At 29.3% G+C, this 72089-nt stretch overlaps 8 protein-coding genes and 1 long non-coding RNA gene across 15 annotated transcripts in view; 4 read left to right on the top strand and 5 right to left on the bottom strand.

Annotated features, from left to right (window-relative positions):
- Positions 1–3690, bottom strand: part of LOC112686181 (peptidyl-prolyl cis-trans isomerase cyp11) — a 4276-nt gene extending 586 nt beyond the window's left edge. The window contains exons 1-9 of one of the 2 annotated variants that reach the window (XM_025558379.1): positions 3532–3690; positions 2153–2473; positions 2002–2089; positions 1188–1217; positions 977–1122; positions 790–901; positions 374–719; positions 186–320; positions 1–117 (exon numbers count right to left, since the gene is read on the bottom strand). The exon at positions 1–117 is cut by the window's left edge and continues 585 nt beyond it. In XM_025558379.1, coding sequence (XP_025414164.1) covers positions 1–117; positions 186–320; positions 374–719; positions 790–901; positions 977–1122; positions 1188–1217; positions 2002–2089; positions 2153–2462 — 1284 coding nt within the window. In that variant the 5' untranslated portion in view covers positions 2463–2473; positions 3532–3690. Of the gene's footprint in view, positions 118–185; positions 321–373; positions 720–789; positions 902–976; positions 1123–1187; positions 1270–2001; positions 2090–2152; positions 2474–3531 lie in introns of those variants that run through there. The other variant, XM_025558380.1, reaches the window with a different exon arrangement.
- A 921-nt stretch (positions 3691–4611) lies between these two features.
- LOC112686182 lies at positions 4612–7553 on the top strand. Of its 2 annotated transcripts, XM_025558383.1 has the most exons (3): positions 4988–5072; positions 5845–6019; positions 6850–7553. In XM_025558383.1, exons 2-3 carry the CDS (start codon positions 6013–6015, stop codon positions 7476–7478), a joined length of 636 nt encoding a protein of 211 aa, XP_025414168.1. In that variant the 5' UTR covers positions 4988–5072; positions 5845–6012; the 3' UTR covers positions 7479–7553. The 2 variants fall into 2 exon arrangements, with proteins under 2 accessions (XP_025414167.1, XP_025414168.1); XM_025558382.1 differs by lacking the exon at positions 5845–6019 and having other exon boundaries at positions 4612–5072.
- A 4573-nt stretch (positions 7554–12126) lies between these two features.
- LOC112686093 (BAG domain-containing protein Samui) lies at positions 12127–20870 on the bottom strand. Of its 3 annotated transcripts, none has more exons than XM_025558221.1 (4): positions 20238–20326; positions 18459–18554; positions 13149–14085; positions 12127–12438 (listed from the first exon to the last, which is right to left on the bottom strand). In XM_025558221.1, exons 2-4 carry the CDS (start codon positions 18519–18521, stop codon positions 12245–12247), a joined length of 1194 nt encoding a protein of 397 aa, XP_025414006.1. In that variant the 5' UTR covers positions 18522–18554; positions 20238–20326; the 3' UTR covers positions 12127–12244. The 3 variants fall into 3 exon arrangements, with proteins under 3 accessions (XP_025414006.1, XP_025414007.1, XP_025414005.1); XM_025558222.1 differs by lacking the exon at positions 20238–20326 and adding an exon at positions 18626–18737; XM_025558220.1 differs by lacking the exon at positions 18459–18554 and having other exon boundaries at positions 20238–20870.
- Positions 20871–26039: 5169 nt separating this feature from the next.
- LOC112686056 (pseudouridine-5'-phosphatase-like) lies at positions 26040–27442 on the bottom strand. Its single transcript, XM_025558164.1, has 5 exons — positions 27350–27442; positions 27174–27290; positions 26874–27092; positions 26502–26734; positions 26040–26432 (listed from the first exon to the last, which is right to left on the bottom strand). The coding sequence occupies exons 1-5, from the start codon at positions 27351–27353 to the stop codon at positions 26256–26258; spliced, it is 750 nt and encodes a 249-aa protein (XP_025413949.1). The 5' UTR covers positions 27354–27442; the 3' UTR covers positions 26040–26255.
- On the bottom strand, positions 27439–30262 carry LOC112686058 (probable pseudouridine-5'-phosphatase). Of its 2 annotated transcripts, XM_025558168.1 has the most exons (5): positions 30174–30262; positions 28504–28603; positions 28125–28343; positions 27833–28065; positions 27439–27750 (listed from the first exon to the last, which is right to left on the bottom strand). In XM_025558168.1, the coding sequence occupies exons 2-5, from the start codon at positions 28559–28561 to the stop codon at positions 27574–27576; spliced, it is 687 nt and encodes a 228-aa protein (XP_025413953.1). In that variant the 5' UTR covers positions 28562–28603; positions 30174–30262; the 3' UTR covers positions 27439–27573. The 2 variants fall into 2 exon arrangements, with proteins under 2 accessions (XP_025413953.1, XP_025413952.1); XM_025558167.1 differs by lacking the exon at positions 30174–30262 and having other exon boundaries at positions 28504–29692.
- Positions 30263–30992: 730 nt separating this feature from the next.
- LOC112686059 lies at positions 30993–33972 on the top strand. The gene is made up of 4 exons (XM_025558169.1): positions 30993–31146; positions 32057–32179; positions 32273–32425; positions 32485–33972. The coding sequence occupies exons 1-4, from the start codon at positions 31011–31013 to the stop codon at positions 32742–32744; spliced, it is 672 nt and encodes a 223-aa protein (XP_025413954.1). The 5' UTR covers positions 30993–31010; the 3' UTR covers positions 32745–33972.
- LOC112686060 lies at positions 31032–47724 on the bottom strand. Its single transcript, XR_003148854.1, has 3 exons — positions 47525–47724; positions 47350–47458; positions 31032–31118 (listed from the first exon to the last, which is right to left on the bottom strand). It is a non-coding gene; the product is annotated as an uncharacterized LOC112686060 (long non-coding RNA).
- Positions 38067–41537, top strand: LOC112686057. 2 transcript variants are annotated; one of them, XM_025558165.1, is made up of 5 exons: positions 38067–38672; positions 40598–40716; positions 40780–40935; positions 41019–41174; positions 41240–41537. In XM_025558165.1, the coding sequence occupies exons 1-5, from the start codon at positions 38638–38640 to the stop codon at positions 41470–41472; spliced, it is 699 nt and encodes a 232-aa protein (XP_025413950.1). In that variant the 5' UTR covers positions 38067–38637; the 3' UTR covers positions 41473–41537. The 2 variants fall into 2 exon arrangements, with proteins under 2 accessions (XP_025413950.1, XP_025413951.1); XM_025558166.1 differs by having other exon boundaries at positions 38069–38428.
- A 4579-nt stretch (positions 47725–52303) lies between the features above and the next one.
- Positions 52304–56826, top strand: LOC112686055 (dnaJ homolog subfamily C member 3). The gene is made up of 10 exons (XM_025558163.1): positions 52304–52682; positions 52771–52863; positions 53661–53785; positions 53872–53946; positions 54050–54378; positions 54445–54595; positions 54917–55109; positions 55983–56151; positions 56261–56370; positions 56438–56826. The coding sequence occupies exons 1-10, from the start codon at positions 52592–52594 to the stop codon at positions 56575–56577; spliced, it is 1476 nt and encodes a 491-aa protein (XP_025413948.1). The 5' UTR covers positions 52304–52591; the 3' UTR covers positions 56578–56826.
- Positions 56827–72089: the final 15263 nt, after the last annotated feature.

Genomic DNA, 72089 nt, shown 5'->3' with positions numbered 1-72089 from the left:
TTTATCATCATAATTTTCTGAAGTATTTTTTAAATTGCGATCACGAATAATTTGAAATACATCTTCAATTTTAGCCATCATATCAATTTCTGATTTAACATTTTGTTTATTGAAAATCTAAACCAATAATATTTATTTTTAAACAAACATTAATAAAAAATTTCAGGCAAAATAAATTCATATACCTTAGGTGGGGTTCCTGGAGGTGTTTGTCCATCTTTACCTTTCTCATGCTTTTCTTTTTCTTCATGTCTTAATTTTCTGGCCTCTTCGCGCCTTTTTATTTCTTCTTCTCTTTGTTTACGTTCAGTCTCAATTTTCTAAAGGAAAATTAAATAATTTTTTTAAATTTTTAATTTTAATTTTTACTTACTTCAAATTCGTTAAATGTGATCAATTTTTTTTGTTCTAATCTCCAATGAGGTGGAGTATAACTTCTTGACCTACTACGGGATGGAGTTCGAAATCTAAGATTCCCACGACCTTTTACTACACGGCCAGATTTTGTAACACCACGAATTCTGTTTCGTTTTTTTGGCTTATCATCAGTGTCACTTTTAGGTTTCATTAAAAACATAGATGAAGGACCTCCTCGTGACAAAAATCTATTTGGAGGACCAGCTGGTATTTCTTCTGGGTCAATATTAGAAACAGATACAAGTGGGTGCAACTGACCTTCAGATTCAGCAATTTCATTTTCATTTTTTGAGCGGTCCAATCTAGAACAAATTTAATTTATTTAAATAAAGAGAATGCATTATAAATATAATATTCATTTTTGAAGCTTACTTCTTTCCACTTTTTTTTTTAGATTCTTTTTCCTTCTTTTTTTTCCGTCTCCGTTTTTTATCATTATCTGACCCTGAACTTGTTTCACTATCTGATGCACTTTTTTCTAACTCTTTTATACAAAAATATATAAAATCATTATAACAAAAGTGAAATAATTTTTTTTTTTTTTAATTATCTCACTTACGTTTAATTTTAGACTTTAATACAAGCTCTCCACATTTTACTACTTTTGCATCCTGAAGTGGCCGCGAATTCTTATCCACACCAAGTTCTTCAATCTGCATAACAACAGGTTGACCAGATACCACTCTTCCAAATACCACATGTACACTATAAAAAAGAAGGCTCATAAATACATTGAAACAACAATTTTAGTTCACAAATATTTTACTTACCCATCTAAGTGAGGAGTTGGTTGTGTTGTTCTACAACAAACAATGACATACGACCAAAATTTTATTAGGCTATTCTGATACACTGATCCCATCAACACGATTTAAAATTACAAAATCAAAATTACATTAGTAAACATCTATTTTATTTTTGGTGTGATCGAACTATAAATTAATAATACTCTTTTCACTGATATTTTAGTAATTTAAATCTAACTGAAATAATACATTTATTTTTTAAAAAATATTATATTATTTTATAAAATTAGCTAGTATGAAACAATTTTAGAAAAAGTTTATTAAATAGATTTACAATAATTGGAAATTATGATATACACTGTCCATATAAATGAAAATCTGTAATTAAAAATACTTGTATTAGTTATAACACCAAAGATAATTTCAAAATTAAATGTTGGCATATAATAAATTAGATAAAATAATAAGTAAAACAATAAATTTGAATTTTAATAATTTTTTAATTTAATTTTATGTTATGTATAAAATAATAATATAGTAAGAAATTTAAGGAGTGTTAAGTACTAGTAAGCCTTAAAAATTAAAAACAAATTAACTAGAAATTATATATGTTAAATGTTTACCATATGTAATGAATTGTATTTAATAAATCAATGCTATAGCTATAACTATAAATACTCAAGTTATTAGTCATATCTTTAACTACATGATACTATGTTTTAAAATTATATAACATATATCATGTTTGATAAAAGGTCAAACTCAAAATAGATAGTTAATTTCACTAAAAATCAAGTAATATATCATTATAAAAAAATATGAATTTATTTAAACTTACATAAAAAACTGTGAACCATTTGTATCTGGTCCACGATTAGCCATTGAAAGTAAAAATGGTTGGTCATGTTTTAAATCAAAGTTCTCATCTGAACCCAAAACAAAACATGCAATTAAATATTTATAATATTTACATCACTGAACATTCATACCTGGAAAAGTTCCTCCAAATATCGATTCACCACCAGTACCATTCCCATTTGAAAAATCTCCACACTGTACCATAAATGACTTAACAACACGATGAAATATAACACCTTGATAATGTAAAGGTTTACCAGAGTTTTTTCCTAAACCTTTTTCACCTGTACATAATGCTCGGAAATTTTCACAAGTCAATGGGCAAAAATCATCAAATAGTTCAAATACAATACGACCCAAAAGAATATTATCAACTGCTACATCCATAAAACACCTAGGTCGTACATGTGTTTTAACCAATTCATTTTCAACTGCCATCATTAACAACAGTCCTGAAATAATTAATAAGTTGCTTTACTTCTTTAAATTATATAAGAGTAATAATTTAAATTAAATAATGATGAAAAGTCATGTGTACACTTATATTTTATTTTTATTTAAAATGCATACATTCATTGTAAAAATATATATTCAATTGTATATAATAGTTTAACTTCTATAGTTAATACAGGTTTGTTCTGAAATGTTGTTACATGCGTTTCTATGTATAAAAATATTATACATACATACATACACGGGGTAGTTTTACGGGAATAGGTTAGACTCAGGATATTTTAGACTTACAATTAGTTTATTAATATTTAATAGTATTAAAATAAATGTCATTTAAAGTTTTAAAAAGAACATTGCAGATGTAATGTCCATCTTATTCGTAGCACATGGAAAGGCTGTCCAAAAAATTTAAGTTTTTATTCCGTGTATTTAAGATTTAATTATAGTAATTCCATTGTTTTCCACAATTGGTTGGCCGATGGTATACTGTATGGTGGTCGCGCATTACAGGTCTTATAAAAAAAGGGTGTGGGGAAGGGTATGTTTCGATTGTTTTTGATGTTGGTCAGTGGCGTATCCAGGATTCATTTAACGGGGGTGTTTTAAAATTGAATAGACTTATAGTAAGTGGAGGTTCTTCCCCCCCCTACTTCTTACACTTATAAATACCATGTATTTATATAAATGAAAATGATTATATTTACATATGCCTACGTTTAGTTAAATTATACTGTAATTAAGTTTGCAATTTGGTGAAATACCATAAAATACAGTTGATGGGGGGGGGGGTGTTCCAACACCCATATCACCCCCCCTAAATACGCCCCTGATGTTGGCATTCCCACACAGGGTATGTAGCGGCTTGCATTTCGATCTGCGTATCGATATGTCACGACCGTTCGAAGCGGAGAGAGTACAACCGCAACACAGACGAACAACAATGAACGAAAAACACGTGAACGTGTGGCGCAACGGCGATCATTATCGTTGTTAGGTATTGCGCATACGATTTGTATGACGGTTATTCGTTAGTACTGCGATCGTGTCCAATACTTACGGAGAAGAGAATGTCGGTAGTTCAGACCGAAAGGGAGATGCTAATCGTCCTCGAAACGTCAATAGCTGGCAGTGAAACAAAGTTCTTCGGTTCGCCGTTGCCGTCCGTCCGCTACGTCATATCACGGGTAGCCGGGAGTCGATAAACAGACGGGAAAAACAGAAGCGTCTAAACACAGGAATGCACCTTATGTGTTCTGCGCATGCGCGTAATTTATTCATGACTATCATTCAAAACTCATATTATTGTCATGTTATAGTGATTTGATATAATATATTGATAACGGCCTAACATTATGATAGTGGCGAATAAATTACGCGCACGCGCAGAACGCATAAGGTGCATTCCTGTGTTTAGACGCTCCTGGAAAAAACAAAACGAAATAACATGGTGACTGACAACGGTGCCCCCATTGGGTTGTCAATCTTTATCAACCAACAGTGCACGCACGCGCAACATAGTGTCTGCAACAGTTGATCCGCAGCACCATTTCTCCTAACGCGTACTCGATACAGGTACGGTAACGCGCGGGCGGCTGGGTAAATTGGCTACACGATCATTTGTGTACCGTTTAAAAACGATAATCGAGTCTCACGGGGGGGGGGGGGGGGGGGGGGGAAGGTGTTAGGCAATTTGGGTCCCGGCTGTTAACTCGTTTACATATCGTAAGTAATACGCGTTAAAATATATTTACAAAAAAAATAGTGCGATGTAGCCTTATTTTCTGTTCAATGGCGACGAATGAAATGGAAACTGTCACTTCAAATAATTAGATTTATCCATCAGCTCCTACCAATTCACCACCCATTTAAATACCGGAACATTTGTTTTAAACATATTCAACGATTGAAAATGTTATAGTTAACTTTTAACTATTCTATTTTAAATAGAAAATACGTGTCGAGTATTTCATAAAAAAAAAAAAAAAAAAAATTTTAACTATCATTTTTATTTTTTTTAACATTCCAATTTTCTAGGTAGTTAAATTTAACTACCTGAAGTACGCATTCGGCGACACTGGTTCTGTGTGTCGTATGGGAAAGGAAGAGTAAGGCCCTCGTCACACCAGGGCGACGCGATTATAAATAAATATCGTGCGATAATCGTTTGTTTTATAAAACACGGGTTATAATATATCGGAGACCTCCCACCCACGCGATGCGACGTGACTGCGACGCGACACGAAAGCAACTAATCGTGGGCGATTGGTACTGTCAGTCGCTTGATAAAAGTTTTCTAGTCAACCACATGACTTCAATAACATAATAAACAAATATATTATTTTAATAATATTATTAAAACTGTACTATATTTTACTTTATTACTTACTATACTTTACTAGTAGGTATAATTACATAGTTAATTATATCATTTGGCAAATATCACTATGGCAAAAAAAAAAGAAAAAAACTTAACTATAAACCTTGTTGAAGCTGTAGAAAAATTTCCATGTTTGTATAACTTCAAAATACCAGAATACGCCAGAAGGGACATTACAGAAAAGGCCTGGTCAAAGGTAGCAGAAGAAGTCAAAGAGACAGGTAATAATATTTTTAATGTATTTTTATTATTAGTACTATACTGTTTTTAAAAAACGTAAATAAAATTACGAAATTATACCTAGTACTTGCGAGTAAAAGAAAACTATAAATTATACTAATTAGATTATAAATTTTATTATACAGGGCCGGCAAAAAAACCTCTCGTATTTTTAGACGTTTAAATTTTACCACAAAAAAAAAATTATAATACAAACTGTCATATCGTTCACATTACCATTTTTGTCTATAACAAAATAATTTAAATATGCGGGAAATACTCAGGAATACTCCGAATATTTCAAAAATAGAACATTTTATTTATGAACAAAGTAGAAAAGATCGAATATAAACCAAGTTAGAAATTCTGATTATAGAATTCTATATAATTTCAGAGTATGAACATTGATGTTATTATCAGTTTCGTTTTATTAGACGTTTATATTTAAAACTATTTATAGATAAAATGGTATTCCGTGTATAGATAGATAGAGGTCTACGTGCCATTTTCAGTAATCATAATGGCGTGGCACGGTGAGCGTTTGACGTAGAGGAATATATCCATAATGCTGGTTCTGCGATTAATACTCGGCGAGCAATTCGCATTCGATTTCAACTTAGCCGACATGATCCTGTTCCGGATAGATTATATTATTTATTACATTATTTAAAAGTTTATATTACTATTATCATTATAGATAATATGGACAATTTTATTAACATATTAATTTATTTAATAATTTATTTATACCGTAATATTAAAAACTATACACAGTTATTCTACTGCCATGGCAGTGATGCATAAAGTTTAACAAAATATGAAGACAAATATTCTCTCAGACCACTCGCTGTTTGTGTTCTCAGCAACTCATTTTGATCTTGGTTGTCCCTGAGAAACTCGTTGGGTACTTGGACGCCTTCTGGATTAATTACATCCAAATCAATGGAAGGTATGTACTGCCGGCCTTCCCTTTTACGTATGAAATTGTGGAGGATACATACTGATCGTATTATATTGTTAGTGGTAGTTTCGTTGGTGCATCGTATTGATGACATCAATACTTGAAATTTTTGCGACATCATGCCAAACGAACACCACAGTTTTTCTACCTCTACTGAGTCTGTAGTTAAATATTCGTTTTTTATTTGTTAATGTTCTCCTTGGGTTTTGGTCTCATTAAATTTTTTTTTCAAAGGGAATGCTTCGTCGGCTACAAAATAAAATGGAAAACAAATCTCAGGGTCATTAGGCAATGGTCTTGGGTTTGGCAAATTTAAACCATCTCTTTCAAGCCAATGACCCATTTTAGATGCTCGAAAAATATCCCCATCACTATTTCTACCTGCGAAACCAGTTTCTAATATGATGAAATTTCCTTCAGCATCACTGCAAGCCATTAAAACAATTGAATGGTATGTTTTATAATTTAAATTTGTCGACCCTGTATTAGGAACTTTTTGTATTCCTATTTGTTTTCCATCTATAGCCCCTACACAGTTTGGTAAATTCCATAATCTATAATACTGATGAGCTATACGCATCCATTGTTCTTCAGTTGGTATTGGCATGTATTCATCAACTAAACATTCCCATATTTTTTTTGTAGTTTCCGAAATTATTTGACTTATTGTGTTAGCACCTCGAGCAAAATAAAATTCTAGGCTAGAATAAGTATATCCTGTTGCCAAGTACCTATATAATAGTTTTGATTAATTTTCAGTTTATAAATTTCCTCTTTAAGTATAAAAATAAATAATTTTTTTTTATTTTATATTTTAGTTACATTCTGTAAAGAAAAATGGAAAAACTTAAGAACTGTCTTTGTCAGAAATAATAAACCAACACCTAGTGGATCTGCTAGAAAATCAAAAAAGCCGTATTATTTAAATGAACATTTACAATTCCTATTACCATATGTAAAACCTAGTACTGATTTGACTACTTCAAGAAATCTTTCTTCACCCACCCCAGATCACGAATCAGAAAATAATAAACAAAGCGACACTGAAGACCAAGATGAAGATCTCACTCAACAAGAGCAGAACTTAAGTGACAAAATTACAAATGAAAACCATGAAAAAGGTCATAGTCCTGAAAAACAAATAAAAGGCACCAATAAGAAACGAAAGAGTGAAGTTAGTCAAGTTGATCAAAGTTTTATTGATTTTATGAAACTGAAGAAGACGAAAATGTGTGGAGAAGATCCAAGAAAAATGTTTCTTCTTAGTTTATTACCTGATATTAACATCATGACTGATAAACAGATGAGAATGTTTAAAAAAAAAGTATTGGAGGTGGTTGATGACATTTTAACAGAAAATCCAACACCAACTTCAAACACTCCAATTACGTCTCATCCTAACACTGCATTTTCTTATTTATCTGGTTCGTCATTATTGGGGCAGTGAAGTTGTTACATTTGCATGTTTTTTATAAATGTTTATATTTATTGCTGAGTGTGCTTAAAATATATTTCATTAAACTTTTATTTTAAACAAAAAAAAAATTGTATTATAATAAATGCAATTTTGGCGATTTTTTTAATTTTACTGCAATTTTAACTATTTTTCGTAATATTCGTATATATTAGATTTGTAGATATTAATAAACCAGAAATTCAAAATTATAAAACAAATAAATAAAGGATATCAAATAATTGTTCGTATATCAAAAATTATAAGTGGAGAAAAACAGTCAATGGAGGGCTTGCCAGGAAAGTTGACCAGCAACGATTTAATCTGCTTCAAGTACGCCCTAATAACAAGTACTGACGTAAAAAGAAGTTTCTCCGACATCAAAATTTGTTGTGCGATAACGGACGATCATTCGATTTTGAAAACTTAAAAAAATCATTTGTATTGCAATTCAATAACATAAGCAATATTCATATTTAATTTTTATTTTTACTATGTATTAATATATTTGATTTTATTGATTATAATTAAATTTTTTCAATGCAATTTTTAAATTTATAAGTGAAATTTTTAATAAAATTTAATGCAATAACTTCACTGCTCTAGTCATTATATACATATAATCACCCAAACAACAGTTTCACGCCCATCCACTCTCCAGAAGAAGTTAACTCACAAATGTGCAACCAAAACGAAAAAAAATATAATGGATAATTTGCTGAACATGGGCTAAAAGAACATTACCTACTACGAGTAATACCTATTGCATCAAAATACATAGTTCATAAAAATAATTTGTTATAATTCATTTTATTTTCTATTTCTATATTATTACTATTTGTTTTTTCTCTTGTCTTAATATAGACCGTTCAGGTCCTTCGCCGCAACCACCACTTCCCTCCATCTATCTCTATCCGTGGCGAGCTCTTCGCCGTTCAAGATTCCCACCATATCCAAGTCTTTATGGACCCTATCTACCCATCTTTGTCTTGGGCGGCCGAGTGGTCTTTTGCTCTTCGGCTTCCAGTAGGTGACTTGACCAATTGTCTGCTCTCGGCCTCGCCATATATGCCCTGCCAAGCTTATCCTTTTGCTTTTCATAGTAGCTATTATGTCCGAATCCTCTAACATCTTATCACCTCTTCATTCTTTCTTCGCTCATATTCTCCCGTGTTTTGGTTATTATTATTTGTATGTTTTTAAAGTGTTAATAAGTAAATTAAGAATCATACCTCATGTTATCATTAATATTTCACGCACACATAAACAACAACGGAAATGTGTCTTGTTTTTCAATAGCCAGTCCCACTTTTGCTACAAATTAAAACTTTCTTTCTTCATGCGATAAAAAGATTGAAATTTTACATCGTCTTGCATTAAATCATTAGCGGCAACAAAAATTCAACAATTAATATTATTTTGTATGTATGGATGTATCGAATATTTTCTTTTTTTCTTCGGTGTCAATACCAATATAACAGAATACAATATTCGTCATCTTCAAAAGACGACATGATTGCTACTAACTACTGAGCAACTCTTGTTTCCAAAACATCGCCTATAGTGTGGAGAACTCTTGACGTCAGGTCGTACGATATTTTACTTGGCAACTATTTTCTTAAATCGCGTCAACGTCGCGTCGCCCTAGTGGGACGAGGGCCTAAGGCTACAATCACCCTACGCATTAATCGATATTCGACATTTAAGAGAACAAATAACAAAATACTCAAATAATACGACAACCAGATTTGCGTTTGTTGTATACCTATCGTTTGTTTTTACCCAAAGAATATATTATAAAAATGTACACATAGATATTAATTTAATTATAATAATAAAAATTAAATTGACTTATTGATCTAGGCATACAATTTATATTAAAATTATAAAATTTTACTTCACATAAAGATTATTAGATATATTGTATAATTTTTTTTTGCCGGGACTTCGTTTGCCTACTACCTTTATTTTTTTTTTAGAGATCAAATTTATTATCCGCACGCACAGTGCCGTTGACAACTTTTATGGGCCCAGCGACTAATAGTTTCTGACACTCCTTTACTTGAACTTATTTAGCTTAAATATGCATATCACCAGAGCCAGCCATCCGAGGCACTTGTCCCGGAAGTCTTGGTCGGGGGTACCAAATAAAAAGTGGATAGTTTTTACAGTTTTTATTCACTTATACAATGAGTATTATAGTACAAATAAAAATTTTCATTTGATATAGGCTATTCTTAAAATAATCCGTCATAGAACAATAATTACTAAAAAAATCAATTTTTACACTTTTGAAATTAATTGCGATAATTGTGATTATGCCTAAGTTGATTATGATTTTAAAATGTATTACAATAATTATGCACTAATTCACGTTTGCACAAAAAAGACCTTCTATCCTGAATAGCAATAGGTAACTTAACTACTTTCATAAGTACTTACATTGTTGACCCAATTTTCTAGGGGAGCAACCTTGTTCACTAATTAAAAATTATTTTACTCATCAGTAGGGCCCGGATTTAAATGCACATAAAACCATACAAAAATGCTCTAAAAAATAGCCGAAAATGTCCTTAAAAAATGTATTTTACCACAAAAATTAACTTAAAAATGAAAAAATGAAATATTTTTTTCTTTTGGGCATTATTCAACATAAAATTTAAAACATTAAAATCACATTCACACGTAATACGAGCAAAGTCTGCGAGGTAATACGAACTAAAGTTAATTTGTTATTTGACCTAATACTGGTGACGTTCCATAGTCAATAATAAGATAAAAACTGAACAGAAAAATAAAGATTGACAATGTGTATGGAAAAACCTGATAAACCTACTTAAATATCAAAAAAAAAATTTTTCTTTTGATTTTATTTTGAATAGGCTAAATTTGTTTAGTAAATCGAACAAATATGCATAAAAAACCAATAAAATGACCCAATAATACTAAAAATGCTCTAAAAACGAAAAAACGTCGAAATATGGAAAAAAATGCAAAATAAAATTTGTAGTTTTGAAGCCTTCGTTACATAAAACGAATTATGTTCATAGAGAGCATTGTGTATGATTAACCAACAAAATATGCACTTTGCATTGAAATCCAGGCCCTACTCATCAGGCATATTCTTACATAGGCAACCAAACTTTATCATAGTTTAAAATAAGACACAGTAAATATTAAAATTTAATTACTATAAAATTTATTAACTGTATTTATAATAAAAATTATTTATTCAATCATTATAATTAATTCAATGTTTTATTAGTATATATTACATATTAGCCATTCTCCAGAAATGGTTGTATGCATACATGCAATTAGTTTAAGACTAGTCCACAAACATTTTTAACTTGTTTTAACATTGTTAACTCAATTGAAATTAAGAAGCAAATTGAGAATCTAAGACATATACAATGTACATGCATTTCGCTCAAGTTTTAATTGCATAGCAATATAAATACTATTTCAGATCTACAGTTATTTTATTCAGATTTTTCAATCAATTCATCAGATTCATTAAAATTAAAATAATCCTTTAAAATATTTTAAATTAACAATAGGAATTCAAAGATTAAATATGAAATGCAGATGGAGTAACATGAATAAAAGAAATGTATTTTGTATTACATTTCCTCTGGAAATAAAATGTTATAGGTATAAATAAAATGTTGTATGAACACACCACGGACTGAGAATAAAACAAATAATAAATTATTAATATGCACACAGAAATGTATAGCAATTTTGTTAACTGAATTTTTCAACTAACTGCAATATGTCATTAAAAAAAAAAAATTGGATTTTTATTTTTTACAAATATACTTAAACACAATATATAATGTAATGCTTTAATAAGTTTTGGATACTTTTAGCATCATTTCTAGTCTTGATAGCAAATAGTTAATGTAATATTCTAGCATAATCAGTATGATAAAATAAAAACAGTCTAACACTAATAAAATGGTAAAATAACTTTGAAATTATTTAATAATTACATCAACATAATCAATTTAAATTGTTATTATATTGCTTTTTATACAAGACTTACATAATAGTAAAATATATTATATATATATATATAATATAAAACATAAAATGTGGTGTTCAAAATATATTTTAGGCAAAAAATTTGATATCCATAGATTTAATAGGTCTTAAAATTCTTAACAAATGGTTGATAACTAAATCAAGTCTGCTTTTGATTACATTCTATCACATTATTTTTGGTTAATAAATTAAAATAAATCATTGACACTGTGATTTTAATTCAATCACATTACAATCTTAAAAATATGTATGTAGAAGACACAAATTAATTCTATACAATCTTTTTTTTTTATTATTATTATTATTATTATTATTTTTAAAGATAATATATAAATAAAAACTTTTGTAACATGTATTATGAAAAATATGATTAAATCTACTACAAAAAATAGATATTATATAAATAATGAAAATACTGTGAATACATAAAGCATATTAATTTTCAGTGTAACCAGTCTTCACACAGAATTATTTCTATAGAAAAATTTTAAATCAACAGAAGCTGCTAAATTTGTTTAGCTCAAATTCTAAAAGAATATCAGTTTTTTTTAACCAATATTTAGTTTTTTCAACACACTGGTAAGAATGGGTTTCATAAATGTTTAAAAAAATATGGGAACAATAAATTTAAAATACTTAGTTCAATTTAATAAGAATTCTATTCAAAAGCCATTTTTCTAAAAATAATTTAATGGTGAATGATTCATTAATGTTCAATTATTGTTTTCTACTTTTTCAGTTTCTGAAGACTTGTCTTCGGATGGAGCAACTTCTGTTACATCATCAGTTGACTGATCTACTTCCATTGATTCTTCTTGGGGCTGAGGAACTTTATTTTCTAAAATAGAAATTGTATCCTGAATAGTTTTGATAGCTTTTTTCCTAGCCATACGTACATCATCTCTTCCTGTAATATAAAAGTTAATTATGCATTACTATAACAAATTATGATAAGATCATATCTATTAACCACTAAAAAGTTAGTTAACTAGGCAATCATAAATAATTGGTACAAGGATTAGACAATGCTCCCAAATAAAAAAAAAATGTTAGAAGTTAATTTAAATTACAACTTATAGATTATTAAGTTTCTTTTAAAATCTAGGGTAAAGTAGTAATGTTGAATCCTTAAGTTGAATCAAAAAATAAAAAAAATAAAATAACACATCCAGTTGTTTGTAGATATATAGTTCGAGAGAGACAAGCATTGTTTTTTTTTTTTGAAAATTTGAATTTTCACTTCAAGGCTTCAATATATAGAACATATTTAACTCCTTAACGATAATCTTAATGCTAGAAGCAGTTAATGCAATTTAGCAAGTCAATTTGATATGCTAATTTTAGGATTTTATTATCTTTCAATAAATATAAATAAAAAACAATTTAATAATTTTCAATAAGAAAATAGTTTTTTTTAGCAAAAAATGAAAAGAAATATACTGAAAAGCATTACAAGACCGAAAATACATTTATTCTAGAACTGGGTTTGAAATAAATTTATTGTCATTCATACCTAATATCCCAATATAGCCGGATAGCAAAAAGTTATATCTTCTTTCCTAGTCACTTACTGGTGTATAACACTATCTTATCAATATTGATATGAAAAATATTTACCTTCTGTTTCAATAGTATCTAACTTAATCAAATTTCTTGTAAGCATTTCATCCAGGTAAATATATTGTTTATCAGTACGAGAAGAACCAGAGAATTTATTAACAGTAACTGCTAATTCTTCTACTTCTGCTTGGACATTTTGAACTTTTTCCAAAGCATCTACTGGTTTCACTTGTTGGCGTGGTGGAGGAGGAGGGGTTGATCTGGTTTCATTTGGAGGAATATGTTGATGTTGTGGAGGAGTTTGCTGGCGTTGTTGAGAAGGAGGTGTTTGACGACGTTGTGCAGTATTTTGGTCATGGAAGGAATGGTATTGAGCAAATGGGGTTTGTTTACCAGAAGCTCTTTTTGGCAAGGCTGAACCATTATTTTCACTGAATATTTGGTCAACATTCTTCGGATACACTGGTTCTGAACGGCCTTCCACATAAATCGGAATGTGTCGCACATTAGGCTGTTTTTGATTTCCTTGTGAAAATGTAGATGTATCATTATGTGGTTCTTTAGGTTGAGAATGTTCAGATTGTGGCTGAGCTGATTGTTGAACATTTTCAGATTGATTAGTCAAATTAACTGGAGTAAATTCTAATTTTGAAACAAATCGTTGTGGTTTATCATCATTTTCTTGAGATCTTGAATTGTTTTCAAACGGAGGCTGCTGTTCTTTATCCATGTTTTCTTCAAATGGTTTTTTATCCGGACTAGACTCAGTGAGTGTGTCAGTGTGGTTATGGTTGAGATCTGATGGTTCCTCAGATTTATTATCTTCTCCCGATACAGTACGTTTACGACTCCAACCTCTTGTGCTAGGTTCGCCTCCCCAAGGTGGGCAACGCAAATGTCCAGCAAGATCTGGATGCCTTTTGGCTAAATCTTCTAAATGTGAACGGACACTCAAATGACCTCTAAGCATATCATCATCAAATGGAAACTCTTCCTAAAAAATACAAAGTAAATTTAGGAAATACATTTTTGTACAATTATACTCATAATATGGATCACTAATGAATAAAAACGGCCAAAATAGAAAAATCAAGAATTTTTTATTTATTTTTTATATATATAGTAATTTATAAGCTAAATATACAAACAACTTTAATTTTATTATAAACATGAGTAATTTTAAAAAATATTCTAAGTGCTAGAATATTATACGTAAATAAATAACTTGTAAAAAATAATCATCAAATATAATTAAAAAACTGTTGACATACATTTTTTATTCTTACTAGCTGTATACTCAAGAATGTTTTTTTTTTATTATATTGTGGTAATAAGTGTGTGTGTGTGGGAGAGAAGACCATGAAGATCAGTTTAAATTACTATGGCCACGGCAGTCTATACAACTGTACATTATATTTATTTATAAAAAAGTATACATTCATCTAAAAGATAAAAAAATATATATATCTTTATACTATTATTTATTCCACAGAATATTATGGCATTATTATAACCGTCCTAAATCATACTGGATTCGGTACAAAACAAAGACGAATTCTTGACTATGACTAAAGAATTTCAACAAATTAATATAGTATGCAAGTGTATCATGTAAATAAGAAAATATGAATTATTAACAAATCATTATATCTGAAAATAAATATATTATTGATAATAAATAATAACTATTTAATGATAAAATAAGTACATTTTACTGGGATATAATAGTATCACAATTTGGAAACATTAGTATCACCAATAGTTACATTACAAAACAAGTGGTGTCGCGGGATTATATGAAATAGAAGCAGCCAAGTTACTATACTGGGACCCAGGCCAATAATTTGTTGCTAAAAATAAAAAAACAAAAATCCATTACACACAGTGTCTACTGAAGCAGTAGAACAATAATTAAGATATTAAGTTAGGATAACTATAATTATTCACTAAATTCAATTAAATGTAGTTGGATACAAAAACCGTGCATTTTATTACACATTTAAAGACAGCATTAATACTGTTATTATCACTGTTTGAATTGTTATATTTTAAAAATAATTGTTACCTAATTGATTATCATCTACATTATATCATTATTATCGACGACTTGCTTTTAGTTTCAGAACAATTATTTAATTAAAACGATAATTTATCAAATCCTTATACATTTAATTTTAGTAATACAAATACATAAAATAATACATTTTTAATTGATAATGAATAAAATTAAATAAAATCAACTTAGTCCATTTAAATTGGACTAATTAATATTACTAAGTTAAATATATATATATATGATAAATTTAGGAAACAAAAATGACACAAGGTAATAGAAACTTAGCTGTACCACTTACTTATTTAAAAAATTATAGAAGGATGGAATTTAAAAACGCGGAAACATGCCATTTCCCTAGCTACTTAATACTACTTATCTTATTTAACACCTAGTTATTATTCAAATAGCAGACATTTATAGATATATTATTGACATGTTATAAAATTGATTATCATATTATGATAAACATTCAAAAAAAGGGTTGTAATGAACATAATATATTTTGAAATACATTTGGTAAACACAAGTAAAATCATCAATCAATATACATAAATAACAAATATTAACACCATTATTCATCCATTTCATTTTACAACAAATTACAATTAAATTAATAATAATTTATAAAATGTCCGAATAGAAAACCAAATTTTAAAAACATTTTTTATTTCAATATTAACTTAAATTAATCTGAATTTTTTATAGATAGAGAGATGATATTTTAACTAAGTTTTATAGTAAAATGTAAATAAAATAATATTACACAAGAAAATTAACATTTTTAACTTTGACATTAATGTGCAAATTTAAAGTATGCGCTTTCAATATAAAATGTCACTGTAAAAATGTAGATGCTTATTTTAAAAGTATAATGAAAATTATATTAATCATTTTTTTTTTTTTTATATCTAAAATAAACACGAACTTGCTATAGGTACACTTAAAAACATTGTATTGTAACATTGTATTTATAACTTCCATATTCAATAAAAATTTCATTGAAAAAATTATAGTACAAATGAATATTTTATAAAAAAAATTTTTTTAAAACATATTAAATGAATAACATGATATTTAAAATAATTTAATGTTAAGCTTAACAATATTTAAACTTGTCGTTAAGTTAATTATTTTTATTTTCTTAGATCACTAATGAATTAATACATTTGGTTGAATAACTACAAGTTAAAATAATTTAGTTACATTAAATACTCATAAGTAAAAAATTAATTAAACTTTATCTTATGCGAGAACAAATCAGGAAATATTAGAACCATTAAAAAAAATAAAAAATAATAGTTATTAGTAAAACCTGCAAGACTTTATAAATAATTATAGAATAAATTTGTTTATTTGATATGTTCCTAAGTCTCCGAATACATTAATAATAAATAATACTGTGAATACATTATTCTAAAGTATAATTTATGCATGATAAATCAATTTAAAGATAAGTTATGGCAAATTCTATAGTATTATAAATTACAAAATAATCAATACCATTTATAATAATAATAAATAATAATAAATTAAATAAAAATTAAAAATTAGCAAATGAGTAATAATCGGAAATATTTAAAATAAATGCTTAGCTTGCAGTATTATTATATTTGTAAAATATGAGAAGTTTTGTTATATTATTTAATATTATAACAATAATCCTTATTTTTTTTATAATTAATTAATGAAGAAAAAAAATTAACAAAATACATACCTGTTTTCCTTGTTTATTTCTTCTATAAACGTTATACTCATTATTAATGTACGTTAAAAGTGTACATACAGAACTTAAATTTAGTAATATAAAAATATAGGAACTCCTAAGTTACTGCTTTGCCTCCATTTTTAAATATTAATAACTCTGACATTTTAATTTTTATTAAAAACTATATTATTTTCATTACAATAGATTAAAAACAATTGTTCAGACATTTATTAGATTAAACTTCCAGACAGGAATGCTTTAAGTTTTGAAAGGAAAACTTTGTAAAAATTAAGTTAGTTTTATATACAATTTTTCGAAATATGCCTTAAAAAAACATAGTATTGAAAAAAAGAAAGATAAAATATGGAACAAAAATATTGTGAAAATTTGAAAATTGTATTGTTTAAAACCATGAAAAAGATTACAATATTTTATAATTTGACTTCTGTTGTACTACTACTACCATACTAATAAAATTGAACAGTTATTTAAATTTTTATCCCAAATCATTTAAGGTACAGTGTAAACATACTGAAATTTTCTAAAGTTGTAAAGGAAATTCTGTTGATTAGTAAGTATTATAATTAAAAAAAATTTAAATATTAATACATTTAAATTAGAAAATACAGTAGACAATTGGTAACCCAACTATTAAATAATTTGGTAGTATTTTATCTTAAAATTTTGTCTTGATAGCATAATTTGAATCAAAAAATAAAAATAAATTGATAATTATATTTTAAATCTCAAAAGAATAAATTCACATTATGTTATAAACTAGTCTGTATGTAAGTATTATTTATAACAGGGGTTGCCAACCTTTTCAAACAAGTGAGCTACATTTGACATTCAAGTCCCAGGTGATCAACATCCAGGAGAGTTTAGGTTTTTGGAGATTTGTTTGATAAGGAAGAAAAAAAAAGAGATCTAAACACCAAAGAATAATTATTTATTGTTTTTTTTCATAATAATAATAATCTAATATACTGATTAATCCGATTATATTACATGATCTACCGACAGTGGTAAAATTAAATTTTACAACAATCGACCTATATTCCAAAAAAGATCGACCATTCTGGTTGGCGACCCCTGATTTATAAGTTATAATAAAATAAATTAAGGTTTTCAATAAGTAAAATTGTCTTTTTATGTGAAATTCCATTAAAAGTCTTCTGGTCTGACATTTGTTGGATTATCAAAAGTCTACTGAACATAATAATAAAAATGTAACAAAAAAATTAGGGAATTTTATTTTTATCAAAACATAAGTAAAGGCATTAAATTAAATAATAGTTATGCATTTAAATTGGACAATAATTATAGCTTTAAAAAAATAAGTATACATCAACAAAATATATATAAGAAGGTTAGTCTATAGTAGTTAAAATTAAGTTCACAATAGCTATTTAAAGGCAATTGTTCTATAATTAGAAAAAAATAGAAATATTGGTAATTATGTTTTGGTTTGACTAAATTAAAAATGAACTTTTCTTTATTTATAATAGTTATACTATTAATATTAACTGTTTCAAAAAGTATAAAAGTATATATATATATACACACATATATATATATATATACACATAACAAATTTAAAACTTACCAATGTATTAGTACAAGAGGGCGGTAAAGGATAAATGACAGAATTAATTTTGGCCGCTTCCATAACATCCAAAAACAGCAAAATATTTGTTACTCACTGAAGAAACACACAAAAAAAAAAAATTTATCACACAACAAAAACTAATAAATTGATTAAAAATAAAATACCTTAGTCATTAAATAGCTTTTAAAATTAGTATTAAGTGGCAATATATTGGAGAATAGTAACAAACTTCTTACAAAACAACAGTGACTATGTATTTATTTATAACAGATTAAAAACCATCATAATAAGTGAGTGGGCATGAATCATGTAGGCGATAGCCACACCAACTGCTCTAGAATATTCATCAATGTGGAATGCTAGATTCTTGAGTGCCAAATAAACCATAACCTAATTAAAAATAGGTCCTTAACAGGGTAAAATAAATTATTTCTATTGGCTAGCAGTACATGTGTATTAATGCAAATGAAATAAAATATAAAAATGTCAAAAAATATTATAAAAAGAAACTACATGGAAATTAAGTGCTGAAAATAGCATTACTTAACAAGTTATTTAAATCAATAATGTAACTCCTATATAAATATAAAAATAGGAAAAAGAATAAAACTAAATATTGTTTCTACTTAGCTTTATACTTTTATAAATGAAATAGGCATGTTCAAAGTATACAATTTGAACGAAGTTAAAAACCTATAAAACTAATAAAATGCCATACTTTACATTATTTATTAAGAGTTAACTTAGTTATTAAGATAGAAGTGATCTAATACAGGACTTGCAGTTGGTCTGTTTATATTAATAAATTATTATAGTATCAATAATTTGTATAGAAAACAAGTCACCTATACTATTTACTTGATTGTATACAAAAAAAAATGGTGAAGTATTAAAATAATAGAATAAAAATACTATTTTTTAGTAACTACAACCAACATTAAATGTTAGAAACATGAATAGATTATGGCATGCTATTATAAAATAATTAGAAGAATTTTGAAATCATGATATATTTTTGATAAAAATTAAATTTATTAGAATTATTTATTACTAAGTTCGGTTATTTATAAAATTGCATATATATATATTGATCAAATCATACTATTTATATTTTGCATATTCTATGTTTTATATTTTAAATGCATATTTTTAGGATTTTAAGATTATAAATTTATATTTCAGTATATTTTCGAACTTTTTTAAAAACAATTTAAATTAATGGACAGATAAATGATAAATTATCGACCCGTATAATAGTGTTTGTCTCAAATATTTTTAGATCCAAGTTTGATCAAATTAAAAAAATTATTGTATCACAGTATAATGATCAACTTATAAATTGGTATTTACTTATTAATATTATAAACATATGAAATATAAAAAGTAACATATATTATACTCTGCATATTTTATGTTTTTTTGACAAACTTTGAATGCATATTAGGTAAATTTTTAGTGAACAAATGTATACATAGGTATTACAGTAATTTTAAGCGCATAAACATCCAAACTCTATTCAATACATTAATCATACCTAATACCTACATATTAATTATTCAATTTAATTTAAGACATTCACTTATCTATACAAGTGTAGATAATAGTGACCGATCTAAACTTTAATCTTACGATAATCTGACCTTCAAAAATCGTAAACATCGTACGTAGGAAATCGAAAAAAAAAATCAAAACATTTAATAAGTAAAAGCATGGTTAATCGATGTTGACCCAGACAATAATAGCATTAACACAACTCGTTTAGTTGGTGGTACATACCCTTTGAGGAGAAGTCCTAGAATCAGAAGGGTCGAAAAACATGCTATTCCCACTGTTGTTGCCGAATTCTCTCTGGATCTCCTCTAAAATCTCGTCCGTAGATCTTCCGCGGATACGATCGCTCAACTTGGACCTGTTACGATCTCGACGATCAGCAAACGGCATTATTTTCCGAACAGCATCGATCGACCGAACGAAATGTGATCCGGCCTGTGAGGTGTAATGCTTTGGGTGCGCGCGAGAGGAAAAAAAAAATTAAACGACGATGAATACAATGGAGGAAAAAACGAAAAAAAACCGTACGGAAAGTCCGCAATCGGAACACAGTCGCCGTACGGAGTATCAGAATCGTATGGACTGCGGAGTCGGGAATTTGAGAGGTTATGGCGAACTCGACCGAACGTTTGCGCGTGCGTACAAGAAAATGCGCGTGCGTGTGATACAGACTAATCTAGAAGGTTCTAGTGCGCTTGGTATTTGCTATTTCTAGTGAACGTAAGAACTTCGAATCGGACGATCGCGTCTGTCCCCGCCTGTTCCACCAACCCAGATTATATGAATATAATCTGTGCCACCACCAACGGGCATCGTTGCCGTATCGATAACGGGTCGTGGTGCGTCCGTTGACGGATTACTGAAACTTTTCGGCTTTCGCCATGAAAAAACTGATAACGCGGACGCGACGGTTTCCCGACTTTGTCAAACTCGACGATTTCCGCATACTCGGTCTTTTCTTCCACGGGTTCGCCGCCGTCGTAACGCAACTCGTCCGTCGCTAGGGCACTTATAGTTCTGAATAGATGAACGTGGATAGATATCGTGAAACCCCGACGTCTCTAGTTCCAAATTAACACAAAATTTGTAATTATTTGTATTTACATTTATTTTTATTGTTGAAAAACCAATAATCTAAAAAAAATGTTTTATAAATAGTTTATGATTAATGTTAACTACAATTACTGTTCTCAATATTCAGATACATCTCGCGGAACCCTCAAGATTGTCTCACGGAACCCTTAGGTTCCGCGGAACACACTGGAATCGCTGATCTATTCTGTGCTTATATTGCCTTATCGTCGTGGATTCGGACAACCCGCGTACTTTTTTTTTTTTTATCTCGCCGGTGCACCAATCGTAAACCAGTCTCTGCGAATGTTGCGTTTGACGCGCGTCTACGGTTTTTTCACCGTTCGCATTCGCGCAAGAGGTGTATTCAGTGGCGCAACACAGGATTTTTTCGGGGGGGGGGGGGGGGTTAAGGTAAAAATATAACACATTCCACAGTCAAATATGTAAAGGATTTGACTTAAATAATAGCATTGATAATAGAATAGACTATTCTATAATCAATGTTACTAGGTATTCAATAATAGCTCTTCATATTTCAAACTTATAAAATTTGTAAATTTTAACCTAGAGCTTGGAGAAAATTTGGGGGGGGGTAAAACCCCTTAAACCCCACCACTGCGTGCGCCACTGGGTGTACTGATGATAATTGGGGCACATCAGTTAGCACCCTTAGTTTGTTTCGAGTTGAACATAAGTATTATTTAAAGATGATTTTAAATGGTGCCGTGATTTCAAAACTTAAGAACCAACAAATGAATAATACTATCGCGAAGTATTACAAATGTGTGACTCCCTCTTCACGCGCAATTAAATGTTAATGTCTGTAAATTATTAATATTACTTATTGTACTACTGTATAGATTGTAATTATTCACATAAAGCCAATTTTTTTTTTTTAAAAAAAAAGAAAAAAGATGATTATATTTGTATTCATGAAAAAGATAATTAGTTATTCCGATTTGCATTTGTGCCGCACCTATCTACACTTACAATTATGTTAAAATAATACATTGTTCAGGGTACACCGAAATGAAATGAGCAATGATTTCAAAGCTATTTACCGTAAGCACGACTAGAATAATAACGCGACTAAAGTAGCCCATACACGATCAATATTATTGCTCAATATTTACATCAATAAATGTTTAAAAATTTTTTGTACACACACGATTAATAATATTTAATATATTGTTCAGTTTCGGTCAAAATGTCTAGCGAAGAGAACGCGATTATTGCTATTGCTCTTGCCTTGTCACTTGATGAAAAAAAAACATCAAAGAACTTGGTCAAAAGAGTGGTTGAAAAATAGACAATATTATACTCACGGTATATTAACAGTTGCGCAATTTTGAAATAATTGATTTCAAAATTTTTTTAAGAAAGAATGTGAATGTTTCAATGAAATTTTAACTTAAGTTAATCCATTAATTAAAAAATAAAATACGTCAATGCGAGAAGCTATACCAGCAAGTCAAAGACTGTCTATTACTTTACGTTATTTGGCTACCCGAAACACATTCGAGGACCTGAAATTTATCAGTGCGATATCTTCTCAATCCATTGGAAACATTGTGATTGATACTTGTGAAGCTATAATATATTGTCTTCGAAACTATATAAAAGTAAGCTACATATTATAACCAGTGGCGTACATGTGAAAGATTTTTGGGAGAGGGAGGACATAAATTAACTGTACAATTTTTTATGGTTATAATATAATCTGAAACTGTATTATAAATTATTACTAAATACTTAAAAAATGAATCATATAACAAAATCTGAATTTTTTTTTTTTACTGCCAACAAATAAATCAATAACTTCGTCAACTTCAACTGTTCTGTGTCTATGGATATTAAGCAAAGCTAACCCAACCAAGCGTTCTTCACCCATGTTTGGCCTTAACCATGCATGATGCTAAAGCATATAACCACATAAAATAATAACTATATGTGACCATCACTCCTAATCCCAATTTGGTTGAATATTGATATTTTATATTACATTGATAAGTGATATCAAACACGATTATAATTAGTGAAAATTAAAAATATTTATAATTTACATAATTTAAGCTGAACAATTAATTTGCATTATGGTATCAAAAAAATTATCGGGGGAGGGGAGGGGGAAAATGCCCTTATTGCTTATTGCCTATTATTTGTTGAGATTTATTCATTTTTAATAATTCATTAGCCCAAGTTTTAGCTATTTGTAATTCTTCACTTTCCGGTTCGCATAAACGTTTACAGACTAATGATATAAATTCATCAAGTTGATCTGTACTTCGTTTAACTGGTTTCTTTTTAACAGTTTGAAAATCTGTACTATTATTCTAAAATAGCAAACCAAAAAATATTTTTGTAGTTTATTTATTAATAAATTTAAATGATGTATGATGTTTTATAAAGCTATATAAATATTTTTTATTTGAGAACCTAATTAATTATTATTAATTTTTAGTTGCCAAAAACTTCACATAAATGAGGGAGTCCGAGTTCAAACCTCCCCAGGGCCGAAAAAAAATAAAAAATAAAATTGTTTTATTATTGATGACGTGTAATATATTCGTAGTTTCATTATTACGCTTTGAACTTAAAATATACAACTATACAAATACTATGATAATTAAATAATTATATTGATAGATGTTTGAAAAATTTTGTTAATTATGCTGTTTTTATATTCCAACAGCTATTAATTTACTGTAATGTAAAAGTAAACTGTAAATTGGTAAAAAAGTCGTATAAAATAATATCTATTTATAGCAGTTATTTATCTTATTTATCTGTGCAACGAAAAAAAATATAACGATTATTTTTGGTAATCCCCCCCCTCAGAACAAGATTGAATGTACGCCACAGTATAGAATAAATTATATAAATTGTTGATACATAATACACTACAAGCTTTTTTAAACTGTATTTTCATTTATTAATTTTCTAAGTTAAATAATTAAAAAAATATTTTTTTACCTTGTATAGTTTTATAAATTTAATTTTTATTTTAAAGGTCACACGACCCAGCGGTTAAAGAACACTGATATAAGTAATAGTCTCTTTGTCCGGTAACCCGCAACGGGAGCCGCAATATAGCACAATATCATGTTCTTAATTGTAATTATTAATATTGTCAGGTATACCAAAATGGGAGTCGAGATATAACACAACCTCACGTTCTACATTTTTATTATAACGAATTGTCCGGTAATCCGCAACCGGAGCCGAGATACAACACAACCACATGTCAAACTAAATATTATTTTTGTTTTTTATCTTTTCTCTTTCTTTTCAGTTACAATAAAAATCTCATTCTCATATTATACTGTCAACATTTTAATTTTTGTATACTCTCCGTTTATTATTATTACCTATCTTCCCCTAATAAAGCCTACGGATTCCGTCTCACACCATCCACTTGTGTTATGTGTCACACGGCTCCTAGGCACCAGCTGTTCCCCTCGGTTCATGGGTACAAATAAGTCGTTAACCCGACTGAAAGGTTACAACTTTTAGTTTTTTTCTGTTATAAAATATTAGGTTTTTGCTAAATTATTAATAAGGTACTCTAAAGGGCATTTAAATCCAGGCCTTAGACATCGTGATTGGGGTTACCACTCACCGATTAATCGTTCATAAATATATCTTATGAGTTAAGGGTCATCCTATTTATTTCCAATTTAATGAAGCTGCAAAACATCGGAAAGCAAGTGTATTGCATTCAGTACATAGTAATATTAAACTTGTAATTAATGTACGCATTACCTAGATCAAGGGTCACCAACCTTTTCAAACAAGTGAGCTACATTTTGTTTTCGCCTAAATGACATTTACTGCGGGAGTCACAGACCTCTTTCATTTTTTTTTTTTTTGTTTTTTATAGTTCAAATATTTAAACCTCAGACTTAGAAATTAAGACAACAACTCCGATCAAAAATTTCACTAAATAATAAAAATAAAATAAAATTTTAATTAATACGAAATTGATAAGCCCTGCAATTATATATGGAGTAGGTACTACAAAAAACTCTAACCAAAATAACTATCAATTTTAAACTCCCGTTGACTGGGGGGTGATAGCGTCATATAGGTCTATGCGGTCGGGTAGCTTAGTGATAGAGCAACGCTCGGCATATTCGATTCTCGGTTCGGCGGCTTGATTTTTGACGTTATCTCGTCCCCGAGAAGTTAACACAATCATTCCATCAATAAGCATACAACTTCTCATTAAGAACAAAAAATAAATTATCTGACCTACAAATGTATTACTAATAAATAAATTTAAAAAATTGTTAGTTGTTTAAAAATTTCCCGTGGTTTGTAAATTGATGTATACAACACATATACATAATATTTTAAATTTTTTCAAAAACTCATGAATTTAAAAAAAATATATTTCAGATTATTGTTATGTAGTTTTATATGAAATCTCAAATGAATTCTGAAACTGAAAATAATTTACTTTATATAATCAATTTTATTTAACATACCAAGGTTAAGTAATCATATTTATTATACATTTATTAAATTACATAAATTAAAGTAATAATATTCCAAACAAATTGGTTGTACTTTATTACTATTTCTTTCTAAGATTTATTATAAAACACAATTGATTCATTTGCATTATACAGTTTATCAAATGCAACATATTTAGTTCCAAGTTTGAAAATAAGTTTTCAAATTCTATATGGTTTAACTATTTGTTTTGTGTATTATGATTTATATAGGTTTTTTTTTTAAACATATTCATTACATAACAACTAAGACTCAATAAGATTTTTTTTAAATAATTTGTTATCACCAGACTGGTAGTCATAATAAGGTGTACAATTAAAATCTCATGATATATTGTACTAAAATTGCAATATAATTTAATGAAAAGATAATATTATTAATAGGTTAGCCAAAAAGTTATTTATGTGGCTTTGTTGTTAAAATATTATTATGCTTTAATAACTTAATATACTTTTTTTATTTTTAATATATGGAAATATTGTTAGGAAATAAACTGAAAAACTGTAAGTAAAAATATACTTTTTAAGTATAAAACTAATGACATATTTTTTTTAAAATTTCTTATAAATATTAACTATCAATCTCAATTAACTAAAAGGAGGAAATACCTATCAAATATGTAGTCAATAACAGTGAAAATGAATAAATAATTTGTTAATTAAATGGTGGCAAACCAAATGCCTCTGGAATGAAATCTTCCATACTATTCAATATTACTGATGCTTCAGCACACAAATGTTTCGGCAATAAAGGATCTGGTAACATAACTACCTGCATACCTGCATCTTTAGCTCCTCGTACTCCATTTGGAGAGTCTTCAAATACTAAACACTAAGAAACGTAGACAGTTAATTATAAAAGTAATTTATTCCTAAGTGAAATATTGCTTATAGCATTTACTTTATTCATAGGAGGCTTATCGGGAAATCTAGATGCACACGTTAGAAATATATCTGGTGCTGGTTTGCCATTTTTTACTTCCGGATCAGTTGCACCATTAACCACATGGTTAAAAAGTGAGAATAATGATCTATGTTTAGAAGTCTTGTAATCATAACTTTTTTTACCACTGCTGGTCGCTATTGCAAATGGTACATTATTTTTGTGTAAATGTCGAATGAGCCGTTCTACACCTAGAATTATTATTTTTTTTTAAGAACAAATAACTAACTTTGTAAGTAGATAACCTTAGCAGTAAAATAAACATAAATAACCAAACTGATTGATATTGAGATATAAATAAGAGTTAAAAGGAAATAAAATAATAAGAACCTGGTAGTACATCAACATCAGACATAACTTTACTTTCAAACTCACGAACCATGTTTATATACTCTTCGATCGATATAGGCAATTTTAATTCATTTACAACCATCTTAGCACCATCCAATTCAGGGGCACCTAAAACTCTGTAACGCAGGTCCAAGTTGTAGGTTTTGCCAAATTTACCTACTACTTCCGTTACGGATTGTTTGTGTAATTTTTCAGTATCTAAGTTAATACAAAAATCATGAATACATAATTATGAATAATGAGAGGTTGAATTGAAATTGGTTGAAAAATTAGCAGTACCTAAGAGCACACCATCCATATCAAAAATGACATGTGTGACACAATGTAATTTCTTGGCTGCACAAAATGTACGGTTAACATTTTTAAGGATACAAGTAGCTACTGTAGGTAATAACCCTAAAATATGTTTAACAATTAATAAATCGATGCAAATAAGATACAACAGAATAACTTACTCATATTTACAAATCAGAAAAACTAAACTACTGAAGTTCATTCATCAAATAGAAAAATTTTATTTATCAATTACAATGATAAGACTAGATTTGTTAAGAAACAGCTGACTGATATTGAATACCAAAACAATTAAATCAAATTAAATTAAATAACAAATTTTTCAAGTTTTTTTTTCACTAACAATATTCTGAAATACAATGTCTGTTTGGTTGAATTTCCATCATCATGGGAATGGAGGTAGTCCAAAATCTTCAGGTTTAAAGTCCAGCAATGAAGATAATACTTGAGTGGCATGACTAGTTTTTTCAACTGGAATTATTTTATCCGGCACCATAACAGTTTGCATACCAGCAGCTTTAGCTCCAGTTACTCCATTTGGGGCATCTTCAAACACTAAACACTGTAAAATACAGTACACATTTTTCATTTATATTATACTGAGATAATCAAATATAAAAGCTTAAAAAGAAAAATGTACATACTTTCTCTGGTAAAGGCTTTTCATCAAACCGCGATGCACAAACAAGGAATATGTCTGGAGCTGGTTTACCTTGTTTAACTTCAGGATCTGCACTGCCAAGTACAATATGATGGAATTTTGAGAAAATATGTTGATAGTTAGCTGTTTTTACTTGGAAACTTTTTTCTCCGCTACTGGTAGCAACAGCTATTGGTACATTGTTTGAATGCAGATGATCGATTAACTTTTCAGCACCTGGAAATAGTGATTACATATTAAGTCAACCATAAACTTTAAAGCAAATCAATTTGAACCTGGTAAAAATGGAACTTGTTCCATGTGTTTGATCTGGTTATTATATAACTCTTCATTAAGTTCATCAGGTTCCATGTCCAATCCTAGTTCTTTTATAATAATCGTAGCAGTGTTGATTGGTATCGTACCCATAACCTTGATACGCAAGTCGTTTGTATATTCTTTACCATGATCTTTCAGCACTTTGGTAATGCTCGACAAGTACACCTTCTCCGTGTCTAAAACACAAATATAACTTTAAAACAACATACACCCACGTACGGTTATAGTAAAATGTAAAAAAGAAATGTGACAACGCAAAATACTGTGATTATTCATTAAATTGCAACTTAAAAATAAATTTAAAACAACTTAAATCCAGTTCGAATCAGTACTCGCCTAAAAGTAATCCGTCCATGTCGAAGATGACATGAGTCACAGGTGTAAGTTTGGACATTATTCACAATTCGTTGTCGGCAACTTTGAAATCGGGAAAGAACTCCGGGAAAAAGAAAAAAACAACAATGTAATACAATCGAAATTAATTTGTGGAAAACGCGACTTTGTCCGTTGTATTTAGTTTGCTACGAATGAAGTACAAGACTTTTCGATTGGAACTCATGGACTGTTAAATATCGAAAATTGCGCAGCCCCCGAAGTGATTTGACTTTCGCTAGACCACACGCACGGTGTTCTGCGCGTGCGACAAGGGCGGCGCTGGTCTATATTTCACTACCGTTATCAAGATCGCCACGATACGCAGCCAGGGACGATATAGATACCGCGTGTAAATAATAGACATTTTAAAAATACGCCCGCGGTCACATCGGATGCGGTGACGACGGTAACCTCCAGCAGACTTTGTAATACCGATGATTAAAAAAATAAACGATCGGTTAACATGGTTTTCGATCGTTATATTATGTATAATATTGAAATCAATGATAATGATATGCAAACGACCTTCGCCGTCGAAAAAAAAAACGCATTACACGCGGAACCCGCCCCAAAGCACATCGTTTAAGGTCATCCCACGTACTGCCCTAAAGAGAAAACCTCGTTCCGTATCGACCGCATTATTATTTGAATGCATTCCATGATCTGAACGCTCCGAATTCGGTAGTGAATTCACCACATGTTAACATTCTGGTCCATTGAAAAGGCAGTATGACCGTAAAAAAAAAAAACTTTTAAGAAGTATCAAAAATTTGGTTTTGTATTTAATAATGTGGGTCGTTGAAAAATTTCGTAAAATCAACCTTGACGTTCTGCAGCAAAATTTGTAGAACACGGAAGTCATTGATTTCTCGGCAGTTATGATGGTGTATCCGGACTCGTGAATACATGTAAGTTTTTAGTGCACATTTCAATGGGGTGGATGGTGGACGAGTTTACAAGTGCGGCGGAGGAAGAGGGGCAAATCATGTACCCGAATTCGCTCTCCAAACGTGGACGGATGGGAAACTAATGCGATAAAAACGAACGGCGATCACCCTCAATCGGTCCAGTCTTTATTTCGGGATGTAACTGGGTGGAGATATTATTTATTTATGTATTATGTAATTACTCCTATAGCATATTGTATACCACATACCCTTCCTCCCAGAGATAGAAGGTTTGAAATAAATACTGAATCGGCTTCTCGATTGAGTTTCGGGTGCCTCAACAAAAAGAACGATAGACGCGTTCGAAACGCCCTGGCCAGGGCAGCGGCGTTGATTCGTCGGTTGGGTAGGAGAAGGTACTACAAAGTATACACGTGACTCGCCCACCCACGTCTACTGTATACCGGTCTTTGGATTTTTTTGGCGGGACAACGGGTTAATATTGGACAAGATTTACGGCGACGCGGTGTTTCTACTTAACATGCATATCGTTTTCTATTACGGCTCGAAAACCGGTTGCCACCGGTCGTCAAGGTCCGACGTCTGCGCCAGTTCGGCGCTGTTAGTTCACTCCGCGAAACGATATCTCCGATGACGCACGCTCACGGTACTCGGACAGGGTCGCGCTAGCAGAAGAGGCGGTGAATACGGCGCAGTACCTCGTAATCGTATTTTGGAACATACTTTTGAAAACTGAAAACAGGAATACACTTGGGCGACGGTTGGTCAATTATTATGCAGTCCGCGGCCTACGATAATATAGTGTTCTCCAAACAGCCTTCGACTGACGTACGCGAAAACCGATTGTCGCCCGTCGCGAACTAAGCGGCACAGCGATGGTGCGCGCGACGAGACCGGATTTGCGCCTCGGGCTTGCCTTCCCCACCACGAACTCGTCCCACGCCCACGTACCGTACACGTCTGTAATGTTAAACCGATCGCTGCCTAATAGAATATTCATTTTTCGATCAGTTTTTTTTTTTCTTCGCCCGTACTCTATTAACATAAATGCATGCACACGGTCGTGCTGGTGCGTCGATGTTCTTATCGTTTCCTTGCGCCTATGATGTTGTCGTAACGTACGGACGCGGTGTTTTTTTTTTATTAATTAATTTATAATATTTTTTACTCGTTCGTTCGTGTTCCGCGTTCCTTTAAACTGCGTGAAAAAAACGCGACTCGTCGTTGATTATATTAGTCTAACATTGTTTTCGAATTTTTTTCACACACGCGGAAATCCTCGAAAAACGCGTTGGTCGCTTTTCGTCGCGAAATTAACATAAATTATACCGCGCAAACGGGTCCCGGAGACGAAAACCGGATTGTTGTGTCGGAACGGGAAAAACGCGCCAATCACGTTTGCCACCCTGAACCACATGTTGATTACGTCGAATGATAACGGATGTTGTTGTTTGTACCATCCGTCGTCGTCGTCGCCGCGGCCGCCGCCCGAATTAGACACTCCCAGTTTCGTTGTCTTTTCAAAACGTCCGTCGCCGTTTTGATGCACCAGTGATTTCTATGGCCAAGTCCAGAAACGGTCTGACGGCCGTCGGCCTGTCGGTGTTGGGAGCGTTTTTGGTCCTGTTGGCGTTCACAACGAAGAGCTGGGTGGTCACGGACGGCAAGCTGGAACATCCGAAATTCGAAAGGATCGGTTAGTAATACATTTCGCGCGTGCTCCACCTCGGTCACGCCCTTATCGGGGGCGATTTTTGTCCGGATTATCCCGCCGAACCAGCATCCCGATAACAGCTCTGGGTCGGGTTTTCCTTTCATCCTGTATGTTAGCAACCAGATTTTCACCAACGTCCGGGCGAATTCCGCACCAGCGCTAGCGTATTCGCGATAGTTGCAAACAATATATAACCCCCCCCCTCGCCGACCCGCGCACCATTAGGAAAAATCCACGTCCGAATGGCGTTATTGCAATTGATTTCGTTTTTTTCTACGATTTTTTCGCGCCTCTGTACCTTACCAACACATCTAAAGTACTGAGAAAATAGTACTAGCTGTTGTTGTTCACCTGAGAGAATGTAGATACATATTTATTTCCCACGGCCTGATTTCAACCCATTGGGGTCATGGTTCCTTTTCTCTAAACACCTGTTTATCCTCCAAATATAATTTTGAGAATTTATACAAGCAGTCTACAGAACTCAAATATGATATTAAATCAATATATGAAAAATGATTGGGTTTTTATAAACAATACTATCTTAGATATTGAATTAGTCCGTGAACAGTTACTACCTAATCATCAGATATTTTTTCTTTTATTAAATATTATTTACCAGACTTAATTATTCTCAGCCAAAGTTATTTAATTGTTCTAATTTAGTTTTTCTTTAAAACAAATTTAAATTAACATAATTTTCCTTTGCCATATATTTAATTCTGACGAATAATGTCAATTTGTTGATTATACATCTAACCTATTAAAAAATTAAAAAATAGAGTGAAACAGGCAACAAAAGAAACGGATTAGAATAGGATGTGAATAATTTTAAGTATTTTAAAACAATATCATTAAATATTATTTGTAAATAATATTTTCATTTTCATAGGTCTATGGGTAGTTTGTTTCAAAGACTTTGAAGACTCGCATCATTGGTATGATACAAAATTTGGAAATTGTTGGTGGGTGTTTGAAGAAGAATACTATATTATCTATGATATATTATTCAAAGGTATGTTTTGTTTACTTTATATTTTATAATTTACTACCCTTAATTGTGTTTCAGAAGTTTCAATGGAAAATTAATTATATTTATTTTTCTTAGGTTTTTATATTGCAACTCAATTTTGGTTTTCTGCTTGTGTTCTCTTAACAGTGGTTGGTTTATTCTACACTGCACTTTATATGTATCTTAATAGAGCATATGAACGTTATGTGAAAATTCTATTTACCATTGGAGGACTTGACATAGCTGCAGGTAAAAAATAAATTTCCCATCACTATGACCATGTTATAAAACTTTTTATTTTTATTCAGCCATATGTGGTACTATCGCTTTGGTAATATTTGGAATACATGGAGATAGTAGAGTATGGATGCCACATTGGGAACACAATGACATAGGCTGGAGTTATGGTGTAGCAGTTGCAGGAACCATTTCCCTTTATGTTAGTGGAATATTGTTCACAATAGAGGGACGGGTACACAAGATCAAACGTCAAAAGATGGCTAATCAAAGGGCAAATTATGACTATGATATACATGATCTAAAACAATCATCCCACACTGACATATAAATTTCTCATTTTTCTATCATGCTCAAATAGCAGCATGAAAAATGACCATGTTTTTATATTAATTTATTTTTATTGAATTGGTTTAGTCACTACCTTTTAAACTCAGACTCATAGACTAATGTCTGCATGAATGATCGGAATCTCTTTGCAAAGAAAACACTGGGTATTTGTTTCTGGTAACAAATAATATTAATCATATGAATGAGCACTTTTGAATTTTTAGTCTGAAGAAAATTATTGTTTTCTGATGACAATTATTACTTTGTTATTTATGAATAATTTTAATTGACAAGTAGTAATAAATGACTTGAAGATCATAATTTGAATGTGCAATTGATCTGGAATAGGATATTTAGAACAGTTTTAAATGTCAGGTATTCAATTTAAAATTTGTGAATCTCATTTTTATATGAAAAAGAGTCATTTAACTAAAATTGCTTGTGCAATAAACAAAATACTTTGAGGATTTTGTAAGCAAATGTAGTATTAAGTGTAAGAATAAAATGTATTATATATTTTTATACTTAGATTAATATTTATCCGTCCAATTAATTGTTAGTTAATTTTAATAATTCATGTTGCACTATGTACAACAATATTTTTACACTTGAGTATTACATATAAGGTACCTTATATTATTTTGTTAAATACAGCTTATAATTATTTAAGGCAAATTTTTATACATAAAAAACTAAGCTGTGTTATTGATGAATACATAATTGTTTATGTAAACATTTTATACAATATTTTGACTTTTCCAATTGAATATTCCTAGTATTAAATTTTATATTTGTTTTAAAAAACATATAGTCTATTATATAAGTAGTTGTATTTTGAAGTGAATTAATTCCGTCCATTTTCTTAGAATTTTATGAATTAATGTGGTAGTATAAATATTTTAAATTAGTGAATTTCTAATCTAAAATTGTAATAAAAAACAAATTAAATATCAATCTGCTATAACACGGTATTCAATTGTTTGCCATGTATAAATAATTGTGATTTTTTTAAATTTAATTTTAAGCTTACCTAAGTCTTTAGATCTATATTATATGTATTATTGTAATATTTAGTTTGAGACGTTTGAACAATCGTTTCTTTATACCAAGCATACATATCTTTATTTTGTATAATTGATTTTTATTATTTTACAAACGCACAACGATTAAATTCAGAACGTTTGCACTGTACAACATGTCTAACTATATATTTTTGTGGAAATAAAAAATTATAAATTAAAAATATTGTCTATTGCTTTCGTTGGGTAATGTGTGAAATCCGTTGGCCGTGAATCCTGCCTACACGCAACGCAAACAGGAGTCGATTTTTTATTCGACCAGTAAAAAGAAAAAAATTATTTATGAAATATGAATTGACAAATCATTGGGAGTTTGGACATCTCTCGGCGGGACGTCTTTGACGCGCGCGCCTACCCTTGGAACGCGCGGCATCGTGTCGTGTGTCGCAATCGCATTGTCCGGCCGCGGCGATCGTAGAACGTTTCACACGAGGCCTCGTTCGGTTCCCACATGCGATGCCCGGTGCTGCTGCCGAACAACGAGAATATGATTCGAAAAGACGAGTTGAGAAAAATATATTCGAATAAAAAAAAACCCGGAGACCTTCAAACGGGGTTAATTATCGTTTTTTATATATTTTTATACCTATACATATTTTTTTTTCACGATGATTAACACTCGTCCTCCGCCGCTGTATAATTCTTACGATTTCCGAACGTGTATTTCATAGGCGTACACACATATACCGTATAGGCCATATATAATTTACATTACGTACCCGCATGTGTGCACGTGTTCGATGGTTACTACGTTACGACGAGTGTAACATAATCGCAGAACGGATCATCATATTTAGAATCCTGCGGTACCTACGTAATTATTGGTCCGTAATTATCGGAAATAATAATAATAGTGTGCACAGCAATCGGGAAAACTCTATTCTCTCTCGGTGCAACGGTCGTATAAAAGAAAGGTTACTAAAAATAGTACTCGTATGTTAAATTATGTTATGGTGCCTTTCGTCGGCAATGCTATTTGAAACGTGTCATTATTACAATGTGACGATCATTCGTAAAACATTGAGACCTGCTAACGAGAAAAAAAATTCAGATCCGTCCTACTTAAACAACAAAATTGATAAAAAAATATATGTAAAAATAGTTGTCTTCCAATCTATCGATATTTTTAAAATTTGTCATGTCCAACTCGCCCAACGCCCAGTTAGTTAGTCATTTGTTTTTAGGGCATATTTTTTCGTCGACGTTTTTATTTATTTATACAAACAAAATAACGTTGAATTTAAAATGATTTTAAATTTTGATCATAATATTAATATGGTTTTAGACTTTTTCCAGATTCATCATGGTTTTACTAAAAACACGTCTCGAGAGTTGTCGTTTAGACTGATTGTCGGATTATTCATTTTATTTATGAACAGATGAAATAATATTGTTCAACGCACAAAATATTGATACAGGGACGCCTATCGCCGACATCAGACATATTCATATTTCAGTAATCGCTGTGTTTCTCAACGGTTAACAGTCCAAACACGTTCTATTTACTATTTATTATAAAAAATGCCTAAAGTAAGTGTCCTGAAACAGTGGCGTATTTAGGAATTTTGTTAGGGGGGGGGGATGAAATATATAATAATACATCCTAACACCCATAAATTCGTACATAATATACATTTTTAAAATCCCCTAACTTGTTACCTATTGAGGTTAGTGTGGATCAAGGCAAAATAAGAATTAATCTTTAAAATTACCTCATCATTTTCCAAACAAATTTTTTTATTTGTACTAAAATAAGAAAATAAAGTTTTTTTTTTGTTTTTGAGTATTACTCATATTGTCTTAAAACTTCACAGTTACAACTTACAAGACGCAAAAAATAAAGTCGAACAATAGTCAATTCGGCAGTAAGTCAGTACTCGGAATGGCGCGTTGTCGCTATCCGTCAACGTCCAACGACCGTACATATCTACTTTTAACGAATCACGATATCATACGATAAAATATATATATATATAGCTATACATTAGCCATAAATCTACTAGTAACAAATTTTCTAAAAATAAACCCGCCCGGCCGCCCTATGGTTAATCCACGGTCTTCATGGTCATTTTGTTTTGTTTACCGATTGCTTATCGGGTTTATTATAAACACTCTTGCATGAAAAATAATTCGCAGAAACGTACAAAATACAGTACACCATAATATAGGTATAGTTTTTGTTGCCTGATAGTCGTACATGCCGCCAACGATAAACGATTAGTGGCGATTAGTATATCAGACTATCAGAGCGGTACAATTACCACGACTAGAACATTTAGAAAATAGAAAACATACATGCTTGAAAGTAATATCATATTAAGAATATTAGAGAAAATGAGACAACTTATAGCTACCTAGGAAAAAAAAAAAGGTCAAGGGGGGGATCTAGCCCCCATATCCCCCCCCCGTAAATACGCCACTGTCCTGAAAAGAAAACCCATAAAATAAACCCAATTAGTTAATTGTAACTTGAAAGTTGTTAAATAAAGTTGTGAATAAAATGTATTCATAATAATAAGTACCTAGAGAAAAATTCTTATTTTTTATTAAAAAAAATTCATTTTAAAAACATATTTTGTACATTTAAGTGTATATTTTTAATGCATATTTTTTAAATTTAAGTGCATATTTGGTGAATTTTTAGAGCTAAAAGTGCTCTGCCCTATCTACTACGGATAGAAAAAAAAATGTCACGATATGATTCAATATGAATTTGATTACTATTATAATTATCATTTTTTATTATTCTATCAACATGCAAGGATTGTCCGCTCTTGTGGGTACAATTACAGTTTTATAAACCATCGTTATATTATTTTGAGTATTATTATATTTGTTCCCCGAACGATTTACAATTATGTGGCAAACATGTACGTTTGAAACAATTATTTTGAGCGTTTATGATTACGAACGAGGCTCATAATATGTATAATGAGATGTCTCCAGTCCAAAAGTCCACCGGTTTTAGTTATACGTTTAAGCTGTAGCGTAGATACTATTTTTTTTTGGAGGGGAGGGGGTGTTTAAGAGTCAATTCATAATACTCTTTGAATATCTTAATACGAGGTCCTATATAATAATTAGGGGTGGGCCGATCCTAGAACCGATACTTGGTATCGGCCGATATTGGTGGTATCGGTTTATTTTCAAAACCAATATTTGAACCGATAAAAAAGAACCATCAGCATAAAATACTATAACACCAATAATAACAATATTTTAAACACTAAATATCGATAGTATTGTGGTGGGCCACAGTAAAATAATTGAATGCTAACATTATGTATTATCGGTTTGTGGTATCGGATTAATTTTAGTATCGGTTCATAGTTTTGCCAAAAAAGTTGATTTTTTTATGCAATATATTAAAAATCAACTTAGTTTTTACTTGTGATTATAATATCGGGTATCGGTTTTATATCGGTTGTATATATCGGTATATCGGGTATCAGTAAAAAGTGGTATCGGCCCATTCATAATAATAATATTACATTTATAATGGTATTATTATTATGTCCCGTATTTAATGAAAATTATTTTGTTACTCGATTTTTAATATATACCTAATCTTAGTAAAATGAAAATATAATTTTACTATAATATGTAAATATTAATAAATAATAATTAAATATAATTTAAAAAAAAAATCTGGGGGGGGTGGAAACCCCCCCCCCCCCCCCGGAACTGCACCGCTGCGTTTAAGTCGTTTAAGATTGCCAAAATAATTCTTGCACTGAGCGTTGAAAGAGCTAAAGCCAGGGTGTTACTACACCTGTAACACCCCCTGGCTACGCGCTTGACACAAGCTTCGCTGCTTTAGACATTTTAATATCACGTGTCGAGTAGTTAACTTTTGCGTCAGTTGACGAACGACGGATTGCCGGCACCAGGCGTGTAAATAAGTGCACGTTCAGTAGTCACTTCAGCGCGACGGATCGGACATCGTAACCGCTGCCGGTTGCTGCAGATACATTACCGCAGACATCGCAATATAATAATTATTATACGACGACGGTCGCGGTTGATTAGCATATTTAAACATTTTAATTAACACTGGCCGCGCGCCTGCCCGCTCACCACCGGTCGGTGCGTGAAAATATTAAATAAATGGAATGAAAAAAAAACCACTGAAACCGTTCGCCGTCGTCATCGTTTGAATCGGCACTCCCCGCCACAAGTCCAACGACGACCAGCACCACGTGACCCAGGGCGTGTCCCGCCTAGTAGTATCTCTCGTCGTCGCTCGCGTCGCTTTTCCAGATAAACAAAACCGTAATCAACACTCGCGCGTTCGCCCGTCTTCTGTTTTTCTTGTCGTAATTTTTTCTCTCCATCAACAAATTGTTTACATATAGTTCCTTTTTTTTTTTTTTTTGCCTTCGAATTTCTTGCACGTCATTGCGCTCCGGTGGCAGTGCGGCGTATTCTTTTTTCCTCGGGCGTTGCTCCGACGTCCACCTCTGATCGTCCGTCACGCCGTGTGTGCCCGTTTGCAGTGTGCGCGATCCCCGTTATCCGGGGGAGAACTGATGTGTTGAACTGCGACCGACGGCTGACTCTTCGCAAGAAACAAATTATACCGATCGAGGACCAGTAATCTCGTAACGTAGGTATCGCGTGCACGACGAGCCGTTTGTTTGCGTTTGATTTTTCCGTGCACCCGTACGTAGTCATTGCCAGTGTACAGTCATCGTTAAACATTTGATTAACAATCGCTTTTACACCGGCCTCCTGTTTTTCCGTTCGTTTCTCGTCTCGCGTAGCATGCCATCAACAGTTCTTCTCGACTAACCGTGTTCGCGTGACGCTCGCACGATGCCGGGGTCTACAGATTCCGAGAAACATCTAAGGTACGTGTTGGTCACCGTTGTCGATTTACAGCGGCGACGACCGTCACTGTAATACCTAATAGTGTCTAATATTTGTTATTGCCTGTAAGTCGTTGATTTAATTTTATGCTTCTGTCCTCGTTTTCGACCGCACCCATCATCAAAAGACGAACACAGGTGCAGCCGTTAATATTATTACATAATACTTTTTTTACGGTTGTTCAAGTATTAACCTATCGATAATTGCATCTGATAACTTTCAGTTATTATTATTAATTTTATTGTATTTTGAATGTGCACTTTGTAGGTGTGAACATCTAAGGTATCATTTAAACTCTTTGTCGTGTGTTTAGAAATAAAATAGTTACACTTTGTTAGACATTATTTTGAATACAGTTTTACTGATGTTAGCTTATTGCATGTATAACCGCGATAAAAATATATTTTAAGTATCAATTTTTATTTATACTACTAATAACTAGTATTATTTCTATTTTAGAAATATATAAGTTCAACAGTAATTCTTTGACCAATGAGGTAATGAAGAGTGTCAATTTTAATTTTGCGTTTAACAAATAATTTTTCATTTTATTATAATATAATCTATGTGTTCTAATCTTATTGAAACAAATTTGAAATTTTAATTAATTATATAAAAGTTCAATGTTGTACTTTTATTTAATTTACAAAGAAATGTATTATTTGATTAATATAAATAATATGTATAACAATTTAAATAAAAAAGTATAGAATTACCTACAGTACTCGTGTTCTATATCTTGAAAAATAAATTTATAAAAACTTAATAAACTGATGTCGAGTTGTTCTACACCTAAATTACAATTATAAGTTTTCTATTAAGAATAATCAGAAACTTGTTTGTTTAAGTAATTTACAATAATGTAAAATGTATCAAAAATAGTAATAGATAGAATAGTATCTAATGTATATGTAAGAACATTTAAAATGATTGGCTTAATTTATCTAAAATTGTTTTTATTAACACTTAATTTAACTTGAATTAATACAATTAAATACTTAAAAATTTAAATTTTTCAGGTAACCATATAATGTAATAACTAGATCCCGGATTTCTGTGTAAAGCGTATATTTTCTTAGATGTTTTTAGGAAATGCTTTCTTAGTACATAATTTGTTTCGTGTAAATTTATAATTTCAAAGTTTAGCCTTTTATTTTAAAATGTTTATACTTTTTGTTGTTTTTATCATTTTTTAGTAAATATTTACATTTTTTTTTAATTTTTATAGTTTTAATTTATTTTGTATCACTTAATGATTTATAATATTATATATAAATATAATTTCAGTTAACTCCGTCATTGCGGTATTAAGTCATTTATTTTTTTGGTATTAGGTAAATGTTTAGTTTTTTTTTATTGTAAATTATAAGCTTAGTACCTAATATATAAAAAAAATATATATATATATAGGCTATTATTTAAGGCCATTTTTGACAATTTTTTACTTCATTTTTCAGTGATTCTTCGTGCATTTAAATCTGAGCCTTAGTAATAATTCATTAATAATATGTTAATAATATGTTTTGGTGTAAATTAAAAACATATTTTTGATTTTTATCAAATATTTTCATCTGTTATTATATTTGTGTTATTTGTTTACCTAACCTATTAGTAATTCATTATTTATAATAATTTATTATAATACAAATATTTTCTATCCAAAAAAATATTTTATCGTTGACTTAATAATGTAAATTGTTATTATAATATTATACGTGTTCATATGAATAAATTGTACTTGTGTATTCTAAGTAGAACTTGAATAACTACCTATTATTTTTTTATTTAAATTACTTGTTTTGTTATTATTATATTTAAGTATATTGTTGTAATAACTCATATAATTTTAATTTAAGGAAAATAATTTTGTTTAAGCTTTATTTAGAAATAATTTTTATTTTTGTAGAATGAAAAAGCGTAGTTTAGCTGGAAATGTAGCCCTTGGCTTTTACGTATTGGCTTTAGTGTTTGTGTTTACTGCATTTTTCTCAACCAGTTGGTTAGTCAGTGATGGAAGAATCACAGGTATTTAAATGATTTTTTTATATTATAATTCAATTATAATTTTTTTTTATTTTTCCAATAAAGGTGCAAAATTAGAAAGTTTTGGGCTATGGACGCATTGCTTTCGTTCACTACCCGATCCCAACGATCCAGCGGAACGAAGATTTTTTGTTGGTTGTCATTGGATTTTCGACCCTTTCACCAAGGGATACGATGAAATTAAAGGATTTTTATTACCATGTAATAAAAATTAGTAACATACATTTTAGTATCTTATTTTTCTTGATTTCTTATTAATCTTTATTAAATTTTTTTGTTTACAGTTCATGTAGTGGCTACTCAGTTCTTCTATACAATCACATTCCTTGGGACATTGTTGTCTGCTGTTGGATCATCAATGTTTCTTCTGTGCTGTACGCCTGAAGAAAAACGTTTCATTCAAATAACTTTTGTGTTGGGAATAACATTGATTGTATCTGGTAATTTCATTGTTTTTGATATTGTTGATAATTTTTTATTATATATTCAAATTTTTCCCACTTAGGTGTATCTGCTGCAATTGCTGTATTAATATTTGCTTTGTTTGCCAACCAACCTCGATGGATGCCTGGCCATGATAACAACTTTTTCGGTTGGGCATTTGGTGTGGCTATTGCAAGTTTCTTTGCTTTACTAGCATCTGGAGCATTTTACTTGGTAGAAACTAACATTCAAGTGAAGAAAAGAAAATATTTAAAAGAATCTCAAACTAAATTTGATATGGAGACAAAAACATAAACATTTTATTTTATTTTAAAAACAATAATAATAATGAATCCCGTTTTAAATCATAATTCTTTCAATATAAGGAATTTTTCTTTCTTTTATGTATTCAGCATATTTAGTTTTTAATGTTACTGTATACAGAATTTGATATACATTTTACGAAACTAATAATCTCATTTTTATTGTTTTAACATTATAATTTTATAATCAATAATTATTTATTAATTTTAAATTGTGATAAAATACGAGTATATAATATTTTGACTGTTTTATTAAACTGACTCCGTCCATACTGTTGTAGTAAGATAAGTTATTTAATATACAATTATTGAAGTATTCATATTTTTTTTTTATATAGTCTGTATTTAGTTCAATTATTTTAATTTATCATGTCTGTATTAATCAGTTGTTAAAAATAAAATAAGTATTATAGATTTAAGATAAATATAAACATTTTTCCTCTGAACAAACCTGTATTTTTATGTAGTTTAATACTTATATTGTTAAAACATTTAGTTTTTAAGAATATCCTGTGCTACTGCAGCTACAGGATTCATCACTGTAAGGGATGAACACCATTAATTTTCGTTTTTCTTATGCTATCTACTTTCTTGAGATCTGTACTCGATTGATTTTTTTAATTTTTGTTTCACCCTACTTACATTATTATCTTTATTATATAATTTCGTTTAAAATCACTGCAAAATTGTTATTAACCAAGTTCATAAAACTGTATTTTTTATTAGATTCAATATATCTATGTCTGATAAAAACTGTATTATTCAAAATGTAAAAAAAAATATGTATCAATTATAACTGATACTTTTGTATGTTTGATGTACAATTATTTTCTTTTTATGTATTGTCCTTGATAATACATATAATGTATAAATGTCTGTAGTTAATAGTGTCACTAAAATATCATAAATATTCAATATTACAATAGTTATTTTAAAACTATTCTCTTAGCTAACAGCTATCACAAAAAGAAGCAATAAATGTTAATATAATATTTTATATAATATAGTTCATTTTAATTTTCAGTCAGTTCGGTTTGCCTTTACATCGTATTCAAAGCCTTATAATTAGTCATGTAATAATCATATACTTCACTTGTTGTTTAAGTGTTAGTAATTATTTACATTCACTGATATTGTCTAAAAATAATCTTTTATTTTCAATTTAAAATAAATTACTCTTATTTTTTAAATCATATTGCATATATTTATTCAATAAACATAATTATAATAATAAAAATATCATTTTAATTCTCATAACGTTAAATTTATTTTATACCATTCGTACACATTCCACCTATAACATTAATTGTTAAATTTTATATTTCATTATTTCATAATAATTCATTACGAGCTTAAACTGATTTTTAGCAGTAAATATTTTATGATAGAAATGTAGTTACACATTAGCTGTTCTATTTTAATAACATTGTTGTATTTATTTATATTTATAAACAGTATTATGCGGAGCTGCCTTATATTACGCAATATTTAATTTTTGTATTATTTTGTAATGTAGATGGATTTGTATACACACACACATATATATATATTATTTAAATAAAATAAAAACATTGATATAAAATATTTTCGTTCTGGTATTTCAAATGTTTCTGATGAGTAATCAAATATTCAAGCATACATAAATAACAATTATTTTCTAGTTTGTCTATGGGACACGGGGTCGCATGTTTAATAAATCATACGCGTTGTTTTTATTATGAACTTGGAAATTAATACGCGACTGTAAAATAAACTATGAAGACAATCATAATTTAATATGTATTGTTGGAAATAATGAAGATTTCGTGCGATGACCATGAAATATTTTCTACTTCGTTAGATTCCGTGTATTTTTTCTATTATTTTTTTAATCGCAAGTTGGTGTAACTTTTTTAATAATAACTAGTAACAATACTAAAACAGCGTCCTTCGAATGTTTTTTCATCGTGTTCTCGGTCACTTTTAACTTATATTCTGATAATGATATTGCGTCAATAAATATGACTGGTAACTTCTAAAGACGTTCTACCTTTAGTTTCGACTTTCAATTGCATCCAATATCGATATTATTTCGAAAAATGTATTTATTTTTAAAATACTTTTATTCAGCGTGGACGGGCTTAAAATGTTTTCATTATCGAAATGAACAGGAGATATATATGCATATGTATAACTAAGCCCATCCAATTAAATTTTAGCCCCCCTTGACATAAATCCTAGTCTCACCAAGAGTAGCTACATTTTTGAATTTAAATTATCGTTTTATTTTTTATTAACAATATCTTGTAAAATTTTGTATTCTTATTTATTATTGGTAAACCATTATATTATTATGTGTAATGTATCATACCGTGTAGTACTAATAAATTAAAGGCGAATACAAAAATATTCGTCACTCGGAAGAATAAATGTACACAATTTATTTATGTGACATTAGGTAATGTGTAAAATGGTGATAACGAATAACGATACTGGGGATCAGAGCTCCTCACTTAATCTATGACTATAAAAAAGCCAGGACTGGAGCCCACTTAACTTTAAAAGGTATTTACACCTATATGTATATGAACGAGAAATTCGTAAAGCAAACAATATGTGGGTGTTTCGGGTGCCGGGAATTTTTTATTCGTAAACATTTTTTAAAATAGAATCTATCTATTTAAACTAGATACAGTGACACCTCGGTATCCAAAAAAAACCTATATATCGAAACTTCGAGTTACCAAGGGAATTTGAAATAAAAATGTTTAACTATGGGGAAAAATGTGTATTTATTATATGTACATACAGTGCTCGACTTAAAGGGGGACGGAGTACCCCAATTAATTTTCAGAAATGTTAGCGTCCCTTACTATTATTACGCTATAATCATAACCCTCAGCCAGTTTTGGGGACGTTCTTTTTTTAAAGTAAATAGAATCCCCCTTCTTTAATTTTGCCAAGTCGAGCACTGTATACATATTATTAGTATTCGTCATTTGAGTAAGTATACATTATTTTCTATGAAAATATGAAAATAAACCACTAAATTATAATCATTAAAATCAATAATCAATTATTATTAAACTATTGGAATAATATTAAAAAAATACGGCCAATGGGGGGTTCAAATCCTATGACCCTCCCCCCCCCCGGTTAGTACGCCACTGATTGTATATGAACATAGATCTATGTTTGTGAGTCTTGATTATCATTTTATATTTATAATGTAAACAGCTAGCTAAAGCATAGTTTACACGATGCTAGTTTACTAGCAACTAGTAAGCTAGTTCACTATCTGATTATAAAAAAACATTGTCTAGTTGAGTGTGCTAGTAAACTAGCAAACTATTTTGATAGTAAACTAGTTTAAGAGTTAAGTTGAAATATTTCAATTTTACTAGCAAACTAGCGCGCTATTTTATCCGATGCGAGTAAAAATAGTATCGTGTATTTGGGCACTAGTTGTTTATTTTAAACTAGTAGCTTGTATTTCCCGGCAGTGTGTAAAAACACTAAAAACGATACCGAATATTCATTATTCAGTTATTATTCAGATATTATAATAAGTTTTAATTATTTATTGTTTCTGTTAATTTTCTTGTTGAATATATTATCATAAACAAATTCATAATGAGTCATTTTAAAATTTGTCCATTGCAAAAACACAAATATATCACAAACTTGTTATAGATTAAAAAACAAATTAAATCAAACAGCAGTGGTTACTTCACGATGACCAGTCATGAAGCTGTGTATGGTACTGACTACTGGTACTAGTGGTATTTATAATACTAGTAACTCAGTGGCGCACACAGGATTTTTTTTCGGGGGAAGGGGAGGTCAAGGTAAAAATATAACACATTTTACAATTAATAAAATTATGCAAATCCTCAATATATTTTGACTTAAATAATATCATTGATAATAGAATAGACTATTCTATAATCAATGATACTAGGTATTCAATACTAGCTCTTCATATTTCAAACTTGTAAAATTTGTAAATTTTAACCTAGAAATTGGAGAAAATTTCGGGAGGGGTTACAACCCCTTACCCCCCCCCCCTGTGTGCGCCAGTGTAGTAACTACTAGTATTTGAATATCGTGTATATGAAATAATTATTTAATTATGCACTAGTGAGATAGTAAGATAGTATGATGTTTCACTAGTCATTAGTAAACTACTCTTAGTATCGTGTAAACTACGCTTAACCTAACTAGCGCGATCACACTAAAATCATTTATTTTCGTGATTCGACGACTGACGTGTTTTTTGAAAGTGTACCTATTAATCACATATAAATAGTTTATTTTAATAATTAAACAGTTTTATTGCCTATAAAAGTTAAAGAAAATTATCATAATCTACAAATTCAACATCTTATAAATACTATAATAATGAGTTGTGAATACTGTAAGAAAATATTTAATAATTAAAATTTATTTACGGTAAAAAAATGTGTGCGTGCGTTGTAAAACATCAAAGAGCATCAGAAATCTCATTTGAAGAAATAATCAAAACATTTGCAGCCAAAAAATCAAAAAAAATCAAATTTTAATAAATCTTTAATATAACTTTTAGTTTTTAAGAATAGTTATGTTTTGTATATTTTATATAATTGTAGCATACATTTTTAAGTCTTAATTTTTCAAAAAACCTAACTTATCATTTAACAACAGTATAATAGCATATTTGTCACATAACATCTTAATAAGTATTAAATATTTTAGAATTTTTCTCAAACTTATATTGTAATAACAACATTGAAATTTATTTGTAAATTATTGGGGCTGAATGATGGAAAGAGGGGCAGAAAAATTAGAGTTTGCCCCTCCTAGAATAATGTGTAGCTGCGGCCATGGTTATGTGTACAAACTCGGTCATTTTATAGTCTGAGCATTATATATTATACATATCTGTTATAAATTTGAGTTAGTGAATCGTAATAGGCGGTAAAACCAGATAATGACTTCGGCTTATAGAAAAATTCAAGACATGGAAATTCGATGTACCAAAATAATTTATAACGTAAATCTTATACTGAATGATCGGAAAGGAAAAAAAAATCGACGTACAGAAATTTTGAGACATCGGATTTCGAGATAGTGGGGTTTCACTGTATATACAATAGTAGCACCAAACCCCATATCGAAATTGGCCTTGGCTTAACATCTTTTGAAAATTTAGGATGGTATCGTTTCATATTGAGCCGAAGTTTGGCTGCCAACCCATATTACAAAATGAAAGCCTAACATCAATACTTTTTGGGTAAAAACCATTTTTTTCACCAATTTTTTTACAACTGATTCATTTAGTAATGATTATTTTAAATGTTTAGTCAATGATAAATATTTAAAAAATTCTTAAGACTGAAATTAGTATTATATATTTTAAGGAAACACATTTATTATTTACAGCGTTTAAATACACATGAGCATCAGAGTTCGTTGATTTGTTTTTACTTAAAGAAATATTTTATACTACTCAAAAAAGAAAGTTTTACATATTTTGACAACATGCAGCGGTAATTGAACGAAGGAGAGGGTAACCCTCTCCTTCCACCTTCTTGTGAACTAGCCGAGGTCAGCATATTATGAACGATGAATACCCGAAATAAATATTGGTATGCATTTCAAGAATTACTTATTTCGTCAAATATTATTACTATTTTATACATTTAATGGTAAGTTATTACTTCAGTGATTAATTATTGTTACTATACTAACTAGTATCCTACCTAAATTATGAGAATATAGGGTATCAGTCACTGGTTCATTTTTTAATGGTTAGCAATTACATAACTCGAAAGATATAAATCGAAAAAACCAAATGTTTTCTAGTTCAGTGTACATATTTAAAAAAATGTGTTCAAAATATGTTACATACCTTAAAATGTGTTCTCAGTATGTTAATTTAATTTTGTTGTTCAATACTTCTACGTGTCTGCGTATAATAGTTGAATATTTCCGAGTTAATGTTGCCGACGGAGACATTGCTAAGTATAAATGCATCGGTGATTATATTCAATCAGGTACTGCACGTTTACGAATGAGAAACTTACGAAATGCGTGATGATTTTAAAACTATCACTTTAGCCGCATAAAGTTTGACCCGTCAAAAAAAAAAAACAAATTATTATCGAAAACGATGATTAAAATAAACAAACTTCTATACTAAAATAGTCACTGGTAAAGTATCGGGAGTCGTCGCCGACGTAGAATGATCAGACTCTAAGGTCCCGTCCAAACATATGTTAATCATTATCGATTCAAAAAACGAGTATACTGATTTCAGCGGAAACTAGAATTCATTTTTAGGTGAACATCGGAAACGTGTAGCATCCAAAATGCAGTGAAACCGGTTTAGTAGTGAAGCTAAGCCCATTAAAAATTTTAAATTTAAAGTTAAGTAGATGCATTATTGCATTGATACTCTAACGAGTTCAGTGTTTTATTTTTCGTATAGTTGATTTATCTTTGAAATATCTTGTTTGTTTTTTAAGTTGCATACATATCTTCGTAAATTATAATTCGAATAATACCTTGGCTTCTTATTCCACTCACATCATAATAGGTTATTTGTAACAAGCAGGCGCGGATCTAGAAATTAAAAATGGGGAGGCTAGTAAAAGTGAGTTACTGTCATAATTCTTTGCAACGGCGGCTCGTGTATATGTGCACAAGTGCACGTGCACTACCTACCCAAACTCAAAAAAATTGAAAACATAAACCATAATAATACAACTAAATACCTGTAGTGTTATTAAGATTATTTTTCAAAATATAAAAATATAAATTCAGAATATTATGAAAATAATATAATATTTAGATGGGGTTTCCGAAGGCCAAACGGGCAGGTGGTTGTCCACGACGAAACGGTATCAGTGAATGTGTTATAGTGGTGCTGTAGTGCACACTATTGGTGTGCACATTTGTACAATGTAAAAATTAAAACAAGTCGAAACACGCAACATGCGTTATAATGGATTGATGTGCACATTCGTTTCTGTGCACATAACCAATTAAATTGTTTTCAGTGAATTATTTTCTGTCGGCGCGCCGTTGGCATCGCCATTATGATTTATTTTTACTCACATTTGTTTATTATACTCCAATTATTAGCTGATAATGTTAGTCATTATCTTAAATTCAAAACAACAATCATGTTTCTGTTTACTATCGACCACCGACGTTAACGTATATTATTATTCGTGTAACTAACGAACAGCAATTAATTTATATATATATATATAAATTATATATAATAATAATATTGATAATAATGATAATAATGTTACATGTACCTAAATCTATGTTAAAATTAATATTTTTTTTACCAACCTACATATCTTACAAATTATTTGTGTACCACCTTATGTGAACCTCATGAGCCGCCACTGATTCTTTGTTTATGTCGATTTGTACTAAGTCTTCCTTACGTCTATTTTTTTAAATATTTTAAGTACCTACGTCCGTTATGGTTCTACCTAATGACTAAGGAGGCTTCAGCCCCCACAACCCTTCCCTTATATCCGCGCTTGGTAACAAGTGTTTGAACTTTTAGTGAGCAGACGCTCGTATTCAATATGGCATATATTATACAGTTAATACCAAATGACAATGGTAAAAAATATTTAATTTATGAAATAAATACTTTTACTACTGAACTGCTCAATTTATGGCTAAAGTATCTAAAAAATAAAATTAGATTTCGTAAAAATATTAAAAATCATTTATTAGACTGTATGTAATAATAGTATAAAGTTATTTGTTATTTATTCAGCTTACATAATATATTATATAAATATTTAAAAAAATTTCGTTAAAAAATATTTATATCATTTTAAATTTAAATTTATCCATTATATTTACCGGTTGTATTCGAATAAACGAACCGAATCATTAAAAATAATTATATATACGTATATACTCGTATATGCATATAGCCATTGTTGCGTACGCGAGATATTTTATAATTGGGAAATATTATAAAGATTATCTGTATAGTACACGTATATAATAAAATATAATGTCCGATAGGGCGTCCGAGGCGGCAGTTCTCGACGACGGGTTTCGATTGTTGTTCTGTAGTAGTAAAACCGTACCTATGTACGCGTCGTAGCCGCTTAAATTGTGAACTAGCAAATAAAGTAAAAATAATATTAATTAAGTCTTATTATTTTACTTAATTAAAACCTGAGCTTTCGTAGACAGCCATTTTTTATCGGCTTATAACTATGGTAAATTGGTATTAGGTATTAGGTTGTATAATTGATTATAAATATATATAATTATAATAACACATACATATATATGTATTTAAATCATTGGTTGTATTTATAACTTACGTATGTATTATACGCATTCATCGTTAACAATTATTTCAATTGTATGTGTATATTGTTTAAATGTTAAAAAACAATCGAATGAAGAAGATTTAATAAATTTATTTTTACAACCTTACTAGACCAAAATAAATTATAAAACATATTAACATTAATTATGATTACAACTTATATTATTCACTTATATCTATACAAACGATGGTTTTATTTTTATTACACATTTATTATTATTATCTGTATATTTATAAAAAAACCTCGAAATCGAATAATGCTATAATTTTTTTTTCATAAAATAAAGTTAGAAAATACGAATTAAACTCGTTTTTCAATTATTTTTCATACATAACTCATATAATAAAGCCTTATAAAAATAATTTATCAACAACAAATTAAAGGTTTGAGTGAGACCATTTTTATAGTTTTACTTTTAAAAACTAAACAAAAACTCCTCAAGTTCTTTAGTTTTCTTGTTAAATAATTTATGAAAACTGTTTATATAAAACCCCTCTAAGCTATTTTTTTTGCATTATTATTGCTTCTTCAGGTTCTTGATGTTAAAAATAACTTTCATTGTTTGCAATAATTGTAACTCGAACGGTCACCAAAACTTGTGACTAGTCACAATAAATTGTCGTTTGACAGACACAACAGAAAATCAAGCACACTTATAGTTTTAATCGTATAAATCATAAACATTTTTTGTATTCACTCGTATAGAAATTTATAACTTTCATTACATATCTATTTCAACATTTTCTTTTATTTTTAAGCTGAAATTATGATAGCTGCAGATAATTTCGAAATGCGTTAATAATTAAATCTATTGATAATTAAGTCACACAAGTATTTATATTTAATATGATTTACCATTCAATAAAACTTAAAACCAATTTAAATAAGATTTTTTTTAAAAAAATAACCGGTCGTCGCAAAAATTACATCGTTATATACATGCTTGCGTCTTGTTTTGACGAGCGAATTATGTTTGGATAAAATAATATTATATTAATTCACTGGTACAGAGGCACATGACATAATTTAGTGTACTAGCGATAATTTCATTATTTGTGTCACATATACACATTGGCAAGGTCGTAAGGATTATTTATGGGGAGGGGGTTTGATATATTTAGATAATTATTTTTATTATTATCTATTTATTTATCAGCTGGGATTTCGGCAATGTGGAATTTGAACCCTCCCCTTTTTCCTTTGCCACTGCTCATTGGGTCATTTTTTCACATAATTATAAACATTATATACGTAAGAATTGATATTTTACTGTGCTCAAACAATAAATCAAACACAAAGACTGCACAACGTGTTGCCTTTTTGTAGTATCTACTACGTTGTATTCTTAATACGCCGTCGTTGGTTTATAGCCAAATGGTGAATTATGATTATAATTTTGCTTGGTCGTTCCCACCCAGGCCCGTATTTAAAAATTTGGCGCCCCCGGCCATATAATTTATGCCCTCTCCAAAATAAATAATAATAATATAACATTTACTATTTCGACCATAATCGAGATTCTTTAATATTAAAATATGACTTATAAATGAAAATTGTTTAATAATTTTTTTAATTAACAAATTAAACAAAATACAACATAATAAGATATACTATTTTTTTTTATTGTTTTATTTTTTTTTCATTAAATACATCATTTTTAAAATTAATTTTGCTAAAATATTTTGCCGCCCCTGAGCATGTTCCTACCTATGCCTCCTAAATACAGGTCTGTTCCCACCCCAGCTTTATTAATTTATTATTTTTATTGTTTTGGTAATGCGAACACAGTCAGGTTTCGTTTTCGAGAACGAAGTACACATATGCATTGATTTTAGAATATAGTATATTCTAAAATCAATGACATATGTTACATACAGTCAACAAAAACTCAATTTTAGTTTTTCGTCGGCGTATTACGTATTTGCAGAGTTATTAAATAAAAAAAAAGTGTTTTAACCAATATTTTTAAAACTGTTTCAAACAATTAATTTGAAACTTCATCAACATTGTTTAAAACTTACCAGTATTAATTAATGTATATTCAGACTCGTGTCGACTGGCAATACATATTTTTAATTGTTCACGTTTTTTATTTATTATAATATAATAGTTCATAATCGTATATATATATATATATGTACATATAGATGTAACATCCTCGAGTCCTCATTAATTTTCATAACTGCTAGGGCGTTTCGGAAACGATGTACTGTTGTAATTTGTACAAATAACGGTGTAGAAAAAAAGCTCGAAGCGCGTTTACAATGCTCGTCGACCTATAATCACGACCGTCGTTGGAACCCAAAGATATCAACCAAAAGACGGAGCTTTTTTTTCACGGTTGTGGTCGTCGACGTTTTCGAATCGGTTCAGTCGGAAAATCGACCAATGGTAGCACACCACGGCGCCCGATGAAACGGCAAAGATCGCGTTTGGCGTATCGCCGCCAGTCGAGCCGGTGTTGTTCGCGGCTCCGAGCTCGCCGGACGCGGCTCCGGACTGTTATCAACGACCGTGCGTTATCAGTCGTCTCGGCGGCGATTGTCCGCATCCGAATCGGTACTCGATCGAACCGCGGTCAAAATATTACAGTGCAAGTGCCCAGTGAGTTGTACACACGCGACGCGCGCTGCACGGAGCTCAGCATTTCCGGAGAGCGTAGGATGCGATTGGTCTTCCACCGGTCAACCACCCGAATACCCCGGTACACGCCATTCGTACAGTACGCGTTTGAAGAACTATTGCTGCGAGAAGATCCGCTGCCGCCGAGAGATGGATACGTGGCACAGGATGCAGTTGAAGCTGTACTCCACCTGTCTGTTCTTCTTGGCCCTTGACTGGCTGGATTACTCGATCGTCATGGGTAACACCTTCACTTCTAGCTGCTCCCAACTACCCGACTGCAACGTCGTGACGTTCGTAAATCCAATGAGTTTTTTTTTATGCTGCAGGTTCTGAAGTCGAGAACCACTTGGAGATGGGTCGCGACTTCTTAGCGCGAGGACAGCTTCAGGACGCTTTGTCTCATTATCATGCAGCAGTCGGTAAGTAAATTGTTATTCATCCCAATACGGTTTGATCGTAAACAATTTATTCATAGCTCTGTAGAATGACGTCATAAATGGTACATAATTTTTCTTTTTAACGCCCCCTTTTGTTTGTATTATTTTCAGTTATGATTGTAAGTTCCATTTTTTTGTTTAATTTTTTTTTTTTTTGGGAGGGTAACGACCTTTAAGACCAGCCCTCCAAGTATATACTTCTCCATTTATTCTATATCTTCTTTCCTCCATTGCAAACCATCTTCAATTCTTCTTACATCTTTAATAACATAGTCCTCTTTTAATAAAGTATAATACCATACTCTTAGTTAATTCAAAATATATTAATTCTATTTACAATTTTAATTATTATAATAAATTTAATAATATAAATTGTATTAATCAAATCTATCTTGAGTAATTTATCAATATATCACTTACATTTTACTAGAATATATATTCTTTGAATTGATTATTTACATTTTATAGAATTTTATTGTAATTTGAGATGATAAATTTAGAGTTTATAAATTTCATTATGTAAAAAAAAATTATTGACTTGAAATTTTAAAAACCTTTAGTGCAACCCATTTGGATTGTATTCTTGTAAATTTTTTTTCTTTAAGTTCAAGGTTATGTAGTTATATAGTTCAAGATTCAATAAATTAAAATTTTTAAATATTTCGACTACCTACTTGATGATTTATAATAATTAACTATAAATGTTTAATTATTTGTATAAAACTATTCTTTCTATAAAACTTAAATTATTCACTATCATAATATATTATATTTTATAGAGGGTGATCCAGATAACTATTTAACATATTTTAAAAGAGGAACAGTTTATTTAGCTTTAGGAAAAGCTAAATTTGCGTTAATAGATTTTGGTAAAGTTCTTGAACTTAAACCAGATTTTACTGCTGTAAGTATAAATAATTATTATTTTGTTAGTTCAAAAACAATAAATAAATGTTTATATTTTGTAAAATCTTAATTTAAATTGATTAGGCACGTTATCAAAGAGGTGTTGTCCTCATGAAACAGGCTTCACTTGAAGAAGCAAGAAAAGAATTATATAATGTTGTGAGTACTAAAGTTTAATCCTATTTTTCTATTGTTAGTAATAGTAATTAATTATATAGTAGTAACTACTATTTTTACTAAAGAAATATAAATATATTTTTAGTACATTTCCAATGGTGATTTTTCTCATGAAGCATTTGATTTATATTCTAAACTTGATGGTCTTGCTTATGATATGGAGTTAGCTACTTATTATCAAGAAAATAAAGACTATAAGAGTGGAATTGATTCATTGGATCGTCTCATTGAGTATTGTCCATGGGCTCCTGCATTACGTGAACAGCGATCAGAGTTATACATGAGTTCTGGAAATATGCAACATGCTATTATGGACTTACGAACTGCCACTAAACTCCAAGTTGACAATACTGATGGCCATTATAAATTGTCGAAACTTTATTACAGCATTGGAGAAGTGACTGAATCACTTAAGTAATTATATCTTAATGTATAACTTATTTTAATCATGTTGGATAATTATGTTAAATTGATTTTTAGAGAGATTCGAGAATGTTTAAAATTAGATGCAGATCATAAACAATGTCATTCACATTACAAAATTGTTAAAAAAATTGAAAGGCTAGTAGTAGATAGCCAGTCTGCAATCAATATTAAAGATTTTGCTAGTAGTATTCAATTTTCAAAGAAGGTAATATTGATTTTTTTTTTTTAAATTCTAAAACTTAGTTCTTTAACTTTTAGTCTTGTAATTTTATACAATATTTTAGTCCTTCTTTATTAAAATTTCTTTAATTTGTTCATAAAATTATCAATCCACTCTAATTTGATTATAAAATTGTATTATGATTGATATAAGGAAAATATTCTATATTTTTTTTATTATATTTTTCTATATTGTCTGTTGTAGAGAGTAAGACAGTAAGCATCTTAAACATTTAGTGTTGTTTTATAATATTAGCTGACATATGGTATAAATATTGGTTTTAATTATATATTTTCTCAATTTTAGATATTAGATTTAGAAAAAGAATCAGAAAAAGTAAGGTTTTTAGCCTTAGAAAAATTATGTCAAAGTTATCAACATACAGATGAACCATTATTGTCATTGAAATACTGTAGTGAAGCATTAGACATAACTCCAACACCTGATCTCTATTGTCTTAGAGCAGAAGGATACATAGCAAATTCAATGTTTGATGAAGGTATGAAGTATAAATATATTTAAATAGTTGAGTTGTGATAATTTGAATTTGATGGAGAGAAAATAATTATTTGATGTAGATAGATTTATTACAATACATTTGAAGAAATCAAAAATTAATTTAAGTTATTTCTGTTAATTGTGATCTATTATAGTTATATATTTCAAACAATTATTGCCAAATGGTATAAATAAACTTATATTAAAAATACTAAAGTTTATGTAATTTTTAAACTATCATAAGGCATCTTCTTCTCCCTCGCTCTTCCCAACTATTTGGGGTCGGCTACCATTGTCCTAAACCGCTACTGGTCTAGATTTTCTATATCCCTTATGCATACATCAACGACCCTCATATTATTCTCAATTGTATCTAACCATCTCTTTATTTGGTCTTCCTTTTCCTCTTTTCCATTATAAGCCATACATAACTAATTCAGTGTATTCAAATTAAATGACATTTTAAAAATAATGTAAATTGAATAATTTGTTTGTATTTATGAATATTAATAACAATTAACTCATGTAACATTATTATCCTTCCACTATCAAATTTAAATTAACATTTCAAACAAAAGCTTTTAAAGAGTTTTAAGAGTTAGTTAGCTTTTTAAGAGTTTTTAAATAATGTAATCCTGTCGAAATTTGACATCACAATTTACAAAATGTATTAGTGTATTTCTTAATTTAGTGGATATAATTATAGAACTTCAGTGTAACTAAATGTAAGCAATAAAAATCTATGCTCATTATATTAATTTTTTTTTTTTATAATTGTATTAATAAAAAAAAAGTTTTTAAATAGTAATATTTAGGACGGTTAGAAAAAAAAACAAATATTATTTACCTAATTTCTTATTTATTTGATGTTTAGCTATTAGAGATTTTGAACATGCAATACATATTGAACAGGATCATAGACAAGCTAATGAAGGATTGAAAAAAGCCAAGAAATTGCAAAAACAAGCTGAAAGAAAAGATTACTATAAAATATTAAATGTAAAAAGAACTGCTACTAAACAAGAAATCATTAAAGCTTACAGGTATGTCATTATAAATAACAAATTATCATGAAAACCATAACATTATTTAAAAATATTATTAATAAAAATATATATATAATATATTTATAAAAATATTATTAATTTGTAGAAAAGCAGCTCAACAATGGCATCCTGATAATTTCCAAGGAGAAGCTAAAAAGAATGCGGAAAAAAGGTTTATTGAAATAGCTTCAGCAAAAGAAGTACTGACTGATCCTGGTAATTTAATTGATTTATTTAATTGTGTGATAAATAAATTATAATAAATTCTTCTGTGCTTTATCAGAAAAACGTGAACAATTCGACCGAGGTATTGATCCACTTGATCCTGAATCTGGTCGTCATCACCAAGAAGGTTTCAATCCATTTCAACAGTTCCATCAATTCCACGGAAGCCCATTTACGTTTAAGTTCAACTTTAACTAATTCATATGGTTCACAAATAAATGGTGCCATAGAGAGTTTAGTTTTCGTCCTATTATGTAGGGTTCAAAAGGCTGTGTGTCGTAAAATGTAAATAAAGTAATGCATTATGATGCATATTATGTATTATGAAAATCATATAATTATTGTAAATAGATATAAATCCAAATTATATTGTAACATGATAACTCGATTCGATTCATTTGGCTCTGCAAGTAAATAGCTTAACTGACATTTTTATTATGATTAAAACCTTCTCATTCTATTCGATAACATCACTAATCGCTATGATTGCAAAATCCAAATGATTATAAAACAAAAACTGGTAGTAATTTTATTTATTTTTAAATTGTTTATTTCTATGTTTCTAGTGTTTCCTTTTTTTATTAATGGTCAATTGACTACATTATTATGTTATTGTTGTGCAATTTGTACTACATCAATTAGATAGTAAAATATTTATATTATTAAAATAAAACTATTTTATTTTATTTTTGTTTCTGCTATCCTTTAATGATTTTTGAATATTTTTATATTTTGTAAACTGTACATTTATTATTGACCAATTTTTAACAAATCAATCACACATCTTATCAAGTATAAGTACTTTGAATCAATATGAATATAGCATTAATATATTTATCTTTGTAAATGTCTATAACTTAATTATTGTTTAAATATTTCTTATTTGATGTATAATTTTCATGACAATATTTTGTTATAATGGCTTTAAACCTGTTCAAATCAAGTCAAGCCTTTCAAATCATTATAACTTTAAAACTTATCATTCGCGACAATTTTGGATTTCATTTTCTTTTTATAACGTCAATTTACAGGAATAGGTTTCTAAGGGAAAAAAATGTAAAAAAAAAAAAAATTGTAAGCTATAACGTGATTATACTAAAACTACGAATTAATATTCACATAGTGATAAATGATTATTTTGAGTATTCAATTATTTTAGTCGAAACTATATTGTACACCTAATGTAATACATAAGTAATATATTCTTGGAGCTTAATTTACGTTTGAAGATTCCATACCAATAAATATTTATTTATAAATATATAATTAAAATTCCAAGTTCTTAAATAGTGATTGTATTACCGGAAAAAAAGTGATATCAAATTAATAAAAAAATTTAAGAACAAATTGATGATTAGGGTGGTAAGATGTTTTTGCTACTCGGTAATACATTATAAGACCTTGTGTACAAGCACAATAAAACAAATGATCTTTTTTTGGTTTGTTGTTCATAATTGTAAAAAATACGTATTACATAATTTACAAAGGTACTCATAATTATAGTTGTAAATCAATGTTTTGATCAACAGGGTCGTTAATGGGGGGGGGGCAAGGGGACCATTTTATCCCAAGTCCCAATCTAGGAAAATTTAAAAGGGGTCCCTTAAAGTCCAGATTGATTAGAAATACTCAGTGTTACCCTTCAGAGATGATTGATATAAATGTATTATTCCTAAACTATTTTTCTTCATGAAATATTAATACATTAAAAAAAAATTAAATTAAATTTATATTTCAGGGATATTATGTAGACCACATTTTCAGTTATTCTAATTTCTAATTAGTTATAACCAGGTGCGTACACAAAAAAATAATTTTGGGAGATTTACCAACCATAGGATTAGAAATTTACATACCATTTTTACTCTATAAAACATATAGAATAATTTTTTTGATTGACGGTTGGGGGGGGGGGGGGGTGAACCTCCAAAACCCCTCCTTCTGTACGCGTCTGGTTATAACTGTCATCTATTATGGTTGTTGCCCAAGTGTGAAGAATGACATAATTTTATCCAAATTTACGTAGAAATGCGCTATCACGAGTATCGATTTGACAACATACAAGATCTTGTTTTCAATGGCTGTTTATAAATTATCAGGAATAAGTTTAATTTTTTATAAAAAATATTAGCTGATAATGCATTGTTGAGAAGTTATTAAAAATATAATTCATTATATTTCGATACATTTAAATGACCTTGATTGGTTGAATTTTAGAAAACTATAATTACCAACATTTTGCAAACTTGGTGTGTATTTTTTTTATCATATTCGTATATTATTTTGATGATTGTAGGGCCTCCGAATTAAATTTGCTCTAGACCCTAAAAATCCTTAAGACGGCTCTGTTGATAAACATTCGTCCGGAATAAATTTCACTTGGAAATGTTATAATTATTTTTGTAAATTGTGCCGATAGTCCACCGGAATTTTTCACTATCAGCTCGACTGCAAGCTCCAATCCGACATTGAATGTGTTGGAGGTATGATCAATAAAACAGGATTACAAAAATTGTATAGTAATATTAAGTTGTAATTTATATAGGGCCTAGATTTCAATGTAATGCGCATATTTTTTTTTTTAGATGATCTTAAAAATCACTTTCCATGTACGTAATTCGTTTCACATAATAAAAGCTTCAACGTTAAAACTCTTATTTTTCAATTTTTTATATTTTCTGATTTTTCTAATTATTAAAGTATCTTAACATTTTTTGATAATTTTGTATATTTAAATGCATATTTATACATTTAACAGCTGAATAATTTTAATTTAACCGATTTAAATCTGAAGATAATTTCAGTCAACATCATCGTCACCGTATTTGATCAATTTTTTTTTAAATTTGTTCAAAGTAAATGTTAAGAAAATTATTGTTTTTATGAATTATAAGCTAAATACCTAATAAAAACAATTTTATGAGACATTTTTGACTTTTTTTTTTAGAACATTTTTCACTGTTTATTAAGGAATTTAAACCCGAGCGAGTATTCATTAACCAGCAATAAGTACCTATGGGTTCCTATTTTTGAATATGGAAAATTGTAGGGACAAAAGTACTTAATGCATCATTTTTCGAGGGTCTTTTTTTTCATATACCCTTGCCGTTTTCTTTTATCACGTAAGCACGCGTCAATTATCGTATTCGTTGGCGTTCAGTATAACGTTATACTTATGCTTACTTATACGTTATACTAAGGACGTTTAGTCAGTGTACAATAAATTACCCTATTAACGTCAATAATAATTGTTAGAGCTCTCCTTAGCGAATCACTGTAAGAATTGACAACACAAAGGGAACGCATTCTCGGAACTGCTTACAATTATTAGAAACAAATTTGTATTTCGATTGAAATCATGAATCCGACGCCGTACACACGTAAAAATCGTAGAAGTGTATTTTCCCTTGGAATAACAGTTTTATGTCTTCATTATTTTTTTTGTCATTTTTATACTGTCTTACAGAGAACAAATCACATTATTGTGTCCATCTCGTTCGCTTAACTGTAATAATCGAAATAGCTTATTACAAATGTTTCCATCTAGGATGGGTTTAGAATATTTAAATAGGTTTTTTTTCGTTCCATTATGTGCGTAAAAAATTAAAGTTTTGGGCTTGAAGGAATATCTCTCATCAGTCGTGTACATTTCTGCATACCTTAAGAATATTATATTTTAAATGGCTTTTTCCTTGAAATTATTTTTATAAGTTTTCGATCGGTAGACACGCCTATTATTTAGTAAATTAACTAGTTTAACTACTCGGCTTTGCCCGCGAGATATTGTATTACTTTAGAAGAGAACAATTATTATTTTAATGTAAAATAAAAAACATCTCTGTTGAAAAAAGCGCACAACTGTTTATTCTAATGATACTATTATAATTTACATATACCTTCTTTGGCTTTTTACAGGTATTTTAGGTCCATTGCCGCAACAACATATTGTCTCTACTTTTTTCTGTATTTTGCATATACTTTAATCGGTAATTATTATAATCAATATATTAAATAATATATTACTTAGGTAACCAAAAAATGAAAAAGTTTATAACATATCCAGTACTACAAAACCGATCGATTTTTGAAAATACAATTTTCCAAAAACCACTGCAAATTTAGTATATTAGAGGAACTTCTATGTCAAAATTCAAGTTCATATGTTTGGTTTTTCTTGAGATTTAGCGATCAGTTATTGAGTGGTATTTGAATTACATATATACATATAAATACTAGTTGACCCGACAAACGTTGTTTTGTCATATAAATTATTTCTAGAGAATATTTTGCTAAGAAAAAATAACTAATTTAATATAAGTGTGTAAGGATGTGGTATATAAGTGGAAGAGGTATGGAGTGCTGTGAACGGTGACGAAATATAAAAATGAAAAAACATCAAACATTTATTTTTTTAATAATTTATTAAATTAAAATTAAAATTATTAATTTGCATATTAATAATATTAAAATGCCTTTAAAATTATATACATATATATCGCCAATTATAACAATATTAGTAAAAAGCAATATCAATCCCTTAATGCAGGGATCGGCAACCCGTGGCTCACGAAGCCATTTTTTATGGCCCGCACAAAGGTGGTTAATTTTTGTGTTTTATTTTTGTTCAATAAAATTTTTCATACAATTTTCAATACTATTCAATTCTTTTTTCGATATAAATAAAATCTGATCTAATCGTTAATATTTGATATTTATCCTACATAGATATATAGTCAGTTTAATCTATAAAATTGTTATTATTATCTAATCGGAGTCGAAGATCATGATGGCTGCACTACTCAGTCATAGGATAAATTAAATATACTTATATATATTTAAATATTAAAATTTTAAATATATTTAATCTATGTATGTAATACATATGTATCTAATATATTTAATCTATGGGCATAATTACTTTGCGTTTGTAGCAATTAGTATTACACCGTGAATTCGCCCGTACGTGTGACTGTTTGCGTTTGTAATAGTTCCATTTTACAAGTAAATCCAAACATTATGACGACTAAAAAAAGAAAAAAATGGTGATGAACATCGTTTTTTTAATAATTCTTGGGTTGATTTTAATTTGTTTAATTAAATTTAAATTTAGTTTAATTTGTAAAAAAATTCAATTTTTTCTAGTAACATTCGTATTTTTTACACTAGTATTTCTATGTAAAATAATCAAATACAATAGCAACACAATTATTAGTATATATCATATGTAAAAATTTTTTTTAATGCGGCCCTTGATAAACATTTGAAAAAAAAATATGGCCCGCGTGGTTCAAAAGGTTGCCGACCCTTGACTGTTAACCTTGCTGAAGATATTATCATTGTATTAAAAAATAGACTAAATTGTGATACTGAATTTCAAAAGCATTGCCCCACAAATTCGCCATACAAATTTATTTTGATCCCCCTCCATGAAACATTCTCAATTACGCCACTGACAGTGACACGAGATTTTTATATGTATAGATATAATTCAAATATCACTCATTCATTGACTGTTCAGCTTACATTCATAACTACCATACTGTTTATTTTAAATGAAGGAATGTATTAATTACTTGATATAGGTGAAGTAAGAAGAGATTTTTTAAAATTACATTTTAATGGTTGAAACAGTTTTGAGCTGGAATCAAAGGTCAGAAATAAGCACTGGGAAATATTTTATTTTGCCTAATATGTTGGTTTGACCTGTAAATTATGTAGTAAAAATAATTATCTTTAGAATATTTCAATGCTCTATTTAACATATTTTTTTTTTACATTGAAATAGTAATTTTTGTTATTGCTCCCGTCTAAAAAAATAAAATAACTCTTGGGCGGGGTTGGATATTTCATCTAGTACATTATATTACGCTTATAATGTACCTAATATGAATATTTTATACTTACCCAATGTTTTTACGGTAATGCAAACCCTATTTTAATAATATTTTAAACCTGTAGACTTTTGTGAAATAACTTTATTTTAGTTATTTTGATTATTATTATTATTTTGGTTATTTTAACTTAAATTTTCAAAGACTTTAGATTTTTGATACAAAGAAAAATAATTATTATATTTTTATCGCGTTTAAAATTATATAATTAGTTTAACAATATTTTTTTTATTTATTTTTTTTTTATAAAAATAAACATTTAAACTATTCATAAAATTATTTATTTGATATTAATCAAATTTATCAATTTTTCAATGGTTCAATTTTTTTATCACTATAAATATTTTTAAAAATGTTTTAAAAGAAAAAATACATGTGTCCATCACGTATAGAACTCTATATGTGTACTGTTTCGTAGCTATGAACTGATAAGCGGGAAATCCGCCATAGACCACTTGGGTGCGATATTACCAAAGGCACATTTGATCATCGTAAGATCTAAATGTGCCGAATTATATAGACGACAATAGTTAAAAAAAACTTCCTATAAAGGAAGAGAATAAGTCAAGGTTAAATGGGTATATTTTGTTGCCAAGGGTGGTGTTAGTTTTACTGGGTTACGGCTGTTTGATTTTATTACGATTACTATACATGAGGATTCCCACGTAAAGCGCACTTGTTCCATTGGTTTAGCATAGTCATTAGTTAGTTTCAATATGTGTAATTACAGAGCATTAAAATAGTAAAACTCGCATCAATATAATCTCACATAATTTTCATTATCACTTTTTTTATTATTATTATGTAAAAATATATTAAATTTTTTTGGAGCGTTCCAGTATCTCTCGGTAAAAATAATTCAAGAGTATCATGTACCTATTTCTGTCCAATTATTAAGTAAAAGTAAGAATATTACTCCATAGATATAACGATGTTAGTTGTATTCATGGTTAGGTTTAGTATTTATGTGTACCAGTACAGTATTAATAATTTGAAGATGTTTAACTTATAAAATTGCGCCTAATATGTACGATTTCCTTTTAAATTTTCTTTGAAATATTTTCTAACTTTTTTTTATAAAATTTGTATTGGATGAAATTTTCCTTAACTAATTTTTGATTGACATATACAGGCCATAGTGCTGCATTAAAAAATAAAATCGATTAAAAATAGCTTATAGCAGTGGTTCTCAATCTTTTTAGTACCGTGACTCAAATTTCCCACGAAAAATCTTTCACGACCCACATGATTTCACTTTTCAAAAAGAAGTAAAAAATAAAATTTGTATTATATAAATATTTATACATTTTTATTAGGTATTTAGTATTTTATAGGTTTATAATTAATATATTTTTATAAATGTACTTTTAATAATGAGGTGTATGCGAAATGTGTGCTTGTTTTCTGTTATGGTTAATAACAGCATTGACATCGACGTCAAATTTAGTTATTTTCAACTGTAAGGAGTTCGATAAGTTTAGCTTGTTCGATGTTTACTTTTGCTGCTCACCATTGTCGAAAATCCAACTTCACACATGTACGAAGATAAGAATGGGAGTAGTACTTTTATAGCTTCAGTTGAAAGAATTGGAAATTATTGTTGAGATGACAACCAAAACTGAATCACATTATTGCAGTTAAATTGAAGTTTTAAAGATGAATCTTCTAATAAATCAATGAGTTTTTCATCGGCTTTTGTCAATATCCTAGTGAATACTGATGCTTCCTGAAACGGATTCCAACCCAGCTATTTTGTTCATATCTGTTCATTTTTTCGAGAAAGTAAAAATTAAGATTACCTTTAACGAAATTAAATGAAATTGATATGGTTAATTATGTCATTAGCTACTTTTATATCATTTTCAGTTATGAAAATTTTTAAATGTTTAAAAGCAAACATAATTTTGCTTTTCAATGTTGTTTTGCCATAAAGTAAGTTTTTTCAGAAAACCTTTAACTTTGTCATGAACAGCAAATATATCGGCTCCTTGTGTTTCTTGTATATATAAATTTAGTTTGTTAACTTTATTGATTAATTTAACATACATTTCTTGGAATCTATATAATTCAAAAAATTTTCGCGACCCACCAAAAATTGACTGACAACCCACACTTTGAGAAACGCTGGCTTATAGCAAAATAATAATTATGTTTAAGATATTAAAATTAATATAACCAAAAAATAAGAATAAAAAACATCTATTTAATTGTACAAAGACTATAAACTGCTTATATATTAAATTTTGTAAGATTAATAAACAAGATAATTTAGATTTTGATAATACATTAATACTGTATTTATACGTAAATGAAATAATAACCTTTTTTTAACACAAATATAATTTTGATGGATTGAAATATATTTTTTAATTTTAATTATTCATTTGATTTAAAATATCATTCTTGGTGTTTTTTTATTTACGTTTTTTCTACTTTTTTCATGATTTTTTTTCTTATACAATTAAAAAAAAAAATTGATTATTAAAATGTTTTCTTGTATTTTCACAGTTCATAATATACTTATTTATTTTCAAATAATGTGGTACTGAGGAGTTAAATTATTTTTAATACCATGTAAATAAATTTAATTTTATTTTGAGATATATCAAAATAGTAAATAGTGAATAGATAGTTTAAACTACTAAATAGTCTGTTAGTTTTCACTCGATAGTGCCTATCACTACTAGTTAGTTAATTGTTGGAAACAACAGTCGAAGATTTGATCGAATTCTTGCAATGCCATTTGTGGTCGGCTGAAGTTACTGAACACTGGAAATCAATCATTAAGTCTCAAATCACAAACACAAAACCAGGCGTATTTACTTCTTTTTAGGTAATCCAACAGATTAGTTGTACCATTAGATCTTTTATAATTATTCTTACAAATAGTGCAAATAGCCATCGCATGACGTGCACGTCTGAGTTATTTTCATCCTTTTAAAATGCTTCCAAACAGTAGAACAATTTTTTTGTTGGGAAGTGGCATTATGAATTCAACATATAAATAAATAATAAAATAATAAAAATTATTTTAATATTTTATATTATATGCATTTATATTAATAATAAACTAATGTTAAATCATTTAGTGAAATAGATCCGGAAATAGATGAATTAAAAAACAAGCATTAATACTAATTAAGTATTACTCAAATACAGCGATAACGGTCGATTGTTTCGAGTCAATAGCCGCTTGTTTTGATGGTCAATAGTCGATTGTTTCGATAGTCGATTATTTTAATAGTTGATTGTTTAGATAGTCCGAAAACAATCGAGTTAATAGGTTAAACAACCGAGTGAATAGATAGTTTAAACTACCAAACAGTTCGATATTTTTCACTCTGTAGTACCCATCACTAGGTACCACCATCTGAACCATCTGTTTTTCCGAGACCGTGTACAGAAACACATCTCACATCTGAACTGTTCATTTTCCTTTTGTTACCTTGTTATTTTTTGGTTACTATTGTTACATTTTTCTTTTATTATTTTTAGTATTTAATATATATAACGTGACTATAAAGTAATATATTATTATTATTATTTATCTTTACTGGTGTATTAAATTTTCCACCAATACCCGTTTCTACTAAAAGTGTATCATTCCCTTTTCCATCAGTATCTGTTTCCACCAAATGAGATATTGACCACGTTTTTACCAAAACAATTATATACTACGTTTAAATTAAAAGCTATAGCACAGAAATGACATAAATGTATGGTCAGATATAAAATGATGAAAAAATAATATATTCTGATATAAGATACCTTAGTTATGTAAATTGAAACTATATATATAATTAGTTGATATTTGTTAACTGATCCAATAAAAAATTTAAAGTTATTTAGTACTAGTGTTTTATTTCCACGTTTACTTTCGATAACTTTAGCCATCATAGAATTATAAATTTTAAAATTTACGTTTTATTTTAACACACACGCAGTTGTAATGCACTATTTGAACTGTACCATATTTTCACTTGTTCATAAAGTATTTGACTATTTAGATATTATAATGGTTAATGGACATAAAAGTACATGCATAAGTACGATAATGGTTTAACATACAATTACATACAATAAATGTACAATATACATTGATTATATTGTGTGTATATTTATATATATTTTACATAAATCCGAAAAACTCATGAAAAGTATAGGTATTTTATCTCATTTGGTGGAAAAAGGAAAGATACACTTTTGGTGGAAACGGGTATTGGTGGAAAAGGGAAAGGTCTACTTTTGGTGGAAACGTGTTACGCCCGTGCACACACCACCGTCACCGAGTGTGCCGCGTCAAATTGGCTCCCCGGCGGGAAATCGAACCCTGGTCTCCCGCATGACAAGAGGGGATACTTACCACTATACTACCGAGGAAATTAGACGCGGCACACTCGGTGACGGTGGTGTGTGCACGTGTCGCAGGTGATGGTAAGGTACAAAAATGTAATACACCAGTAAAGACAAATAATAATAATAATAATATGTTGCTTTGTAGTCGCGTTATATTTATTAAATACTAAAAATAATAAATGAAAAATGTAACAATAGTAACCAAAAATAACAAGGTAACAAAAGGAAAATGAACAGTTCAGATGTGAGATGTGTCTCTGTATACGGCCTCGGAAAAACAGCACGGTTCAGATGGTGGTACCTAGCAGACGTCATCGCGGCCGTTCACGTCTCCTGTTTGGTGATGGATGGGAGGACGGGGTATCGCGACGACGTTGTGTGTCGCTGACTGGTGGTTGATGAGAGAGATAAGGGCACGGTCGGCGACAGCCGTTTTGGTAACGGCTGCCGCACGGGTCCGCGCAGTGTCTTTTTATTTTTAATTCAATGATATTATATAGTACATAAGATGTTAAAATAAGAAAAAAATAATTTGACAAAAAAACCCGACTACGGAAAAATGAAATTATTAATAAAAAAATAAAAAAAACGTGAAAAAAACAAAATTACGTACAGTAAATTAAACAGAGAAAAATGAATTCATGATTACTATTATCATTGATTAATTAAGTTAACATTAAATTTCATTGTAGTCGGTTGTCCTTAATAGTTCAACAACAATGATATTCAGTGGCGTATTTATATGCATACGCACGTGCCTATAGCAATCAATTTGAAGAATTTATCTTGCTATTAATTATTAATAAAAACCGTTTAAATTTTAAGAAATTATGTTTTCGTATATAAATAAAATATGTTTTGCATACTTACCTAATTAATATATATATTATAGTAGGTAATTGATTGTTGATAACTAAGGCCCGTATTTTTATGCAAATGCATATTTTTGTATAATTGTCTTAGAATAGGTTTGATTAAAAATCTTGACATTTCGTGGTCTGTAGAGTCTATGGTTAATATTTTTTTTTTGCATATATTTGCATATTTGAATGAAAATGCATATTAATTGCATATTTCTATATACAGTGGTCGCCGATTATTAGACTCACGGTTAATTGACTCATTCGCTTATTAGACTCAAAATGACTGTTCCTGATTTGCATCTATACTAACACATATCAAAAAATTCGTCTATTAGACTCACACACAGGTTAATGGGGTCATTTTAAATTAGATAAATAAATATAATGTTGTACATACGTCCAATACGTACAAGTAATCATGCTATAAATGCATATAAGTGATTATGAAGTTGACCGAGGAAGGTTAGGTTAGTTAAATCCAATCAACTTTGGATGAATTCTTATTAAAAATGTAACTATGTATGTAATTCGTTACTTTATTACATTATTTTTAATCAAATAAAATATTTTCTATTTAATACTTATAATTTATTTTATTACAGCATAAAACAATGCTGAAATTTCAATAAATATTTTTTAAGTAAATAAGTATTTTTATTTTTTTGATAAAATATTGGAAAAAATCGCACACTTTTTTAAATTCTTGAAACCAAAAACCACACATTTTTATAATGATATATAATTTATTATTTATTATTTATATTACATATTTATTCAAAAATAATTTATTGAGGTACAATGTATATAGGCATTGGGTCATTCGTTTTACCGACTCATTCAGTTAATAGACTTAAATGACCAAATCCCAAAGTGAGTCCAATAAGCAGCGACTACTGTAATTACATAAAAATTGCATTTTTTATTAAAAGTGGATGAATTATTAATTTTTTGCTAAGCAAGGTAAGTTATTTTAGGAACAAATTCTCAAATATTGAATTGTTGATATCTAATACAAAAAAAGGTTTTTTAAAAGCACCTACTCAGGTAAGTTGGTACTTTTGAAGAAAAATGTCCAAACTTAAGTTTACCACCACAACCTATTATTATCCGATGGGGAACGTGGCTGCCTTTTATTATGGTAAGAATTTTGGCAAAGTCAAAGAAGTGGTCGACATATTTAACCCAAATGATGCAAAGTTTATTCAAAATGCACAACAATTATTTAATGATAACTCGATCAAAAATAAACTTTCGGTAATTTTATCAAATTTCCAATGCACAACAGACACTATCACTATCACGTGTCTAGAAAAATCGGGTGTTAATCTTGGAAAAAAGTCTGGAATTGGTTTAAAATATTGAAATCAAGTTGAGTGAAGGAGGACGAATAGAAAAGATGATGAAGATCTTGCAGAACTTTTACCAAAAGATATTTCTTGTTTCAAATACACACCCATTGTGTCAGCAGACGTAGAAGTTTTTCGAAATACAAGGTGATTCTACGTGACAATTTGATAAATTAAAAGCACATTTTGTTACATTGTGTTGGTATTCAATATACCATACGAAACTACGCTATGAAGATTTAATATTTATTATTAAACTACTATAATCATTAAATAAAAAGTATTTATAAACATTTTAACAGACGATCGTACTTATCGTTTTATTGAGACGAAAGATTTATGTTCTACACATATTCACGGGCAATATCGTAAAGACTCAAAACATTATAAAAGTATAGCGAAAATATAAGATCGAACGATTTCAACGTATAGAATATACAGAGTTAAAGTTAGTCGATTGTTAGTTATTGCTTTATAATCGCATTGATACGAGCAATTTGCGTTCGCTTTGAAATAAACGAATTAGATCATTGTCGGTTCGATACTGTTTTTTGTCTGAAAACAACCATGGTACCCATTTATGTATAATGAAATCGCATTGTACATCCGGAGACACTGTACGAAACGCAGACAATGCAGTTAGTTAGCAATAATAATCTTTGTTCTTCAACAAATCCCCTGAAAACGCGGCTGATGCCACCTAATGTGCAATTAAAACGTTGTACGTGAAAAATTGGTCGGTTCCGTTGAAGCGACGAGGACCGACACGAAAGCGTTAAAAAAACGAAAAAAAATGAAAAAAAAAAAAGAAAGGAAAAATCTCTCTACGGAGTGTTTGAGAGAGAAAATTGCACATATCTTACAAGCACGCCCAGTATTTAATCATTTTTACAATAACGACATGTGACAACACGCGACCAAATTACTACGCGATCATTGTTAACAATATTTTGAATTATTTATGCAAATCCAAGCGAAAGAAATGACGCAAACGATTTTTTTCTGAAAAAATCGAAACGGCAAATACTGGTCGCCGCTAATACGAGCCGGTGATACGACATGAACAACATCCGAAGAGAATATTAATTTACACGCAATATGGCTTTTAGTTAATTTACCGAACGAATTTTAAATGTCACACATTAAACTCGTTTCGTTCGTGTACAATGGTCATAATTTGCAGGAGTGTCTGTTTATATTTGACATTATTTCGACAAAAAAGTTAGCTAACGATGCACAGTATAATATTATGTTTCCGAGAAGTACGCAATTTTTTTTTTTTTTTTTGCTAACCATTATGATATTTTGCCACCGCGCAAAAGCTAAACGAAGTATTGATTAGATCCCAAGGACATATGTATTAATTAGTTAATTACGAACTTGGACGAGTGTCTCGGGTTGTTGTCTTCATCGTGGATTCGTTGACAAATATTTATCAAATCCCTATTTTAAGCTGTCTTAAGTGGCGTTTTTAATTCTAAACTTACGACTTATACAAGGCCAAAATATTAATTTACAACGAAAAAAAAATATAAAACGTAATTTTTTTGGTATTCTGATTTGGAATGCTTATGATGAGTCTGTTTCATATTTATCTTTAAAAAAAAAGTTAGTTAATGTTAGGAGTAGATGCCAACAGTATTCTATAACAAAAATGTACTTTTAATAATTCTATATTTTGAATTAATGATATAGAGATAAAAACCACGTAATATTTTTTGTTATGTTGTTTTTTTCTAATGTCCCCTATAAAATTTGGTCTGTCCCACCTGATGATTTGGTCTGGCTACTGGTCTGTCACCATCTCCAACACCATCATCATTATCATCATCATCATCAACATCACCAACTGCAGCTCAGAACAAAGGTAGTTTGAGCATACTTAATTCAACTTCATTGAATTGATTTTACGTTTGATCTCACAAAAAGGGAACAAGTGGATTTGTATTTTACTTTTTTAGATTTGTTGCAATATTATGTTTCGAAAATGTTAAAAAAATTGCTGGAACTCAATAGAAATTAAATTATAACTTCACCTTAAATTGATATTGTAATATATTTTTTAAACAAAAACAATATTTTATAAAATATGTATTATAATATTACGTACATATGTTATGTTAACAATAATTATTATATATTAAAGTACACATCTGACGCTTCAATTTCCATATTGAAAAATGTATGATCTTAAATTTTAAAATGACTAAATCGAGTGTAATATTATTACAACAAAATCCATGCGAACGTGATCAATAGGGTCGCGTGAAAGATAACCAGATATACATACATAAGTGCACACATAGGCTATCAATAACGCAATAACAAAGTAAATTATTATAATATATTGTGGACTGGTTTATAGAAAACATCTTACAAATATTAAAAATTACTCTGAAGAAAATATATATTTCGATTTTTTGTCGTCGTAAATTGACAAATTGATCTTTTGTGCGACTGTGCGTTCTATCGGGAAACAGAAACTTGCACAACTACGTACATGAATAAAGTAATCGATAAATAAGGGCCGCTCCCTAATGTGGCAAAAGGAAAAACGTTGATGAAAAATAATAATAATATCTATTTATTATTTCAACGACTAACCTGTATTGAACTATTATTAGAATTAATTGATTCTTAACGATTTTCAAGATCTACCATTAAGAGCTTAAATAATAATGGTTCAATTAATTATAAGTATCAGTTTTTTTTAGATTTTTTTTAAGATTCCTTCTACTCGCCTATACTAAATTCTCTACATTTACAACACAATACACATACAGACACATGAATATGTATAATTTTAAGTTTTAAATAATTGTGCATATAAAACGTATTGATATATACGTTTAGATAATTAGTATTTACTAATTATACCTTATACGTAAATGATATATGTAAATATAGATTACTATATTGAAGAATAATAACATATGCATAAAAAAAATAAAGTAATGTAAAAATACGTTCCATATTAATTATAATTTATGACTATTATAAATTATTATGGCATTTTATTTAAAGAATTTATAGCAACATTTTTATTTTCATATTCTATTTAGTGTATTAATTATTCGATTAAGAATTTCAGATTCAAAATACCTAAGCAACACGACAATGAATTCCCATTATTACTACTTTATTTTTTTTTATCAATTAATTTATAAAAATTATAATAATCCAAAAATATGAGTTGTTCTCTCATACATATTAAAAAAAATTATATAATATATATATAATATAATTTATAATAT

The sequence above is a fragment of the Sipha flava genome, unplaced genomic scaffold (genome assembly GCF_003268045.1).
Source record: "Sipha flava isolate LNK unplaced genomic scaffold, YSA_version1 2_pilon_pilon, whole genome shotgun sequence".
NCBI classification, from domain to species: Eukaryota; Metazoa; Arthropoda; class Insecta; order Hemiptera; family Aphididae; genus Sipha; species Sipha flava.
The sequence above is the reverse complement of the archived record's forward strand: the minus strand, read 5'-3'. Positions and strand labels throughout refer to the sequence as shown.

Excerpts from the sequence above, each read along its gene's own strand:
- LOC112686182 (XM_025558382.1), top strand. The coding sequence starts at position 4,919 with ATGGCAAAAAAAAAAGAAAAAAACTTAACTATAAACCTTGTTGAAGCT. Across the intron at positions 5,073-6,849 it reads AGAAGAAGTCAAAGAGACAG|TTACATTCTGTAAAGAAAAA; the intron begins GTAATAATATTT and ends TTTATATTTTAG.
- LOC112686093 (XM_025558220.1), bottom strand. The coding sequence starts at position 20,402 with ATGCCGTTTGCTGATCGTCGAGATCGTAACAGGTCCAAGTTGAGCGAT. Across the intron at positions 14,086-20,237 it reads CTAGGACTTCTCCTCAAAGG|GAAGAGTTTCCATTTGATGA; the intron begins GTATGTACCACC and ends TGTATTTTTTAG. Across the intron at positions 12,439-13,148 it reads AGATACTATTGAAACAGAAG|GAAGAGATGATGTACGTATG; the intron begins GTAAATATTTTT and ends TTTATATTACAG.
- LOC112686056 (XM_025558164.1), bottom strand. Across the intron at positions 27,093-27,173 it reads TATGGATGGTGTGCTCTTAG|ATACTGAAAAATTACACAAA; the intron begins GTACTGCTAATT and ends GTATTAACTTAG. Across the intron at positions 26,433-26,501 it reads ATAAGCCTCCTATGAATAAA|TGTTTAGTATTTGAAGACTC; the intron begins GTAAATGCTATA and ends TACGTTTCTTAG.
- LOC112686058 (XM_025558168.1), bottom strand. The coding sequence starts at position 28,561 with ATGTCCAAACTTACACCTGTGACTCATGTCATCTTCGACATGGACGGA. Across the intron at positions 28,066-28,124 it reads ACAAGTTCCATTTTTACCAG|GTGCTGAAAAGTTAATCGAT; the intron begins GTTCAAATTGAT and ends CACTATTTCCAG. Across the intron at positions 27,751-27,832 it reads AAAAGCCTTTACCAGAGAAA|TGTTTAGTGTTTGAAGATGC; the intron begins GTATGTACATTT and ends TGTATTTTACAG.
- LOC112686059 (XM_025558169.1), top strand. The coding sequence starts at position 31,011 with ATGGCCAAGTCCAGAAACGGTCTGACGGCCGTCGGCCTGTCGGTGTTG. Across the intron at positions 31,147-32,056 it reads TCCGAAATTCGAAAGGATCG|GTCTATGGGTAGTTTGTTTC; the intron begins GTTAGTAATACA and ends TCATTTTCATAG. Across the intron at positions 32,426-32,484 it reads AGGACTTGACATAGCTGCAG|CCATATGTGGTACTATCGCT; the intron begins GTAAAAAATAAA and ends ATTTTTATTCAG.
- LOC112686057 (XM_025558165.1), top strand. The coding sequence starts at position 38,638 with ATGCCGGGGTCTACAGATTCCGAGAAACATCTAAG. Across the intron at positions 38,673-40,597 it reads GATTCCGAGAAACATCTAAG|AATGAAAAAGCGTAGTTTAG; the intron begins GTACGTGTTGGT and ends TTATTTTTGTAG. Across the intron at positions 40,717-40,779 it reads CAGTGATGGAAGAATCACAG|GTGCAAAATTAGAAAGTTTT; the intron begins GTATTTAAATGA and ends TTTCCAATAAAG.
- LOC112686055 (XM_025558163.1), top strand. The coding sequence starts at position 52,592 with ATGGATACGTGGCACAGGATGCAGTTGAAGCTGTACTCCACCTGTCTG. Across the intron at positions 53,786-53,871 it reads TTAAACCAGATTTTACTGCT|GCACGTTATCAAAGAGGTGT; the intron begins GTAAGTATAAAT and ends TAAATTGATTAG. Across the intron at positions 54,596-54,916 it reads GTATTCAATTTTCAAAGAAG|ATATTAGATTTAGAAAAAGA; the intron begins GTAATATTGATT and ends TCTCAATTTTAG.